We start from the raw sequence: 60,948 nt of genomic DNA, 5'->3' as shown, positions 1-60,948 counted from the left end.
TTTCCTTTTTTGAGATTCTACGGCTGCCATCACTATCAAGCATATCCTTAAAGACGGCAGGCTCCTGCATGTTTTTTTCTTCCTCTTTATTCTGAAAAAAGTGTATCCTCGATTCCTTTGATCTTACTGTTATGTTTATACCTTAAAGATTGTGATTATGACACTGTGAATGTAATATTTCTTTCCTATTCTGTTGTCAGATACACGTGATGTCATTTTTTTTCAATATTTGATTTCCTTGAAAAAAATGCAGAAATAAAATCGAACTGAACTGAACTGAAATGAAATAAAAATGAAATGAAATGAAATGAAATGAAATGTCGCTAACGTGAAATGATTAAGTTGGTGGTGATGAATTCCAATGCTCTCATAATGTGATTGTGACTGTGTGTGTGTGTGTGTGTGTGTGTGTGTGTGTGTGATCTCAATGCATCCAACATATGTTTCTAGAAAGAAATCACACACAGGTGTGAGACCTTGACTCGGATAGTATGATTACAACTCCTCTTGGGTAATTTATATGTTTGCTTGTGTCTCTATATAGGGGTGGGGTGGGGTGGGGTGGTGTGGGGTGGGATGGAGAGGAGTGGGGGAGGCCTATGAAACAGTCCATTACCACTCTCTGTGTAACAATTTTCACACTGCAAGATAATATTGGGAGACCTAATAATCAGCATCATTAATATTTAATCACGTACGGGTTCAGTGAATGCAAAATATGAGTGGACTATCATAATGTCAGTATATACAGTTTGAACAAAAAAAAAATCGGAGTATCCGTTCAGATGATACGAACTTTTATAATTTTTGTTTTGGTCATTGCTGGCTTCAAAACATAGTAAGCCTTGACTATACGAACTTCAAGGGATCAGGAGAGATCCTTTGCCCTTATGTGAGTTTCGACTTTATGATAGAATAAACCAATAAATCATACTTACATTGATCTAGAATGGAATTTGTCTTCGACCTGTATGGGCATTTCTTGTACTTGTGAAATGCCAGCTTAACACAAGGCCAATTTACACAAGGTTGTCAGGGCATGAAAACGATGTATACAGAAGGCATTAAACAAAATTTTACACATTTTCATGTTACTAGCACGATAAAAGATCTTTTGTCCGACGGAATAACATAACTGTTTTTTTTTTTTTTGGGGGGGGGGGGGGGGTAGAACAAGCCGAGGAAATGTACTTCTCATATAAGAGAGAACTAAGTTTTGAGGAATTTTGTGGATTTTTCATTCCATCTTCCCCCTATTTGTTTCCGGTGATGGCAGCTCGTGCATTAAAAAAAAAAATAGACCAATTAAAACTTAGTCTAAAAAGAAATCATGAAGTTTTGTTCATGAGGTACACCAAGAACTTTTGTTGTGAATGGGATAATTTTAGTTAAATTGTTAACAAAAGTTTCCTTAGTCTTACCTAAACAGTTTTGGCCAAACAATTCATGTAATATTGTTACCATAACTTCATATGCAAATAATGATTGTTGTCACCGCCTAAAACTTCCCATCGATTCCGTGAAAAAAAAAACAAGTAAAATTTGGAATTTTCAGAAACTGTAAGATAAAATTTTTTCTCGTTTGATCATTTTAATAATAATGATTAGTCAAAATGTGTTAAAATTTGAAACTGAGCAGAGTTGGGTTTTAAAGAAAAAAAAAAGAAATTTCAAGAGTTTAGGTAAAAACTGTATAATGGCAAGTTGTTAGGTGAATTAAACTATTTAGGGGGGGTACTATTTGTTGTTGGTCTTTTTTAAGATTTACTTGTAACAAATCCGAAAATTTGCAATTTAAACTCTTCAAAATGATAAATTTGGATTTTTCCAAATTACTCACACTTGCCTGTTTTGGTCTCATAATGTGCCTGTGTTAATAGACTCCACAACCATGACTTCCGCTTAGGAGTATTCGAACTCCCCCCCCCCCCTCTAAACTGTAACTCTCATAATTTTGTGGGAACTTATGTGCGGATGGTGAGATATGTTGTATATATTTTGACAATCAAAGAACTGGTACGAAGATTGAATAATTTGAAGTATTTATATGCAGAAGTTTATATAGAAATATGTTTGTTAGTATTTGTCCTTCAACTGAAGTGCAATATATGTGCTTACATCTGTATGTCCATTTTGTCTGAATTGTCTTGTTTTTATATTTATCCAGACGCATACAGCTTCTTTCCCTTTCTTTCCTTCCTTTCCCCCTCTACTTACTCCTCTTCTCCTTCTCATCTATCCTTACATTCCTCCTGCTCTCTCTTTGTGCCTCCCTTTTCTTCTCCCCTAGCCTTTGTTTTCTTTGTTCTCCTGTCTCCCCTTCACTCTGTTCCTGTCTCAGCCTCACACTACATGTAGCATCTTCTATCTCTCAACATTCCTCATTCCACGCCTCCTCCCTTATCCTTCTATACCCTTTTTATTAGCTTAAAGGGTTGTGATACGTCACTAATGGAGGATATAAGATACATGTATGTAAAACGGGTTTTTTTTTTCACTCAACTCTGTTTTTGTTTCAATATACATGTAATTTATATACTGAATGTACTTCCACTACTGATGTACCGATGATTTTTGTTGTTGTCATAATGGTTGTATTTTGTTCGTGTGTTGTATACAAATGTATATAAGTTATTTTGTCTCACTGTATTTTTATCGATGTAAATCAGACACAATTCAGCCGTTCGGCTGCGAAGTTTGATCAATAAACCATTCCATACCATTCCATACCATACCATCGCATCCGTGTACAGGTGCTGAGATCGAGTTTGTGATGAGTAATGATTTGTCTATGGTCGTCCCTTTTTATGTAACAATAATACAATTCAGCCTCATCAACTATCATAATGAATACACACAGTACACCTTCACACTTAGATAAACAAACTGGAAAACCGCTTCAATTCGAAATACCTAAACTGATCCTGGCATCTAGGCTGCCTTGGAATCGTAGATTTTGCATAAGTATGTATATGTATAGATGTTTTATTGTTTATACATTTTTGCTGGGAATGAAAGTGAATGAATAAATGTATATTAAGCATGTTTATATAGATTGCTGCTTATATATTTTTGTTGAAAATGAAAGTAAATGAATAAAGGAATAATTGAATAGTATTACTAACCTTCTTTGTACTTCGCTATTCATTCTCTGAAAGAAAAAAGTATACCACGTCAACCTCTATTTTTCTTTTCGCCTGTGCTTCTTTCTTTTTTCTTCCCTTTCTGTGTCTTCCTTTTTACCATTTATTCTTTCTAACTTGCTTTGACTGTTTAAATTTCTTTCTTTATGCATTCTTTCTCGTTATGCTCCCGTTCAAAGGTATTGTTTACCATTGGGAGTAGTGAATGTTCGAGTTTTCACGTTTGATGTATGTGTAGGTCAGTTGTATAAAAAAATATATACATCTCTATTTTTCTCAAATAAAACATAACATTAGACGGTTTATTATAGAAACAGTTTTACTATAGATATTGTTCACATTTTGTATATCTAACAATACTTATACGTATAGATTATACTGATTGACATATTTACATTGGTTGTTTTTGGTTATTTCTATCCCTAACTCACATCTAAAAAACTATTTTGAAGCACTACAGCTGGTTTTTTTTTTTTTTGGTATTTCTGGATTTTATTGATCAGATCAAAAACATTGCGCTTTTTCATAAATCATATGACATATTATACATTTTGATATCACAAAACAAACATTTGATAGCATTCAATCAATGTTAGTAAAATTACCAGGCGTCTGATCCTTTTTTTGGACTATACTCTCTAACACATGTAAACACCAATAACTCTAGAATCGCATACACAGAATACGAGGGAAAAGAAAAACAAATAGCCTTCAATGAAAACACTAAATATTACCAAAGACAAGATAAAACAAACCAAAGGCGAAAGAACACACAATACAGTAGATCTTTAAAAAAACAAACAAGAAAGACCTTTGTCAGGTAATGCTGACATATCTGACATAAGTCATGGACGCATGACTGACAATGGCTAATGTCCTAGAGTATAAAGGGTGGGTACTGCCTGTATAGATTGCACGAGCGATAGTTATTGTACAGTCAACATCACAAGAAAGTTAAACAGTCACTCAAAGTCGTCAGTGGGCGTTTGTAAATATGTCGCAGAAAAGGGTCCCGTGACCTTTTTTTTTTCGTAACAAAAGGTAGCACGACCTTTGCGCTTTCTCCCTGCAAAGTATTACTATTGTACAGCTGTCAATTGCTGTATATCATGATCAATGCTGTAAGAAGCGGCTGATCAAAGATATCTGGGTAATGCAAGATAATGAAACCATTTTATAGCATCATCCTAATAATAAGTGTACATCACGTAGGGCCTATTTTGTTATTTTCAAGATTCACCCATTTTTTGTTGTTGTATAAAATCAGATCGAAACTGGCTTATGTGCACATGAGTACATAATTATGACATTTCCCCCTCAGTTGTTTAAAGCTTCTCTCGTTTTCAAACCTAAATAATGCATTTAAGCTTGCGCGTTGTATAATGATTTATGGAATTCATGTTCAAACAAAGAATGAACTTGCGCAGAGCAGGTGACAAGAATGGTGTGGCAATTAACACTCGGGAAAACAGACGTTTCATTGTTTTGCATTAACTGTATTAAGTGGCTTTTTCTATTGACATTGTTAAATACAAGACTTACCATTAATGAGGATTACATGAGTAGGCCAAATATTACACCTCAGATGCTTAGGTAAGCTACATACCGACATGGCTTTTGGTATAAATGACCTTTTTCTGCTCATGCGCAAAGTGGAATTACAGACTGGTATATTAACGATATTCTTTGTCTAACATTAGTTTACCCTGAATCAGTGGCATCTCCGAGTGAAATTCAGTGTCGTCTTACTGGATGAGCACAGAAAGCTCAACGTAGTTTTTGCCATCTTTTTTAAAACAACTATCAAAATTGGAATGCTATAGGATTTTATACCAGTGCAACGAATTGAAGTGAGAAGTCACGCGACCTTTGAGCATTGTTAGCAAGCACTCCGTCATTAGCGGGTTCACAAGACCTTTTCCACTGCCTCAATTTCAAGAGACATTTTATTTGCTCTGGCGCTGTCGCATTTCTCTTTAATTTGATTGTCAGATTTCAGGAGCTAACTTTTTTCTACACTTTACGTCTATGGGTGTGTTTAAAGTTTTTGCTGAAGTGTAGGGCAAACATCGATTTGTTAAGATCTTGATTTGATAAAAGAAATAATATTTGATGAAGAAATTGCTCTAGTCATGTTTGTCTAGTTCGACGAGACGATGCTGTGATTATTTTGCAGGGCAAACATCAGTATTCCTTTCTATCAAAAGATCGTCGTGTCTTTTCATTGGTGGACTGCGATCACGAGGCTTCATGTCGCAAAGCGGGATGAACTTTGTGCTTGCCAAAAGCAACGTCCTTCTTTTCTGCATAATATAAGCAGGTAGATATAGGTGTGTGAAGATATTCATCGTCAGGTAAATGGTTTAACACCAGTCTCAGAGACTCCGACGAAAGATATCAATTTCTTCCTTGTTTAGCTTGTGTAAGTATTCTTTCGTATAATTCATTTAATAAACTTAGTTACATATTCATAAATTTATTGTGAATAATTCGAACAAACGTTAATAGAAATTATAATCTTCAGGAAAGTTGGAAAAGCATGCTTTTTGAATTGTCCTCCTCTTTACATTCCTGAAAGCTTTTCCCGGAAGGTCAAAATTTTTCGGGTCCCTGATAGGATAAATGTCTTTAAGCCTGCTCCGTTTTAATCTTTGTTGTGGTTTTAAGTTGTACTTTCTCACTGCAAGCATAGGCCTATGCCTCTTTGAGGTTCATTTTCCTTCTTTTTTATATGCCTTTTGAATTTAAAGACACGAAACCTACATGTCCTACTTTCGCTTGTGTCTTAGGTTTATTTGGAGAGCCAATTACTGTAACAGCAGAAAGTTTGTGATCGTGGAATCAGTATGATTTCTGTTCTTTCTACTTAAGTTGTGTTGATCTGTTATCATCTAACTGGAGGAATGTCTGGTTAACTGGAGAAGCATAGAACAGCTACGCTACAGGAAACTCCTTAGTAATATGCTTTGATGCCATCTCGGATCTTATTATTCAAAGGTATATCCGGTAATCTTGATATTGATCCTTAAAAATTAATGGAACCTCTGGCAAGAAACAGTTGAGTAAGAAGATCACTCACTTACTCATCCGGTTGATATTGGACCCTTCGTATAAAGTTTCGGGTTTTAACTTAGTTGTGACTATCCCAGTAAGATTGTTTAGCAGGATAGCATCCGAGGTTTCCAAAAGCTATAATTTCCTGCAAATGATGTTTGTACGGATTTGTAGGGAATAATCATTTCATGAACTAAATGGTCTAGCATTTTAACCCTTTTTATTCAGGCACAGTCTTCGCCATCTTTATCATGATCAATCACGTGATCAACGCCTTGTCCGAAGTCGGTCAAACTGGTGTTCTTCTGGGTGTTGTGTTTTTCCTCATACTGAGTTGGATGCTGAAAAGTAACAGGGACAGAAGACGCTTCAATCTCCCACCAGGACCTTCAAACCTCCCCAGGCCACTTAACTACATCTCCGCCTTCGCCAGCATCTTCCAGAACCCCATTACAGCCATCTATAATCTCTCTAAGAGGTAAGAGACTAAGCCAGCTATAGGCTTCACGACAAGTAGTTTTTTCCTTCATTGCTACTATTACCGTTCACATAATAAGATACGTTCACACGGAGCTGAAGTAGATTTAAGTTCTCTCAATTTAGTTAGATTAGGGCCTGGCCATACGTACGCAGAGACTGGTCGCCGACACCAGCAACCAAAAATGACCGGCGACCATCGACGATATTCTAATCGGCAAACTACATGATTTCGGAGCGGCGACTGGATGGAGACCAGTTACTGACAGGTTGTTGACCGTTGTCAAACCATTTGGTAAATGGTAGGCCTTGTGAACGGTTTGATAACAAACAAACAAACAAACAAACAAACAAACAAACAAGCAAACAAACAAACAAGCAAGCAAGCAAGCAAAAGAAAAACCTGATGATGACTTGGCGACTGCAAGTAGAAAGGTATGCACATGGTCGGCAAATGCTCGGCGACTGGTCAGCGACGTAATCTCGTTTAACAGCAAGTTGTGGATTTCTTTCCCTACATCAGTCTCAGAAGCAGAAGATTGCTTGATCATGTGATCTTCCCCGTCCTTTATCATTGCTCTTCTCCTCTGGCATCGCATCTGGCATGTTTTTTAATTGTAGGGGTCGCTTTGTATGGTCAGGAAACGGCGCATGAATGAAAGTGGACTGCATCAAAGTCCTTCATTCTTGGCACGTGGACTGACCATGTGGACGCAGACACCACAGAAAAAGTTTGTAGCAGTGATTATTATAATCTGGTGCGCCACCACATAACAATTATCTGTAATTAGTCTTTAATTGGTCAGCAATTGATCGGCAACTGTTGGTAACCTTTTGACGACCAATTGAATTACTCTTGTAAGGTTACTCTTGCCAAGAGCTTCATATATACACCGCTGAAAATTTTCAAGTGCTTTTTACCTCTACGCTGAAAAAAAAAATGTCCGTCTAGATCTCAAATGAAGCGTGTCCAGTATTCAATGAGTTCTATAACAAAACCTAACAGGCTTTTAAACAGGCTTGTATGATTTTGTTTTGTGTATTTTTTAGACAGATTTCAGTATCTTTGGTTGGAAAAAAAGTGATAGTGTTCAAGCTGGTCCACATTCTGGTGTGAGAGTAATTATCCTGAAATATTGCATAGCTCTCTTGGAAGATAGAGCTGGTCCACATTCTGGTGTGAGAGTAATAATCCTGAAATATTGCATAGCTCTCTTGGAGGATATTGCAAGTCTTGATTGGATATATTGGGTAATAAAACATGTTATTGCTATTGCTGTTTTACATTGCAATTTTGTATTGTTATCGTTATCATCATCAGTAATTCTCCTAATCATTACTATCGCTGACCGAATCTTGTCACCTACAGATACGGAGACGTAGTGTACTTCAACTTAGGTGAAAGGACGATGGTGTTCTTGTCAACCCCCGAACTGGTTAACGAGATTCTCGTCAAGAAAGCTGACGTCACAACGGGAAGAGAACCTGATAAAGAATTCAAGGCAGTCTTGGATTACAACGGTAAGAAATCATGGAGCATCACGGAGGTGCTTTTCCTCACCCATAATCTGTGCTGACAAGAAAAAGTCCAACATATAGATTGTAGATTTAGTTGAAGACCAACTCTCTATGTCACTAAGAATCGCTGTCAAATTATCGTACTCTTAGTTAAAATCGCTCTCTCATTTTGGATCTATTTATTAATTCATCTATCTATCTATCTATCCATCCATCTATCTATATCTATCTATCTATCTATCTATCTACCTATCTATCTATCTATCTATCTATATCTATCTATCTATCTATCTATCTATCTATCTATCTACATCTATATCTATCTATCTATCTACATGACTCTCTTGTCTGTCTTTCTGTCGATCTATCTTCATGTCTACATCAAATATGTGCATTCTTGGTACCCTGGAGGAGGGCGTTCCAGATAAAATTCCGTCATTTCTTTGATTTTTAAAAACCATTTCTATTATCATTATTATAGTTGTCTTTTTTGTTAGCGCTGCACCTTAAGTTACACCGCCAAATGGGTGAAAGTAACCTTAAGTGCTCTGTGTAAAATCGTTTCAAAACAATGAGATCTCATGATTATGAATAGTATGGTTAATCTTTATCACTATCATTGTACTAATTACGGTTAAAAAATCAATAACAGGTCTGAATCGGTAATGGAACCGTTATCACCCAGTGCTAAATTTGGCAGCCATTATCTAAGAAGCATGAAAAGTGTATTTGATGAAATTGGATTTGAATTGGCTGAGATACCCCAAAACAATGTAGAAAAGTAATCTTAATAAAAGTTGCTTAAGATTGTTATGAAATTGTCTGTAGTCTGGATGTACCTAACCGTATTTTGAACAATTCAACGGGAAAAAAGTGCGCATTCAATTTCTCCTGATGATAATGCACATTCCATTCCCGTGTCAGACACTTGTTATCTATACCAATATTGAGTAATATTGTTCAGCCGATTTACAAGCGTCACAACATATAGGAACTTGCGTGATAAACAGAAAGTAAATACGAACGTAAGCGTTATTTTCCAAAATACGATTGACTGTTCTTGGTAAATGTTGAGGCGATTGGACGTGAATTCATGTATTTGTGGAGTATCTACCTAATTTGCGGTATATTTATTCCTCTATCAACAGATCAATTACAATAAACATGTATGTCACCGACTTCTTTGATCATTTTTCACCCGTATACTTTAATCACTACTCAGGTGGGGTGATCTTGTCTGAGGGTGCAGATTGGGTCGACCATCGACGATTCGGCCTAACTGCGCTTCGCAATTTCGGCATGGGGAAGAGGAGCTTGGAAAGTCGCATCAACGAGGAAGCGCGCATGCTGAAAGACGTCTTCTCTAGCAAGGGTGGCGCCCCGGTAGACCCACATGCATACTTTGTGTCGGCCGTCTCGAATATCATCTGCGCCATCACCTTTGGTCACAGGTTTGAATATTCCGATCCATTGTTCCAGAAACTTACTAAGGATCTGAATGACATCGTTGCTGAGGAACCGAGTATCATCCAGTACTTTCCTTCTTTCATTCGCAACGGCCGGAGAAACAAGCTGCTCTCCATCCAAGACTACATGAACAAGGAAGTGAAGGAGCACGAGAAGACCTTTGACCCGAATGACGTCAGAGACGTCATCGATATGTACATCAGCCAAGTACGTGAGTTGGAAAAGACGGGTCAAAGGTCGGAGCTGAGTATGGAAAAAGCTTGGACGATGGTCTTTGATTTCTTCCTTGCTGGGACAGAGACGACATCGACGACGATGGTGTGGGCGATTCTCTTCATGGCTGGTTATCCTGATATCCAGAAGAAGGTGAGCGATGAAATGTCAAAAAATGTGTAACCTTTTAACCTGTTGATTTTTGTTCTGAAAAAAAGAGTATAACTTACATATTCTCATGCAAGGCATCGCATAACTGTGAAACTTTGTTCAACTATTGATATAGTAACCATTAACCGTTTTGTCAACAAACATGTACAAGACTACCGAAATGTATATCCGTTGTGAGAACACACCGTGGCTTAGTGGTTAAGGTTTTAGCAGGAGAATTTGAATACTTATGTCCTTAGCAGCTAATTCTCGGTAAATTATAATCGCCAATACCTAGGTGCCGTGCGCAGAGCAGCGTTTTTGATGCATTACGGGATAGCTCAGGGACAAATTTGGCCCGGTATTGGCTGCATATGCACTCAGATCACGCTCCGTCTTTATCCGGGGGCATTTTTTTGTGTGTGTGTGTGTTGAAGATTTCTTCGCTTTCCATAATGTGACCAGCACATTGAAGCCTTGCAGTAGTGAACCATGATTCTAGCGACCGCAAATCAGTAAAATTTAGAAACTTTCAACTCTTTTAAAGCTGAACTATAGCCAGGAAAAAAAAGGACTAACAACGTGAAAGATGATAAATAACTCCATTAAATCGTATAGGAATTGCGACACGCGCGAGACAACCGGACGCGACAATGACACCGAGAAATACCACACGTGCATCGACAGGGCTCTTCACTATGCGCAGAAGTTTTCTGCGCATCGGCGATACCGAAAAATGTAATCCCCTGTATTTAATCTAATGGGGTGTTGCAAGAAAGTTGCAATCAATTGCAACTTGCAACTGATTGTCACTGGCCAATCAAAATTATTGTTGCATGCATGTCTTCTTAATAGGGCAGACCCTGAGCCAATCAGAATGGTTGTTTCAAAATTAGCAATTATTTGCATTTGATTGCAACTTTCTTGCAACACCCCATAAGTCATGTATGATAAGTTAGTACAAGTTTCCCATAACCTAGGCGTAGAAAGCAAACAACAACAAAATAAAAATCTCAAGACAGATTGCAAAACGGCAACTGGCTAACTCTTATGGGACCGACTTTCTTAACGTTTGTATTGATTTACCGGTGAATTACAAACAACATCTTTTTATTTGTTTACTTTTTTTCAGTATATTTGTGATCATTTAAGCAAAATGTTTTAAGCAGTATGTTATGACTATTTGCAGTCTCCTACAAAAGTAAAGAAAAAACACATTTTTCTCTGATGCTTCACCAAGGAATGGCTTTCAGATTTACTTATGCCGTTGGACTGAAAGCGAAGTACTCACTTTGCCTAATCAGAATCAGAACGGAACTTTTACAGGTCGTTGCTGAAATTCAACGAGAGATTGGATTCGACTCAGCGCCGTCATACGAGCTTCAAAAGAAAATGCCGTACACACAGGCAGTTCTGACAGAGATTCTGCGATTTCGACCCATTGCTCCTATCGGTGTCCCGCATCGAGCTACGGCTGATATGAAGATCAAGGACTACGACATTCCAAAGGGAACAAACATCGGGATGAACATCTTGTACATCCATCATGACCCCAAGGTGTGGGGCGACCCGGAAGTGTTCCGACCTGAGCGTTTCCTATCCAAAGATGGGAAGAGCTTTGTGAAGCACGACGCGTTCATGCCCTTCGGCGCAGGTGAGCATGAAGTTTCCATGACGAGAGTAATGCAACTCGGGGGATCGCAAGTACATGCACTGATTCGACTGTAAATGTACACTCAAGGTGGTTACAAGCCTTAACATATTTGAATATGTTATATGCCTAAATTCTGCCCTGAAAGAGTTTTTGATTCAATAAACGACAACGCATGTAGCTATATGTCATAACCGCGTGGAACCAAAGGATTTTGGCAAAAGAACCAACATTTTGAGCATGTTTTTCTTCTCACAAGAAATGCGCATGCTAAACTTGCTGGTCAGCATTGCTCGTTATATTCGTGATTTTTGTTGTACAAGTGTCGATCCCCATCAGCTTATCACAGTCTTGTAAAATATGGGTCTACAGTTGAGGTCTCATGCCTGTACATGATTTTCCAGGGACACACCTGTTAAGCATAAAACAGGTATACAACAAAAACGTATATACAGCAAAGTATCGGTGTCTTTCGTGTTTCGTATCGAAGCACACCAACGCATTTTACTCCAGTCCTGAAATTTGCAAGTGGTCTCTTTCTGCTTAAATTTCCCAAAAGTAAGAGATATCTAAAGAAAACTACGGTTTTTACCACTTGAGAAATTCAAGTGAATGTTAAAATCTACATTGAAGAAATGTAGTCCACTAAGATTTAAAAAGAAAGCGTGAGTCAAACTTCCATATAAGGTTGTATCTTTAAGAGGGGTTCACCCTCATCAGCCACTCTCTCTCGCTCTCTCCCCTCTATCTCTTTATATGTATATTAGTGTGTATGATAATGTTTATTCATATTATATTGAATTATTTATTGATAAGATAATTCACATAAACAATTAACGGTTATTTTCTTTGATTGACAGGTCGTCGCAAGTGTCTTGGTGAGCAGCTGGCCAAGATGGAAATGTTTCTCTTCTTCACCAACATCATGCAGCGATTCAAGGTGTCTCTTCCCCCGGGAACCAAGGCTGACTTTAGCCACGGCCACCGTGCCACCACCCTCCTCCCGAAGCCCTACCAGGTCATCTTCGAAGAACGCAGCTGAGCAGTGGATGTTATTTGTAACTATGGCAACCATGCCAGGAGCGCGGCATGCAGGCAGAACCAACCACTAATAAAAAGATGCATGTAACGTGTAATCGCAAGGATACTCTGCCAGTTGCTATGAGCGATGGCGTGAATAATAGCCTGCAACCAAACACCAAAATACATTTTAGCAATAATTCAAAAAGGAGGACATTGATAAAAAGATCCAAAGTATAGTTAAAGATTACCACATGGTTACCACAGTGACGTAACAGATATTTGTATCTCTGTTGATAATTTACCCATATTTTTCTTACAATGTTATTCTGTTCATCGCATTGTGGTACTGATTTTATGACGTCTGTGTATATGAGTGTTTCTTTGTATTTCTTATTTGTTTGTTGGAAGTGAAATAAAAATCAACTTGAAGATGAAATCCACCCCAAAATGAACAAACTTCAGAAGAACGAGAAAAAAAGTCCCTACAGAAGGATATAAAAATGACAAAAATTGGATGAGATAAGGCAGATATGATATTTTGAAATTTCACATTTTTTTCCGAAAACATTTCTTGTACAGTCCTTATGACTATTCAACGAGCAAGTTGACTATGTCATTTCTTATTTCTTATTCATTTCATATACAAAAATGACAGAAATCTCATATTTCAGGTGAATTCATATAAAACTTCAATTAAGACCAACTAGCCTTGAAGAGAAAAGAATGTTAACTCTGAAATCTGATTTTATGCTTTTACTCGTGTAAGCTAAAAATAACAATATTTTGGAATTTCATATACAGCATCTATGAACAATTGTAAGAATATGAAATCATTAACTTCCATTTGAATATTCATAAGGACTGGTTAAGAAATGTTTCCCGAAAAAATAGAAATTTCAAAATGTTATATCTTCCTTTGTTCTTATCCGATTTTTGTCAATTTAAATCGTTCTTTGGGGAGTAATTTTCTCTGTATTTTAAACTTTACTTATTTTTTAGGTGGATTTGCTCGTTAAAATTTTGCCTCGTCACCCCTGAATCAAGTAAAGAATAAGGTTTTATTCTTTTTTTTTTGAATAATGAATTCTATTACAACAACTTTCCTTTTTTAAATTGTGAGTATTATTAGGTAATGGGACAGAACCGCTGTTTATTTTTTTCCTGTAATTCCAGATGATAACCTCTTCCTCACCCATGCATATTAAGTAGGAATGTGTGTGTGTGTGTTTGTGTGTGTGTGTGTTTGTTTGTGTGTGTGTGTGTGTGCTTATGGCTGTTTCACCCTTTTCTGAATTGTTCGATCTCATGTCTCTTATCAGAATCCAGCACTGTAAAGAAAGTTAGAAATAGTTAGAAATAAGGATCGTAAATAATGTGTAATAATCTTTCAGTGAAGAAAAATAATGTATACGATGAAATGTCATTTGAGCCTAATATTTGTACATACCGTCATAAAGACTTTATTAGGCCCAAAAAAAAATATGCACATAGCGAACAACATTTAACGCCCACTAACTCTAGACTTTATCATATCATATAGTAAAGCTTTGAATTGTACACTAAATTCTGCTGTCTTTGACATGTTGTAACACAGTATTTAATTTGCGTTGGCCTTAAAGGGGATGGCTAGTAACCGATCAGTGGGAATCAGTGGGAATGCTGAGGGATGATTGTTCCAATCCTTGTGGGATTCATTTAAGAGTACATCATATATCATATCTACTGTTGTGTGAAAATTATTTGCTTCAGAACGGTCTCATATTCAAGTAATGTGCAGATTAATGCCCCGTCACTGACCAGGGACGCTTACCTGGATACATTAAACTGCACATTACTTGAATATGAGACCATTCTGAAGCAAATTATTTTCACACAAGAATAGATATATAATGTACTCTTAAATGAATCCCACAAGGATTGGAACAATCATCCCTCAGCATTCCACTGATTCCCACTGATCAGTTACTAGCCATCCCCTTTAAAAAAGAATAAATTCCTCTATTTTGGACAGATTGTCTGATGTATCCACCTATCTTTATGCACTCCTTGAATTCATTTGATATGTCTAGGGAAATTTTCTCTCAAGGATTGTACGATGGTATGTGGTGGATATTGTACGACGATAATAGTAATGATAAAACTCGTGGTGTGTTGTGTGTGATTTTTTCTTGTTTTCGTTTTTAATAGTATTTTCCATCCCCTTGTCAGGCATTTATACACGAAATTATTATTTTTCATAATTCGAGATAATCAATGCAATTCATTTTTAAGAACCCTTCATTGTTCATTCAATGACCGAAAAGAAGATTGTTTTTCTCTAAATGTCATTATTTTGCTAATTATCAGCATGGGGTATTATGTATCCTATAAAACATCTCACAATATAACTTCAAAATTGTATCATTCGATATTAATACCAATATAAACTTGAACTTAATTAAGTGATTTTTCTTTCAACTTAAAATAGCTTATACTCGAAATCAATAAAGATGTAAAATCATATTTTCCCATCCCAATACACAACGAAGGGACATATACAACTCTTATCGTATACACTTCCCTCATATCACAAACTTTTCAAAAACACTCCCAAAGAACATAGCCCCCTTATTTCTACACTCACACACACACACACACACACACACACACACAAAGACAGCGCACACACACTACCAAAAACACATACATGGACACGCACATATAAATTCATACATGCAAGCACCCTCCAGCCATCCAGATCCGGCTCATATGACCCACAAAACAAAACAAAAACCAAAAGAAAACAATTCCATTGAAATGGACAAATCCATCGACTTGTTAACATTTTAGTAAATGCACATTGAATTTCCCCATTTTATTGGCTATAATAGGTTATCTCTGTTGTCTTTCATAATGTACACGACTTTTGCACAATATGGAAAGGAGCTTTTTGTTCTATAACTATGAAGAAAATAAATTTACTGAAACACACGCACACACATACACTTAGTTACCATTATTCTTTCAGTTTTACCGGATAACTCCATAAGAACAGATTTTAAGAACTTCTCTTGGCTAAATCCGTTTCAATTCCCTCGTTTTATAGGTGTTTAACAAGTAATCAGTTTAAAGATAAACAGTGTGTTTCTACGTTTCTATCTACACAAGGAACAGAAATAATCTTACTTCAAGCCAAATTGAAAAATCCTGCTTCAAACACATGTTTTTCAATCTTGTGAATCTTCAATTCAATTCTCCAATTTGGAGATCCGATTTACAATGTCTATCAGCAATCAGTAATCTGTTTCATTGTTTCACATGCAAGGCATTCACAAACTTTTCTTTTTATTGCCAATTGCAAGGTTTATACTGTCCTGTGGATGCACTAACAAGCTCCGTTTATAAGAATAACATGAATAATAAGTATTCATACAACACCTGAAAAGAAGCTAGCTAAACGATTGCTAGATTGCATAAAAGAGATACAAAAGAAATAACGGTGTATTAACGGCGTTTTTGTCCCGCTGAAATGGGTCAAAATTCAGGGTGCGGTTTACAGCCTATACCTATATTAAATGTGTGCGTATATTGCGCAGACAATGTTCCATGTTCAATATTCGAACGTTGATGAAATAATTTCCTTTTCTTTAGGCATTCTACTGTATATATTTCCTTTTTATGGCTCAAAATGAACACATTTTCTCCAAAAACATTTCCTCAAGTCAAAAAACATGTCGGCAGTATCTCAATCCATTGCTTGGCAGTATCCGCGCTCGTCAGGCGATTGACATTCAATCGGGTGAAAAGGGAGTGCGGTTAATACACGGTTATTCATGGTAGGCCTATATAGTATACAGTGGTATGGTCACAATGGTCTGTACTCGTGCAATGAAACAAGATTTTGCACTCGTGACCATTCACTATTTGTCACTATTATAGATTCAGATCTCAGTAGATTTAAAAGCCATTTAACATGCCTGTTCATACTCATGTGGATCTACTCAATCATGGACGTTCCTCATTTGTTTATTAATTCATGCATTGTTTCAACGCACTCTTTGTATATAATGTTTACGTAGTACAAGGTTCGATGCTTAACAGGGCCGTAAGAATCAATCAATTTATTATTATTATTATTATTATTATTATTATTATCATTAGTAGTAGTAGTAGTAGTATTGTTATTATTTGGTTGCCCGACAAGTGATATTTGGTGGCCCGCAAATAAAGAAAAAGGAATCTTTCACTGAAGCCTGAAAAATAACTACAATTTATAACAACTGCGTAAAAGGAAGCAAGACAGAAGAACGAAATAACTGAAATTATTTGAGACATGTTAAAACAACTTTAAGCGATCATAAGTGAGTTAAAATTGACAGATCCCATGTAAAAGGGCTTCAAATATCAGATACAGTAACATAGTTTACTAAGTCTGAAATATCAAATATTGACTTGAGGCATAGGAATGAATTTTCTTTTCCCATGACATCCCGTATTCATGAAATGATTAGATTACAACTTAAGGGTAATTACAATAATTACCTACTTTATCTCTAGGTAGATAAAGATTTCTCTATGAATAATTATAAAAAGTAATGTGGCTAGATTTGGGTGCAGAATAGACCGAGTTCGTCAGTGAAGGAGAGCATTATTTTAGCAACCTTTGCCAAAGCATTCAGCTGAAATATATCCAGTTCAGTACCAAACACCTAGCATACCGCTGGCATACTCACGTAAACACATCAAACAATGTACGCAATCACAAATTTCTCTCAAAGGAACAATGAAAAGACACTACATCAACAATAGGTTGAGAGCCTTCTTCACAATAATCAAATCGTCCACCATCCAATCATCAAATTAGCAAGCAAAGATTTAACCTTTACCATCCATGGCACGGGTGAAACAGCTTGTTTTACCATCAAAAGAATATCATAATATATGGAAACCAGAAAATGACATTCATCTAAGAACCAATTGCTGAACTTTTTAAAATTTCTTTAACATATTATTTCTGTCAATGTATCCATGACTTAATGCCAATTACTGTTCACACCTCTTCATTCCATGTCATGACGTCAACTTCTGATGAATGTGGTGTTGAAACAGTCGTATGCGAGAGTTTTGGCTTCCATGAGGTAAGGAAACTGCTTAAAGATCTGAATATTAAGACCTACATACTCATCACACACACACACACACACACACACACACACATATATATATATATATATATATATATATATATATATATTTAAAGACATTTACACAATATGAATGTATATCATAACAAATATCATCCTTATCCTTCATGACATAGGTTATGAGCGTTATATCCAGAATCTAATCTTATTATTAAAATTTACATCAATCACCGCCAACAATCAGCAAACAACACGAACAAAAAACATATTTGTTTCTCTCCACACATAATGTTTTCCTAAACACACACTCACACACACACAAATTTAATTTTTCCTTTTTTCTTCCTTTTTTTTCTTTTTGTCTGATAAAAACATAGTGGGATAGGTCTCTTAGCGCTCCTCGAAAATGATTTCGTACGGTTTTGGCGCCAGCGTGGTGAAGCGATGGCCAATACTATAGTCCGGGACGGCACCGGGGGGAAAGGACACCTTGAATCGCTGGAGGATGTTGGTGAGGAAGAGAAATATTTCCATCTTGGACAGCTGCTCACCAATACACACTCGACGACCTGAAAGCGTTTGAAACATCAAAACATCAGCCTCATTATGATGATGACGACATTGATGCCAATGACGAGGCGATGAAGACGATGAGAACGAAATGACAGTGATTGGCTATGTAACTGGTTTACCAATTGATTTTATATGGTTGTAAATTTCCAATCAGCTGTCCCTTTCTAAGTTTTAATTGAATCGTTAGAATTAGCAGTGCAAGTGTTCCTGCCTTACCGATGATGTAAAGTTGAAATTGCATGATAGTGTTGATCTATGATAACAGATCTTGACAATGAATTGGTGATTACGGTTTCATGACATAATGCTCCTTCGACTATTGCTCCCATGAAATGTCTGCCAAAAATAAATTCCACTTCGACGAGGAGATTCCAGTAAAATAATGGATAATAATTGCAAATTATGAAAAATAAAGTAAGAACATTGGACGCCCGACAACAAGAGGAATAAATCAAACAAGTTATCCTAGCTCTGCCCTGCACTGATGATCACAGCTCCTAAAAAAAACAACAACAAATAAACAGCCATATAAATCCGGGTCTACAGGAAATATAAAGTCATGTCACATTCGTAGGAGGAACGTTTTAAATACACGTAATAATGATAACAATAATAATAATAATGATGATAATAATAATAATAATAATGATAATAATTATTATCATTATTGTCGTTATCATTATTATGTGTATTTAAGATAATAATAATGATAATGATAATAATAATAATAATAATAATAATTATCATTATGATGATGATGATGATGATTATTATTATCATTATCATCATTTGATACTAAGGTCTTCTTTGTGCAGCGTAGCCTCTTCAATGTTGCAACTACTCTACCGGAGGGCCCTGCCATTATTGTTAACGTGGCGTTGCTAGGTATCCATTCATACACCCACACACCTGGGTCGAGGGGGACATTGTGGGTAAAGTCATTTTATCCAAGGGCATAAACACTGGGCGTGAGTCGAACTCGGGTCCTCCAATTGGGAGTAGGGAGTATCATCTACTATGCCACAGCGCCCCCACATCATTTTATCTTGAGATTTAGATCCCTAAAAGGTGCAATGCCGACAGACGTTTCCATTGACTCATGACGCGGTCACATCATCTTGTCCACTTTGCACCCGGGTGCAATCAATACCACTACGCTAATAGATGTAATATTGGAGATTTTTTTTTTTTTAACGTCATAAAAATACTTTCACGGTGCCGATTTTGACGAAACCTTTACTCTGTCTGATTTATTCTACTACGTTCGTTCAAGATTCGACAGCGTGGAATGGTAAGAAAAGTTTGGCATGATTACTCTCCATTCTCTACCACCATGGTACATTCGGAAACCACGACTATAGCGTAACCTGCTGGAAAGAACACAGTGTCCTACAGTGTGTTCACAATATGTCGCAAAGACAAAATTATGTCAAGAGGATGATTTCACAATGTGGTGTAGTTTTTCACACAGTGTTCGCATTGTAATGCTCTGTTGACACTCTTGAGTCGATGACTCACAATGCGTTCAATGTTAAAACACTCGCATTTATCGGTATGAAGAGATTTCACACTGTGATCGCAATGTGCTAACACTGTGTTTTACATAGTATTTCACACTGTGGGAGACTGTTATTTCTAGCAGGGTATGCCTGCTACAATAGAATTGCCCGTCACCAAATTATATGAGCGACAAAGCTTATATCCAAATGGGTGACGTTAAACTTCAGTCGAGATTCTTCGCCTGCATAAAGTGCGCATGCGTACAAATCTGCTCACAATTCGTCCTGAGAATATCACAATTCATCCGAGTCAGGCCAGCCAGCGTTCCCAGCGCACGGTCTCCCTATGCTGGTTAACAGATCTTGAAAGTTTCAATAGCGTAAAACAGGAGGTGAACTGCAGTGTCAATTCTTAGCATAAATAAGATGGAATGAAAATGGGTAAGAAACATTTTTTTTAAAATAAAAATCATATTAAAATTGATTTACATAAAATAATTAAATCGATTATCAAATAAAAAAAAAACAACAACAACAACAAACGATTATATGCAGTAAAACTCACCAACACCGAACGGGAAATACGCTTCGGGCTTGACGATTTCCTTGCCGTCCTCCGACAGGAAGCGCTCGGGTCGGAACACTTCCGGGTCACCCCACAATTTGGGGTCGTTGTGGATATAGAGTATGTTGGCACCGATGTTTGTGTCCTTCGGAATGACGTAGCCGCGGACCTCCATGTCCGCCGTGCATCGATGCGGGACTCCACTGGGTGCGATGGGGCGGAACCGTAACGCCTCCATTATGGTGGCCTCCGTGTAAGGCATACTGGTTCGATCCTCATACTCGGGCGTCCTCGAGTGACCGACAACGTCATCGATTTCGGAACAAACCTGCATTCGAAAACAACGGGGTTTTTTTCAGAAAAATTGCTAAAATGGTGACATTTCTGAGACTTCTGGTAATGACTCTCCTGAGTACAACCTCTTCTTGCAACGATGCCGGAAATTTTTAACTGTATTGTGCACGGTACATTTCTTTATCTGAAGGGTGGTACTATGTAAGATAACTTGCCAGATTACTTTTTGTAAGGGCAAGTGTTTTTGTCCGATATTGTATGATGACATCACTGTTCGAAATCGCAAACTAGCATATTTATTATTAAGACGATCTGTGCACTTTTCTAATCTGAAATTGCCTAAATCCCTGGTTAATCAAGTAGTCTGTCCCGCTATTTGAATATGTACTACACTGTGATTGTTCAATAAATAAAGGCATTTTTCGAAAATTTTCCGGAGTCTGCCGCCCTTTGCAATTGTTTCGTAAGACCGCACTTTAATACTGAATTACTTTCTTCCTCTCTTTCATTGTCACACAAACACACACACACACACACACACACACACACGTTGAACTCGAATTCTAACATGTATTATGGTGTTGATTGATGCACTTTCCTGTTCCAATAGTACACTATAAAAAATCTTTCAGAAATCTACGTTTGAAGAGACGCAGAGACGCAGAACGTCAGGGTGACCGCTCTATATTTTGAGCTCTAATTTTCGATTATTCCACTGTTTGGATACAGGAGACTGGAATTTGATATTTATACTTCTTGGCATACTGGTTTTTCCTGTAGTCTGTGGATCTCAGAGAGGAAACCGATTCTATAACTCGATTTTCATCTCACTACCTGGAAGGAAAGCACTGCGTCTTCAGTCCCTTCGGCCTAATGTAGTCCCATCACGTTATAGTACTTGTTAGTACATACGTACGATGTTCACGAACATATTGACAGGACGTTTGAGACGCATACATATATCCAGGATGATGTAACATACGACGGTTGTTTTCCTATCCTGCACCAGACATGGTAACTATGTGATACATGCCGATATTATATGAGATCTGTGATATGTGATTAGTCGTCGAGTCATCCTAAGTGTCTCCCTATACCACATGACTTTGATGAATATGGAACACGTGCCTCGTTTGATATATCACCAATATTTCCATACTTCATGATACCACATCGCCCTTTGCGAATATTACCTGGAATAACTGACCGAAATCTTTTGATACTGTAAATTTGGACGGCTCTGTTTTTATCATCTTGTGTTCACAGTGTTCTGAGATTTGCTATATTTCGCAGTTTCATTTGACCCGCCATTATGGCGACCCCGGGTAAGCTTGACGATGTGGAATGCATTGCTGACGCAGTCTTAAAGCGATACATAAAGGGAGAAGAATTCCTGAATTCTATTCGTCAAGCAGTGCGTGACGCCATAAAGGGTGAACTAGACGACATGATGCGACGAATTGAAGTCAGTGAAGGAAGGATTATCGACCTGGAGTCCCAGCTGAACAGCAACACAAAGGAGATCGCGAACCTCAAGTCCATCGTTGAAAGACAACGCTCAGCTCTGGACAAGGTTGGGCGAGCTGCTAACAACCAGGAACAATACTCCAGACGAAATTGCCTCCGTTTCCACGGCATACAGGAATCAGCTGGTGAGGACACTGACGAGATCGTTTGCCGCATAGCCAGGGAGAAGTTGAAGGTTGAATTGTCCAAGAATGACATCGAGAGGTCCCATCGACTTCCTGCGAAGAAGAGTGAGGACGACTCACGCTCAGCAAGCAGGGTGACACGCAACAGTAGGCGCAATGAAAGGCCTCGAACAATCATCGTCAAATTTGTTTCCTATCGCATGCGCAGCATGATCCTATCCAAACGCCGTGTCCTCAAAGGAACGAAAATGGGGATTGAGGAAGACTTGACAAAAAGCAACGCCCAGCTACTCCAAAAAACGAAGTCTTGCAGGAAAGTCCTTGCAGCCTGGACATCGGATGGCAGGGTTCTTGCCCTCCTCCCAGCAAGCGGGGGGAAGACAGTCAAAAGAGTTATAACCCACGAAAGTGATTTAGACAGAATATGACCCAATAGGCTATCATCACTTTCTCATTTCAATCGGTAAAAACGAGGGAATATTGATCACCGGTGCAGTTTGTGTATGATTTTATAAAACGACAATAATTATCATTCGTATGACTGTAAATGCTAATAATAATTTGTGATATTTTTTGTTGATGTTTTAGTTTTGTTGGTTGATAGTATAGTTCACATGGTACGGAGTTACCCGTGCGTGTGCTGCTCTAGATCTGTGAAAAATAATCAAAAGGGATTACAATGCACTAGATGTAAAAAATGGGTTCACATCCAATGTGGTGGAGTAGATGAAAGGGATTATGATGATATGGGATGTGTATTTCTAAACTGGGAATGTCCTCAATGCGTTGTGAAACACTCACCTAGTTTTATAGATGATATAGAATTAGCTGATACAATCAATGGTGATACCGTAAACGATGCAAGTACGACATCCTGTTCACAATGTATTCCGAATAATTGTTTAAAATATGATGAGTTAAATATAAAGGGTTTGAAGATTTTGCATCTAAATGTACACAGTCTCCTCGCGAAGTTATCGGAAATCAAACTGCTTTTGAGTCAGAATGATGTACATATACTTTCATTAAATGAAACTTGGCTTGATGATTCAATATTTGATAGCGAGATATGTATTGAAGGCTATCGAGTCCTAAGAAAAGACAGAAACAGACATGGAGGAGGCGTAGTAATATATATGAAAATGAATTTGAATTATTCAATTTTACAACACGATTCCTTGAGACATTTAGAGGCCATACCAATCATAGTTGGAGAACAATGTCCGAAATCTTTTATTTTTGTATCATGGTACAGACCACCAAACACTTCAGTTTGTATTTTTGATTATTATGAGCAATTGGTGTCTTTTTTAGACAGCTTTAACAAAAATATTTTTATTGTGGGGGATTTGAATTGTGATATTTCGAAAAAGAATGTAACTAATGAAACCAAACATCTTAATGAAATAAACAGTTTGTATTCATTGAAACAAATAAATGGTAACATATGTACAAGAATAACAAATGATTCGTCTACCCTTATCGATCATATGTTATCAAATGCTCCAGATATTGTATCTGTGTATGGAGTAAAGCATACTGGCATAAGTGATCACTCATTATGTTTTATGGTTCTGAAATGTCACGTCAAAGATAAAGGGCCCCGTACACTTAATTACAGAAGTATGAAATATTTTGACCACAATTCATTCATTCGTAGCCTACAGTCCCAACCATGGTTCGAAGTGTATGATATAGAAGATATAAATGAAGCAGCTTTTCATTTTGAAAAATTGTTATTGTCGGTGTTCGACAAACATATGCCTATTCGTGAAAAACGAGTTAAGAAAACTTCTTCTCCTTGGATGTGTAGTGAAATTATCAATCTTATTTATAAAAGAGATAAACTGAAGGAAAAAGTGAATAAGCTTAAAAGGATGATATTGATTGAATCTGATGGAAATAAAATAATATCACTGGAAAATAGATTGAATGATTTGTGGAGTGAGTATAAGAAACTTCGTAATGCTGTTACTTTGAAAACAAGAAAACGAAAGAGATCTTTTTTTGCTGAAAAATTATCGGCAGCTAACACATCTGGTGAGATGTGGAATATCATAAAAACAGTGTTGCCTAGAGATGTTTCTGGCATGTGTGAATCAGTTACAGGTAGTAGAGATCAAGATAAATCCAATGAATTTAATACATTTTTCGCCAATGTTGGTAGAGATTTGGCTGCAAACATCCCGAATGTCCATGACTCTTCAATACAAGAATTTGACAATGTGTATGAACCGATTGATTCGTTCTCATTGCAACTTGTCACGTATGAAGAAGTGTTTAAAGTAATTCGTGGTATGAAAAATAAGAAATCTTCAGGACTTGATGGTATTTCTATGTATATGTTAAAATGGCTGCTTCTGTTATAGTGTACTCCCTTACTCATCTGATAAACAGGTCATTGTCCGAAGGCATTATTCCGTTACGATGGAAACAGGCAAAGATTATACCACTATTCAAATCTGGTAACAAGCGTCTCCCGGAAAACTACCGTCCCATTCTTTGTTCTGTTTCTAAAATCATTGAAAAAATCGTCCATAAGCAACTATGTCGTTTCATAAAATTGAATGGTTTACTTTCACCAAACCAATCTGGCTTTAGAGAAAAGCATTCGACTACCACTTCACTGTTAAAAGTGACGGATGACTGGTTACACGCCATTGATAGAGGCAAGTACACTGGGGCGGTTTTCATTGACATGAAAAAGGCATTTGACACCGTGGAGCATTGCACAATGATAAAGAAGCTGCACTCTATTGGAGTTTCCGATGAAAGCCTTCGCTGGTTTGAGAATTACTTGTCTGGTCGACAAATGCGTACATACTTTTGTAATGCAATGTCAGATCCCCTGGAAGTGTGTTACGGAGTACCACAAGGTTCCATTTTGGGGCCTCTCCTCTTTACAATTTATATCGATGACATTGTCAAACAGATTGAAGTGTGCAGTATTCATCTTTATGCAGATGACACTATTTTATACTTTTCTCATTCTGATATTAATCAAGTTGAACAGGCTATCAACATTGATTTGAATGGCATCAATAGATGGATGTGTTTAAATAAGTTGAGTTTGAATGTTGATAAAACTGAATGTTTGTTGATAGGATCACCCGCAATGTTAAAAAGATGCAATATGATAAATGTACAGGTAATTGGTAAGCGTATTCAGTCCAAACAAACAGTGAAATATCTCGGAGTTATATTTGATCAAGAATTAAAATGGAATATTTATATAGAAACATTGTGTTTGAAGATAGGTAATTTGATAAGGTTTTTGGGTCGTCTTCGTTTTAATTTAAATGAACAAAGTATGAGGATAATCTATAATTCTATAATTAAACCTTTGTTTGATTATGCAGATGTACTTTATGATTCTGCCCATAAGAAGTATACTGATCGATTACAGAAATTACAGAATAGAGCGGGGAGAATGATCCTGAGAGTCAGTCCGTATATGCATGTTTCAAATCACGTTATTCATCAGACACTAAATTGGGAATCTTTAAAAACACGTCGCTTAAAGCATATTTTGTTAATGGTATTTAAAACTCTAAATGATTTTAGCGCTCCTTACTTATTGGACCGGTTTAATTTTGTATCTCATCAATATTCTTTACGATCTTATGGAAGATTGACGCTGTCAAAACCTAAAACAGAGTACTGTAGACGTATGTTCGCGTACCGTGGGGCATCAATGTACAATACTGTTCCCTTGGATATAATATCTTCATCATCATGTAATTCCTTTAAGAAAGCTATAAATAATTATGTATTACATTGGATTTTATGATAATGATCACGTATCTCTGTATTATGTAAAACATTATGTTATATGGGGAGGGCTGCGGGTGGGGGAGGGAACATTGTATTTTGGTAGTCGGTATAGGGGTATCATTTTCATAAGTTTGTTTTTTTTTTTGTAATGTTGTTTTAGTTGATTTTGTACACTGATGTATCATTTTTTTTTTCGCATCATATCATTATGTGTAAGTAAGCTTGTGTTGTTTTTATTGTATGGAGTTTCGACTATTGTAATTTTTTGTTCATGTGAAGTTGGACCCCTCGGAAGACCAGCACGGCCATGAAGGCCGAGCTGAGAAGGGCAATCCATCCGTTTTTCTTCAGTTATATATTCCAGTTGTATTGTATCATTGTTATCTTTTTATCTTATACGGTGAATAAATAAACAAACAAACAAACAAACATTAATGCCTACAAAACTCCGTTCATTTCAGGCATACACAGCCAATCGTACGGGTCTTCCCATCAATATTAAAGTAAATAATCGACGTTGGTGAAGGTGATGGGACAAACTATCACTTCTGAGGCAATCTGGATGTAGCTATCTTTCCGAAGCGCAGCTGATGAAAGATAGCGTACACATTCAGATCGCCGAGGAAGTGATAGTTTGTCTCATTGCCTGAAACCAAAAGTCGATATTTGCTTTATATTCCACACCTAGGGTCCTAGATATTCCAATTTTATTCCACATTATTCTGAAACCATTTTAGCTGTCTTTAGGTATCATCAGGGCTTATGCTACGTACTTTAGACGTATGCGCGTAGATGACAAACAACGAATTTGCTCCGCGCCAAGCGCGTGGCACCGAAATAAAAGTGCGTTGCACTGTGGTCTATCACTTGACCCAGGTCAAATCATAGACCACAGTGCAGCGCACTTTAGTTCGCGCGTACTCAAAATTGTAAGCAAATAACGTTGGTGAAGGTGATGGGACAAACTATCACTTCCGAGGCGATCTGGATGTAGCTATCTTTCCGAAACGCAGCTGAGGAAAGATAGCGTACACATTTGGTAGATACTTTATTTTCTGCAAATCAATATATACATAGATTGAATAATCGTGAACATGGGAAACATACAAAGTATTTTGAAACAGAGTCGTTTGACTTGCATAAACAACGATATAAAAGGAAATTAATGATATTACAGTATGCATGTCTATGCAGCTGGGATTACAATAACAACATTATATTTAAGAAGTCATAATGCAGAGGGCCGCCATTGTAAACATTGCTTGAAAAGATGGCCGGCCCGAGGAAAAGGTAGGTAGGTAAATTGGTAAACAATACAAATTCTGCTGCGAAGATAGCAGGGGAAAATAAACATTCAGATCGACGAGGAAGTGATAGTTTATCTTATTGCCTGAAACTGAAAGTTGATTATTTGCTTTATATTCCACATCTAGGGTCCTAGAAATTCCTATTTTATTCCACATCTGAAACCGTTTTAGCTGTATTTAGGTATCCTTAGGGCTTAGGCTACGTGTGCGCGTAGATGACAAAACAATGAATTTGCTGCGCGCACCGCGCGGCACTGAAGTGAAAGTGCGTTGCACTGTGTACTATCAAGTGACCTAGGGTGCGTTTATAAGATTTTTCTTCTGGCCAGAAACAATGTTTTGAAACACTGTTTCTGGCCAAACAGTGATTCTAGCTCGAAAAAAATTCTTATAAACGCTCGCCGTGATTTGAAACAGTGTTTTGAAACAGTGTTTGTAAACGCACAAAACAGTGCGTTTACAAACAGTGTTTCTGTAGAATCAGTGTTTCAAAAATCTTATAAACGCAACCGCGATCGCAAACACTGTTTATGTGACGTCACAATGCCTTGCGCGCACCCTGCTTGACCTTTTGCCGAGGAAAAACTGCGCAGAGTGAGTTGCGCAATGGCACAGTCTGAGCGAGATCCCCAACACGCTCGGAGAAAAACATCTTAAGGCCACCGCACACTACACGATCCGACTGGTCTTAAAGTCTTAAGCCAAGCTGGGTCTTAAGACCAGTCGTACGACCGGACACCGCACACTATACGACCCGACGGTAAAGCGCGCGCAGTGCGCGCTGCGTGCGTTTGCATTTTGCTGCATTGTGAATGGCTGAAAGCTCACGACTGGTCGTAGAGATTCAACATGTCAAATCTCTACGACTGGCGCTAAGACCCAGTCGTACGACTAGAAAATGGCAAGACTGTGACGTCACACTTCTAGTCTTAAGGTCTTAAGACCGGTGAATCGGGGCAAAATCGTGTAGTGTGCGGCGGGCTTTATAAACGCTCTCCTGACGAAAGTGTGATTTCAAACAGTGTTTCAAAACAGTGTTTCAAAACAATGATTCTAGGCCCGCAAAATCTTATAAACGCACCCCTAGTTAAATGATAGTCCACAGTGCGACGCACTTTTATTTCGCGCGTACTCATCTCGCGTTAAGACTGTATGGACTGCCAGAGATCAGCAAAACAAACAGCTGTCTTTATTGACCGATTCTGTGACGCGCTATGTGTATTTTTGGCATGGGCACAGCCATAGTGGGTGTATCAGCCGACCCCCCCCCCCCTCCGCACTCCCCCACCCCTCTCCCTACATCAGCACGCGCGCAGAATGAAAAACTGCTTTAGCCAATAGGCGTCTCGCACTGAGTGCGCGAATGCTTGCTAGTGCGCGAACCTTTGTTACAAGTGCGTGATAAACATGTTGCCCGGGGGTGGGGGAGAGCAGGGGGGGTCGGCTGATACACCCACTATGGCTGCGCCCTGTGCCGTAAAATGTCTGCTGCCCTCAACGAACCCGAATCGGTCAATAGATGACAATACAATGAATTTGCTGCGCGCACCGCGCGACACTGAAGGGAAAGTGCATTGCACTGTGTACTATCAAGTGATCTTGTTCTTCTCAGGTGATGTGATGGGCAAAACTACGCTTTATCACGTGATCAGCTCTTGACCAATCCATACACTCTAAAAAAAATCCGGCACTGAACTGAACCGGAACTGGGTCCGTTGGGGTCACTACCGTTCCGGGTAAAAAATGACTTGGAATTTGGTCATGAAGACCCGGAATAGGGTCACCCTGACCCAATTCTTGACTCTGGATGGGGTCATATCTGACCCCATTCCAAGTCATTTCTGACCCGGAACGGTGTGTGACCACAACGGACCTAGTTCCGGGTCAGTTCTGACCCGGATTTTTTAGAGTGTATAGCAAGATTCTTAGTATGTGGAATATGATAAGTTATATCACCCGTTAGAAATGTTTTGACTTAGAGATCAGCGAAACAAAATGACTATCATCATAGAGTGTAACGAACTTTTCTTCCCAGGTGATGTGATGGGCAAAACTAAGCTTTAACACGTGATCAGCTCTTGACCAATCCTTTTGCAAGATTCTTAGTATGTGGAATATAAAAGCTGATATCACTGGAGTAAACTGCCCAATTTTTTTTTTTACCTTCTCTTGGATTTCAGGATTCCCAACAAGGAAAACAAATGCCCATAACAATGATGCCGACGACGTCTCTGTTCCACCCAGGAAGAGATCGAATATCAGCGTCCATGCCTTCTCCATCCCAAACTCCGTTTTTTCCCCGGATTTCTGGGCACGCTGTACCTCCAACAGGTATCTGTCGATTGCGTCTCTGATGTCATTAGGGTCAAAGTTCTTCTCGTGTTCTTGGATCTCTTCGACCAGGAACTTTTTGACCTCAAGGAGGTTTCTTCTCCGCTTGTTCATGAAAAAGGCAGGCAGGTTAGTCAGGATACCTGGGTCCTGGGATGCGTAGCTTTTGATCCGATGGGTCATCTCCGTGAACTTCGGATCGGAGTACTCGAATCGGTGGCCGAACGTGATGGAGCAGATGATGTTGGAGACAGCTTTGCTGAGCACAACTTCGGGGTTAAAGGGAATACCAATGCTTTCAGCAATTGCATCGACTAGAATGCGCGCCTCCACATCGATGCAGTGCTGTAAGCTCTTTTTGCCCTTGCCGAAGTTACGGATGCTTGCAAGCCCTAATCGACGGTGGTCAACCCATTCTTGACCACTGGAAAATATGATTCCTCCTGTAATAAAAGCACAGAGCATGTTTACATGAGATGGGTGACGGCTGTCAAAAAGGTCCTGCAAAAAGTATGTTAAATCAAGACTCATGTGTTCATATCTGGGACATTACGCCGATCTCAGGATTCTAATTAGATGATCACAGTCATCATCATGATTATCATGATTATTTCCATTGCCATTATCAACGCGATCATCTCCATAAACACGTCAGTCAGTACATTCATTTTCTAGACTAAAAGAAAACAGGCTTGCTTTTGGCAATGCGAAAATATACCTAGACAAAAAACAAAACAAAAACAAAAACAAAGCAAAACACAAAATTATTCCCGCCAACCAAAATCATATACCTTTACACTTTGCTACAGCCTTTAACTCCCACAATTCCTCTCTCCCCGACGTGACGTCAGCCCGTTTGATCAAAAGGTCCTTCACCAACTCATAACTGGCCAGGAACGCGTATCTGTAATCCCCGTCACATATGTAGACGATGTCACCATACCTTATGATAGAAGGGACATGAAACACTTTTTTTTTTTCAGTTCAACATGTTCTACGAATGAAACCGTTCAAATAAAATTCAAAATTAGAAAGACTGTTCCCTATCACCTGTGCACTGTGTGCGGATGAAGCATAATGTTATTAGTGCTGTGATTGACAAGAAAATTGGTCACTCGAATACTGTATGCAGGTCACGAGCTGTGTTAGACATCGCACTGAGTTTGTCTCCGAGACTCACAAGTGAGAAAAAAAAAACATATACATGAAAGTATACGAGAGTGATACATTCTAGCTTGTGCGTGACATGTGTACGTTCATGATTGCCACAATCAGGGAGGTGAGTACTTCGTCTAAAAATGGAGCATGAGACCATGATGAGACACATCTTCCAGATTGGTGGTCCTTTCATAGTGTATATCGGACGTGCATGATATGTTCCACTTGCGTGAGAGGTTGTTGTCAGAGTAACACTATTATCTTATAAAAGGAAATTCCTGACCTAACTGACGCTAGATATATGGCGTGCTTGGTCATCACAGCACTTTCGTTGTGTTGATATCATTAAGCTAAGTGAGTTAGATTATAAGGCTAACAAATCAGATGTACAGGATTCGAATGAGAATGCAGAAAACCCGTGTGACTGAAACGGTGAATGCGCATTATTGTGTAACCCTCTTATTTCACCTAGAGTCCCTCAATAGAGAGAGTTGCGACATGGGAGGTCCGAAATTGAACACCTTTTGGAAACAAAATGGAGGTTCAAATTCTTTCTTTTCAAAAGAAACAGATTCTCACCGCGCGTGAATAGAAAAGTTACGTAATAGTGGAATTTCTGGAAACATGGCGGCGTTCAAATCTATGGTTGTCGCAACTCTCTCTATAGGGCTCACACCCATAAATGTTTCCCCATAGGGATGTGTGTTAAAAATCAAATTTCAAAAAATTCAGTAAAACAGCTGGGAGAAATGAGGTGTTTCAGCTTCATTAACCTGGATAAGTTAGATATACCCTTTCATCCATCAAATTCTCAGGGTGGATAATTCAGTTCAAATTCTGTCCAGGGGTCCGCAAAGCCAGACTACGAATTCTTGTCACTCAAAAAATCACCCATTTTCCGTACACGTACCCGATGAAATATAGTCCCCTCAAATTCCACCAGAAAAGCTTTCATCTTCCAACCAAAATGCATTTTGTAGAGGAATTCATACTCAATATCTACAGCTATTCAGTTTTTTGCCAAACTACATCATTGATTTTTAATCAATTTTTTTCTTCATTTATTTTGGTATCTTTGGTACGAATTTGTGAAGGGGCCTGGGACATTCCATTGTATTTACGGGTGTGAGCCCTATATAGGAACTCTAAGTTCACCAAGGCTACAGCGCCACCTTGCGACTCACTCCCACTGCCTGCCAATGAAGATTGAACAAGGACGTGAAATTGTCTTGACGCATTTGAAACTCTTTGTGGTGCATAATTATTGTAACATAGCGCTATATATTTCGGTGAGTATGATTGGACGGGTTAGATTGTTGATCAGGAAGATGCATACGACGCTGTCAGTAGATGTCGTTAACGGATACAACCAAGCAACTTTTAACAGCCATGAAATTAATGATATAAGCTTTTACAACATCGTATTAAACGCAAGAAATTGTTCTGCCCAGCAACCAAGCAATAGTGAAACCATGTAACCCTTTCAACCCTTCTCACCGTGCAACCATATAGCCTTACAACCGTGAAACTGTGCAACTGTTCAACTGTGCAGCTGTAAAATGCCTGTATGGCTGTCACTTATACCAGACGAAGAGTCACAAAACATATTCGTGCATGCATCACAGAACGGGCGTAGGGTTTTAAGCAGTCGAGATGGTAAACGCAACCTACCGCTATACAAATCAGGATGCGTTAAACTAGGCAGCTATTCCTTCTTACACATTATGGACAATAGTTGCAAGGCTTTAGCCAATCAGGATGCAAGAAACCATTAAGCTGTACTCCGGTAGGTCTCTATGATTAATTGTATGTCTTCAAGCAAGCAGGAGACAGCCATTCCTCGCTGAGGTGCATCCACGAAGGGATGTAAAGTTCTAACCAATAGGGATGCTACAAAACCAACAAGTCATCCCTCCGTGCTGCAACAGGGAGGAATGGCTGTCTAGTTTATTTCGCCTTCTGATTGGATTAAAAAAAAAACGACATTAGTTCTATCCCTGTAAAGTCGTTCGGTTGTACGTGTTAACGGCAAGGATAGCCCGCCATAGACACGCATTTGATAGTTCATCCACACACATCAGTTACAAGTAATTCATTGTAATTTGTATCACCTCTATGCCAAGGGTCACATTGCATCATCTCATATAGGCCTACTCACTGATTGTGGAGTTCCCTGATGATTTCGAGGGGGTTCTTGAAGAGACGGACGAGACCCGTCAGGTAGTTGAGAGGCCACGGGATATTGATAGGCCCAGGAGGGAGATTCAGCCGTTTCGACCCCGTCCGTTTCCGCATGATCAGCATCAGGAGGAGGCTGACTACAATGCCCAAGAGTATGTTGCTGTATCCAACGTCGGAGGCGACGTCGACAACGAAGCTTGCCATGGTGTGGCTGACCTCAAGATCGAGTCGATGCCGGTTAAATCTCCTCCAGGCGGTCGCTGGAATCAACACCAAGAGATTGCGGAAGCATTAGTAGAGATAAAAGTATGAACAGGAGTAATAGAGACTCATTGGTACACACTGACACATTCCGTGGTGAAATATAATGAGGGATACGGAAGAAGATTAAAAGAAGGAAAAAGAAAATGAAGCATTATTGTAAGAAAATAAGAGACTTCAACGCAACGCTATTTTCTTCAGCTCGCCAGATGAACATGCCCCCATTTTTTGTTTCAACCCGGGAGTGGCACCACAAGTTGCGTTGAAGGCCTTTTTTTTTTTGTTTTACCTGATGAAACCCGGAAGTGCCCCCCCCCCCCCCCCACTTCTAAAAATCTGGCGCCGGCCATATTAAGTCACATATAGCTGTCACTTCGTACAAATTCGAATTCCGAGGAGGCGGACTACACCTTTTCCCGTTCGGTTTGATCGTTCCATTTTGCACAAAGTTAATGCAAAAGTGTAATCAGGGTTTGTTTGGGGTTTTTTTTTTCGAATACCCCAAAACGCTGATTGTCATTCAAATTCGTTATAATTTATTATAAGGCAGCTAAAATCGTCAATCGGCATTCAAAATCGCTAAGGATCGTCGGCGGTCATCAGAAACGTCTTATATCCCGAATTTCTGTCTAATTTTGATTTTGAGATTTTCAGTCATTTCGATAGTGGACATTCCGTTACAAATATTGTGAAATTTTCAGTTTGTAAGTTGAAGTAATTTGTGTGTAATTATCACATTTACAGAGTCTTGTCATTTCATTTTTTTTTTCATTCCCCCATAGATGCGCGTGTAAACACACACACACACACACACACACACACACACACACACACACAACGATATGCTTAGTATACGGTTGGGATGACCGCAAACACACGCAGAGCGCGCGGTAAAACTATCGCACATCGGCGCATTGACTTTTCGCGTAATATTTGAGATATACGACGGTTCGGTGGCCGGAAGTACTGTGCGCGCCGTCAACAAAACTGTTGTACGAGCCTTTCAGCTCGCAGCTCGCAATGGACTCGCACACAGCGAGCAGTGGACTCGCGCCCGCAGGCACGCAGGGGATTGGAGCGACTCCCGCAGCTCGTTACACTCGCTGTGACTGTGTACGCACGTCCGCAAATCATTGCAAGCTGCCTTTATAAAAGGCTATCAAAAAAGTCCTTTATTAGAGGCTATTGAAAGACAACGGTATTGGAAAATCGAAAAAAAAATCTCTCTCTCTCTCTCTCTCTCCCTCCCCCCCTCTCTCTCTCTTGGGCTTTATCGCATAATTCCGAACGATACAATTCGGCGAAAAAGTCACACGTTAGAGTAAGAACTAACGTCTGACGTATTACCGAAAAAAAGATAATTGGAAATGGCAGACATAAAAGTGTAGCAAACATAATAAAAAAATTGGGTAACTTGAAACGCTATTACCTTGAAATGTCATTCTTACGTGAAAATTGCATACGAGTATACGACGGTTCGGATGACCGCTGACGAATCAAAGGTATGCTAGAAACTATACCGGTTTGTTAAAGTGGAAACAACTGGACAAAACTTCTCCTTCCCCTCTGATACTAGTTGCGATCAACTTAACGCAACTGGAAGATTGACCAGTTGATTTCTTTCCAAAGCAGGGGCGGATCCAGGGAGGACAGCAACCGGCGCACGCCCCCCTTTATTTTTTTTTTTTTGTTGAAACAAAAGACATAAAAAGAAAAAAATGGGGGAGGGGTGCGTGCGCCCCCCTTTAATTTTGTAAACGCGCCCCCTCTTTACGGAATTCCTGGATCCGCCCCTGCAAAGGAGAGGTATAAACTGGCATACTATTTAAACATGGCAGTTGATTCCAGAAAAAGTTATATATTATTAACGACACGCACGTCAAATTTTACGTGTTTCTTAGTACATTCTGTTGAAAGAAGGGGAAAATAAGGTTTGAATCATCATTGAATCATCAAAGAACTGGATCAAACGGGACCCATTAATTGTTACCAGCAGTTGAGATCAACTAGACACATCTGGAAGATTTGCAGTTGAATCCACTGAAAAACAGTTGTATATAAACTGGCATATAGAATTAAAACCTACTAGTTGAGTCCAGTGGGAACAATTTACTGGATCAAACTTGGCCCTTTGACACCAGCATATTGAACCAACTGGATAGGAATGGAAGATTCACCATTTGTTTATTTCACTTTGAAGCAATGATAATGATAACTGGCAAATAACAACACATGTGTATGGAAAACAAGTGAACCAAACAGCCCCTTCTGATTCCAGTATACACAACTGGACCAAACTTAACCCTTAGATACCAGTCTGCAGCAACTGGACATAATAAATGTAACAATTTCTGGCTGATATAACAATTTCTCCACTCAAAAGCAATGATATAACGTCCCGGCATACTAAATCACGCCAAATCATGTCAGATAAAACAACATGTCTGGACTAATCGCTGCATAAAAAACATATTGTATTGATTGGTTCCATTGTGTTCATACTTATGAAAAAAACAACAACACAGAGTTTATGCCAAGTGAAGTTATAGTGTTCGATGCAATTTTGAAGCTGAGTAAAAGTATACACATACCTCACTCTCAGTCCGCTACCGGCGGTTGCACGCTTTTCGGCGATCCTCAGGCAAATGGTCCAGGTCTTCTTCGGGCGGGGTGGGACATGTAAAGGCTTCCTTCGGTCTGGTGGTTTTATGTGGGTTTCTTCCCCCAATCATCGTAGTTCTGGCGGCATTTAGTGATTAGTTCCGATCGACGGCTGATGGCGTTTCCTTTGTGGCTTTAACCAGGGCATCTAAGTTACAGTATTTCCCCTTTCCATTTCGTTAGGTTGGACTTCTGGATTATGTCCCATCTTAATTTGTAGAATACCTTCTACCTTTTGAGTTAACAAATGTATTTTGATGGTTGGATTCTCTTTGTTATTCTTTTCATTGCGAAAAGACGTCATGCGGTACCTGAATTTCTTCTTGAATGCCAATAGAGCGAGTCCGAAGTAAAACTTGACAATTTCATTGATGTGCTGTGGCCATGAGTGATAGTGGCGTTCGGCCGTGTTTTATTTAAAAAATAATGTGTTTCACAGCGAGATTGAACTTTCGGTATTTTCAGTTGTCGAAAAGGGCATTTAAATACTATGCTCGAAGTCAGTTTTCATCCAGAATTCAGTTTTAGACTTTACTTTTGATTTTCTTACATGTTTTTGTCTCAAGTTTAGAATAAAATAAAAACTCTTATATGGAAAAAATGACACATTTTTTATAGATAAGCTATCCCTTCTCTCAAATCACGGCACACTGTAAAAACATCGGTGTTAGATTCAACACCATGGGTGTTAAATCTAACACCGATCAAACTTCAATAGAGGACCACACCCACAGATGTAGAAAATGTATTGAGACGGTGTTGAAAAGTGTTCACCTGGCACTTCGTGGTGTTAATTTGACACTGTGGCTGGTGATATTTTTGACACTGCGCTGGAGTTAATTCAATAATGACACCGCATGGTGTTGATTTGATATTGGTGGTGTTAATTGCAATGGTATAACACCCGTCCAGCTTCAATAGGGGACCACACCAACTGGTGTTACTGTGGTGTAAATGTGTTTACACATTTTTTTTTTTCAAAAATTAAGTACTCTATCGTAAAATTCTTTATCGTCTAGTTGAAGTTAAAAATTAACAAAAAGTGCAGTAACTAAGAAACTATTCAAAAACAATTTTAAATTTTGAAATGACAACCGGTGGTGTTAATCTAACACCATGAATGAGCACCGGAAATTTAACACCTGATCGGTGTTTCATATAATTATTTAACACCGGACTTTTTGCAGCGCACAACGTTGTTAGACGATCGCCAAAACCAAACAGTTGGCACGTATAAGGCACTCTCCTTTCACTCTAGAGTTGCGTTTCTCGAATTGTTTGGACTTTTTGATAATTTTGTCATTATGTGACTTCATAACAGAATTCATGTCTTGTGCAAATTGATACCTGTTGTGAAAGTAAGATCAGAAATTAACCGCCAAGATAAACAAAGGTTTTCCAATCACTGCTGAAAGTTGATTTAAAGAGTTGGTTGGTTTAAAGTTGGTTTTAACATACGGAGAACGATATAAGAAAAGTACAAAGCTAATTTCCACATTTTTTTTTTAAACAAAAGCACACATTTCCTTATCACTAGCTGTACTTAGTCTTCTCATCCAGTGATGAGAATAATGAAACTGCGAAAACTTACAACTTTTGAAGGAGTATGGAATTAACTTATACGGACTTTCATTGATAACATTGTATTCTATTTCGCTGCATTCTCTTAATCTTTAAAGGCCCGAATTGCTCTTGAAAAGCGAACTCATCCTCCGAGAAATGGCTGATGGATGCGTTTAGCTTGTTTTTCAACTTGAATAGACAAGAGCATACAAGCAAGCTGCATACAAGCCCACCTCCTCTGCAACGGTTTTCTCCTATATACTATACACCGTGCATGATGGTGACGAGCGGTCTGTTTGGCCCATTGTCGTGTTTGTTGTGTATGGGCGGAAGCCCAAATTTATATTTCATCACTTTATTGATATACAAATCGAACAAAGGAATACATAAATACAAAACATAAAAGCCCAGGACATAACTGGATAAACAGAATAAGTAGGGCATATACCTAAATATCACACAATGTTACAGAAGATTTACGAATATAAATGCACATAACTTTGACAGAATCCTACACATATTCAAAGTGTGAAAAATATTGTATAAACAGGCAAAAGGATAAGAAATGAGACCAGAAAGATGAAGAGTAGAGAAAATGGAAACTAAGAAAGAAAAAGGAGAAAAGTAAAATAGCATGAAGAAGAAGAAGAAGAAGAAGAAGAAGAAGAAGACGAAGAAGAAAACTAGGACAAGTATAGTACATACTTAAAAAATGATACACTTTTCTCTTGACGGCAGTTAGCATACCTGTTGAATATTAACAAACATTTGCATTGATTTACATTCCAGTGAGTCCAATATATAATAGAGTGGGGCGATAGCATGCTTAGTCACATAACATTTATCATACTTCCCACAGTGAAAACAGAGCCTGTCCGAAGAAAAGCATTATCCAGGTTAGCTGCTATCATCTTGATTTCGGTGTCTTAAACCGCTTACCGTGTAGTTGACATTCACCCATCCGTTTCCAAGTCTCTCCAACTCGAGTGCTAGCACTCGAGTTGGAGTGCTAGCACTCGAGTTGGAGAGACTTGGAAACGGATGGGTGAATGTCAACTACACGGTAAGCGGTTTAAGACACCGAAATCAAGATGATAGCAGCTATTTCGGTGTCTTAAACCGCTTACCGTGTAGTTGACATTCACCCATCCGTTTCCAAGTCTCTCCAACTCGAGTGCTAGCACTCGAGTTGGAGAGACTTGGAAACGGATGGGTGAATGTCAACTACACGGTAAGCGGTTTAAGACACCGAAATCAAGATGATAGCAGCTAACCTGGATAATGCTTTTCTTCGGACAGGCTCTGTTTTCACTGTGGGAAGTATGATAAATGTTATGTGACTCGATCCGCAACTAAAAGAAAAACAAAACAATACAATAGTCGCAGATTATAAATCTCCGTAAAGCCGCTTAATTCGCACACTATACGCCCTTACGACCATGAGACCAGGGCCCTGTTTCATGAAGCTATTCGTAAAGTTACCAACAATTACGAGCGACTGGTGATCAGTTCTGATGTGCTATACTTATCAGAATTTCAATAATTCAGCACAAGAACTGATCACCAGTCCCTCGTAAGTAAGTCGTTCGTAACTTTACGAACAGCTTTATGAAACACCCCCTGGGCCCTATTACTCGATACTTTGCGTTTAAACGTCACTCGAAAAATCAAACGAAGGTCCTTGAACAAATCACACGCACTTTCCGTTTAATCGCAAGTGATGCAAATGCGTTGCTGAAAGGACTTACCATTGATTTCATACGCAGGAGATCAAACGTAAACTGCCAACATTATAGTAAAAACAAAAGCCTCCAGTATGTCGCATTTTGTTCATCATTATAGCTTTATCGAATTGTGTCGAGTGAATTCAGTCTCTAATACATAGTAGAAATTTTTGAAGGTCGGTTTTCGTCAACTAAAGAAATGAAGACTGTTGACAAGTTTGACACACTGTCTAAAACCAGCCCCTCCCCTCCCCTGTGATTGTTGTCATTTAACGAAGATAGAAATGCACGTATATGCACGCGTATACGTACGTATAAATATGCATAGCTATATTTCTATATGTTTATATAAAGATGTGTGAATGCCGTACTCCAACGTCGCGAAATTGAAATCAAGCACTAACAATTTCTATCGAAATTAGCGATTTATTTTTCGCTGTAGCAAAGTATTGGACGATCAAATTGACGTAAAATTTGGCATGAGTGACTGCTATCATTAGGTAGGCACCTTTTTCGACTGTCTCTCGCAATCCGTTGCCATGGCAATGACAAATTTTAGTCAAAATTACAAGATTTCGGGAATCAAACTACTCTCTCAGTGTAATAACAATTAATTTGTAACTTGGCAAATGCGATTAACTTAACTGTGTAGCTGTGCAAGACACATTTTTGTGTAGTTGTTAAGAAATATTTTGTGCCGTGGCAACAGCAGTTTTTCATACAAATCACACAAAAATATGTGGAGTGAACTAACTAACTCAGTTTTTGAGAAATTGGTCCTATTTTTAACATGCCTGACCACTATCACAGGTATATGTGGAAAACTTCTTTTTTTTGTCAGGATTGCATAATGGGTTGCCATGGCAACGGCTAATTATAAGAAACACGAAATGTGGATCGAAGTACTCTCTCAGTTCAAAAGCAATTCAGTTGAACTTTGGCACGTGTAATCGATGTAATGTGTATACATGTACTTATGCAAGACACCTATTTTTCGTCAGTTGCCATGGCCCAACCAGCGTTTTAAACAAATCATACGATCATCAATTTTTATAATTTTGGGGTGATTGTTATGATTCTGGATAGTTTGGTCTCATGATAACTGTGTTTCCTGCTAAAGCATTGAAATCGGCACCTTTTTTTTTTCTGCAATAGTTGTTTAGTCATTGTTAGTGGTGATTTCGGTGGATATTTTTCTCACGAACTGCATTGTCGGTATTTAGGTGGGTTTGATTATTTTTCCGGCTTGATATTTGCGTGTATTTTTTTTTTTTGTTCCTTTCGCATCAGTTCCTTGTTTCATGTGTACTAACTACTATTTGCAATCTTGTTTTAAGTTTTTGTTCTTAATATATCAATCTCTTATGGAATATCATTCTGTCAGAAAGAGAAATCAGTATCATTTGTCTTTCAGGTCGATCCATCCTTAATTTCTTGATATTTTTTATTTTGTTTTCTAGCTCCCGGTTTTTCTTACGTTGTATATATTCATGAAAGCGTATATGAATGCGAACAAGGTACACTGTACATTAAAGATGAGTGCTTTCCTCATTGCTAGATGTAGATTACGTGGATGGATAAATCGAGTAATGCCGAACTCTCTTAACGAGGCATGTTCATAAAAATCATAACAAATCATCCTTATTTTTCCACTGAGCAATAGCCTACGAAAGCCGTCGACGTATTTTGAAGGACAAGAATATGACTTGTATGGGGGTACATGTATTTTCATTTTTGTACAGTAATCTCGATCAGGGGCGGATCCAGGAGTTCGGTAAAAAGGGGGCGCGTTTACAAAATTAAAGGGGGGGGGGCGCACGCACCCCTACCCCATTTTTTTCTTTGTATTTCTTTTGTTTCAACAAAAAATAAAGGGGGGAGGGCGTGCGCCAGTTGCGGTCCTCCGTGGATCCGCCACTGTCGATGTTACTCCTTTCATCGAAGCTGTTGACAAAAAGAAAAAGACTTTTATAAACAGTATAAAAGGGCTCACGATGAAATACGTGATGGAATGTCGTCCTAATGGACATTTCCATTGTCACAATGTCCTGACATGTCTGGTCAAAACGAAAGTGGTATAACATGAATCCGTGGTGGTAATCTGTGTGAAAGGTTATCTGCTTAGATGCCAAACGCTATTTATCTTCATGCTCTTATACAGGCAAGAAACGCTTACTGGACAGGCGAAGGGTATAAAACCATTCATGACCAGAAAATAATCACGCAATAGCACAAGGACTATTATCAAGCATACCAAAGGATTCGTCATCAAATTCCCATTCGAAATGCTCGAGAAAAGAAAAAATCAGGCTCCTTCAGACTCCCATGGATGGAATTTGTGCAGATACAAAAAGCGTGTTTTGAATTCCAGGATATTGGATTATAGAAGGCTTAACTGTGCAGTGCGTATTCTTTTCTCGGGTACATATGTGGCCCTGAAAAGGGCCTACCCACCCACATACATTATATTCTCACCTACATATTCTAACATAGATATCATTCGAGAAAGAATACGTCTGGCACCATTAGGCCTTCTCCCACGCAACGTTCTACCACCACGGAAGCCTTCAAAGATTCAAGGGGGTTGTTACTTCCACTTGCACCTGTCTACTGGCCATGCCACCTCAACAAAGACCAGATAATTCAGATGATCGGGAGTAAGCTATGGCAGAACTGTTGTAGAAAAATAACAGCAAGGAAAAAAGGCGGCACATAGGTTGCGAGGTTCCTACCATCTGAAAATGTGAATACCGTGATATGCGCCCCCCGCCATGCCACCTCAACAAAGACCAGGCAATTCATAATGATTGGGGGTAATCTATGGTAGAAATGTTGCCGAAAAACAACAGCAAGCAAAAAAGGTGATACATTGAAACATAAGCTGCGAAGTTGTTACCATCTGCAAATGTATATACCGCGATATGCGCAATATGGGGCAAAGCTGGGGGCCATCTTGTCAAACAAAATACATGTATCCTCACCCAAATGTCGTCATAAATTGACGCAGGAGAGACTTCTTCGCTGTGCATTATATGGTTTTTTTGTTTGGGTTAATTTGTTCACTGTGACATTAAGGTCCCCGAGCACATCAAAGTGGCACTGTTCTTTTTTGAAATGTATCCTATTTTCACAAAAAGTGCGGACGTGACAAAGTTGACAGTTGCTTTGTCGCTGACAGAGCAATTCATTCGCTCAGCACCATTGAGCCACATTAGCGCAGATATGAAACTGCAGAAGACAGTTCATGTCTACAGTTGATCACTTTCCTGCCGGGTTTATTGTAAGAGCGATTTTTTTTTTCCTTCGTTGTACAGCTGTATGTCGAGACGTTTCAGCTTCACGCAAGCTTTCTTCTCGTCTTCCTCGTTTGAGGAAATTCTTAATTTTATCTCTTTTATATGGATTGGGGCATTTCTCAGGTTTGCATGTCGGCTATTTCATGCGCCTATTACTATACATTCCAATGTATTAACAAGGAACTCCGAGACCCAACAGAAAGGCATATGAAAACAAAGTATACTTGAGTGACCTGCAACTCGTCATGATTAATGTTTATGCATGTTTAAATCACACTACGTCACTAAAATTCTATGAAATCCCATTCACATAAGGGAAAGTTGCTGAAGATTTAAATAAAGCTACAAGTTCAATGAGCGAGACCTGAAATTTGCAGCTATCGTCGTCAAACACGAACGATGCGGAATAGTGTTATGCGCTAATGATGGGGCCCGCACCTCGTCAATCTGCGCTCCCGTATATAGACAAAACACGTTTAGGACGTGTGCGTGTGACCGTGATGATACTGATATTACGCATTTCTTACATGGATATAAGATTTTCAAGAAAAAAACTGGTTTTCACCTCAGTTTGCTTGGTTGTGGTAACCCTGCAAAGTTTCAAGGGTACTGAACGCAGTCCCGAACGTAAATTTTTGTTCAGTGGGCTTGTAGCAATTTTACGCAGGGTGACGATAATAGGGCCCCTGACTCATGTACAATCTGAATATTAAGTAAGTGTTGAATATCAGTCGTGCATTTTATAGTACGAAGAAAGTTCGGATTTAGGTTTTTGTCCCTATTTACCACTGAGTGCCAACAAACGCAAGGCTGAAGGCTAGAGAATGTTATTACATTCGGACTGATAATCCTGCAAAGGTCGCTTTGTGGTGTGTGTGTGTGTGTGTGTGTGTGTGTGTGTGTGTGTGTGTGTTTGTGTGTGTTGTGTGCATGATAGAGTGTGTGTCCTAATTCGAATTAGCCTTTTTCTTTCTTCGATTTGTAGAGTAAGCGGCTCTACTCCTCTTCCTCCTCCTTCTTCTTTTCCTTTTTTCCTTCTTCTTCATCATCCCCTCCTCTTCTTCTTTTCTTATATATCAGAAATAAAAAGGCTCAGCCATGATAATTGTATATACCTATATCGTGCACCTTCAATAATTATGTAAGCGCTCTGCTCAAAACTCAGAAAAACTCGCACATCAGCCAATGAACTATGAACCGACATGAACCAATGTCTCCTGAGATGACCACCTCAAATTCTGAAGTTTGTGTTATCTTTGAGAACAGTCTTTTCTCTAGCACTTTCTAGTGGTATATACTAGAGGCTCAATCTCTGGACCGCGTTTTTTTTTTTTTTTTCAGGCAGACGCTGCTTTAGGAGAACGTGTTTTTTGTGAATACGATGTACCTCTGCACAACACGCCTGAGTGGCCCTAGTCTTTGAGTCCTCTTCATTTTCTCCCTTTTCTATGAAACTGCCCCTCCAGAACTGTCTCAATTCTCATTGTGGAAGCTAGGTACACGCAGATGATTTAGTTTGATTGAACGACTCAGATTTCTCACAGTGGAGAGTAATTTCCATTGTGTGAATGAGTTTAATGGATTAGTGTTGTGTATTTAAAGGCACTCAATCGTGGCGAGTGGTTTCTGCGGCACGGAGACAAACGCAACACGCTATCTCCCCAATTCTGTATCAAATGTAGTGACCCCGAATGAGAATAGCGCTGGCTCAATGGTCAGCGAACAACACGCTAACCTACAAGAGCTCTATGCTACAAATCTCCTAACCCAAAATGGCTGTCCGAGCGAGCCACGAGAGCTTCCGAATGGACGCACACTCTCAGTGCGCATGCGCATGAAGAGATGCCAAAAGAGCCACGCGTCTTCTGGCCTCTCTCCTCCAATCACCGCAGCTCGCGGTGACAATGTTTGTATATGATGCGTAAACACACACGCACACACACACACGTGTCTCAGTGGCAGCATTGTCCCACACGTTTATGGATATAGCACCGAGTCTGGCATTGCGCAATTGCATGCACAAACTTCGGTCGTTCGGAGCCTACGCACCATAAGGGATGGCGATTGGCTGCCTTTAAAGTACATTTTTCACAGTGTGAGTGTTTTCACGATGGGATTGTTTACAGTAATGGGGGTACCTGTCTATCATAGTCTTAAAGCTGAGCGTTTGAATAGAGAGAGAGTATGGTATGGTCAACATCATTTCACTTTTCTAGCATAAAGAGAGAGAGAACTTGAGTTATCTCTTTTAGAAAGGAAGAGAACCAATAATGAAATGTTGTGTAAATTTTTCTTTACATCGTTTTCCATATGTCACATCATTAACTGCTGTAGTCTTCTCATCCAACGATGGCAGCACCGAAATTTCGATGCTTTAAACGTTTCCAACAGATTGTCCCATTTTCTTCAACATCCATGATGTGTCTGATCATCCACTGATGCATTTACTCAATCGAGAATTATACATGTATTTGGAATTCATTTCCCTTTGACAACATAAATGGTGTGCAGTTGAAATGCATATTACGATACTAGTAATAGTGGTTTATTCATGATCAAAGACGAATACGTTCAAAGTGCGGAAGAACTGATGTAAACGTAATGGTGACAGAGCTCTACGCATGCTGACTGCTTGAAACATTGACTTCGCTTTCCTTTGCTCTGTCAAAATTACTGAAAGACAGCAAACAACGAAAATGAAATCTATAGAGATCTGCGATGACAGGATACAGTATTTATGTCCATGATAAATGCGAGCCGTTTGAAGCTTTGCATGCTGATTCGTGCTGTCTCTCTGTAGCTGTACGCACTAACACCATGATGTATGTAATTATGATCAGGCATACTCATTAGTCGCTCGTAACTTACATCTGTTCACAGTATCCAATACGCGCATCCATTCTTATGTGTTTCTTTTAAACACAAGCGCCTCGAACGACAGAATGAAGAAAGGAAAACAGATCCACAACTCACTTTGATCGTTTAATGATATTATGATGTAACCCAGCCATCCTCACAAACCACACAATAAGCAGGAGCTCTGCTTTTTGAATGCACGATAAAGACCCTTCACCTGAGCACAAATGACTGTCTCGCCTTTTATATATTGTACTGATCGTCTCAGGTGTGACCATTTTTGCGTAAGCTTAATTTTTGATCACTCGTCAATAGATGGCGCAACTAAAAAGATGTCCAGGAAGAACCCTCGCAAGAAAGATGTTAAAAGAGTAAAATCTCGAATTCACACTGGCGGCGCGCCACATTGTAGAAAGGTGCACTCCGTGTGCACGTCTCCTCTTTGTTCATGAGGCCTCTATAGATGGCAAGGAATATTTTATTGGTTTATTTCTTGATTTAAGTAAAGCCGTTGATGAGTTTAGGATCATTCAACATCTTCAGATGATCTTTGAAGGTGGAGGTTTACATGGTGGTGTCGATAACGGATATTGGGTTTGCGGTTCACCATGTAGTAGTCCTGAAAAGGACTGTTGGAAGAAATAGGAGATAGGAGACGATTGATGAGGAAGAAGCGAGAAAGAGAGTGAGTGAGGGTAGAAGTATTCTTTCTTGAAAATGTGAGAGTCCTGAAAAGGACTGTGAACCAGAGGCGAGAGTAAGGAGAGCGAAGAGAGAGGGCTCGACGTTCCGGACAGCTTGCCTGTCCGTCCGCAGGTCAAAGGAGGACGCTCGAGTTTCAGCTGTATGAATATAAAACTTGTCTTAAAACCACCCAAAATAAAAAAAGAACAAATGTTTAATCCGATATATCTTGTATGGAAACATGCTCCTTCTTGTATTAGCTCAAAACAACAATTTTCCCCAAATTCATATAACAAACATGAAAAATTGTGAGGAGATGACATCATCAACTCACTAATTTGAATATTCATAAGGACTGGTCAAGAAATGTTTTCCTAAAAAATGTAAAAATTTTAGAGTGTCATATCTTCCTTATTTACTATCCGATTTTTGTCAATTTTGCATCTTTCTTCTCGTAATATTTCTCTTTCTTTTGAAATTTATTCACTTTTAGGGTGATTCCTTCTTAAATGGTTTCAAACGCGCGTATAAAGCTCATCTTGTGAGCTTGTCTTCCTCCGTTGATGACATTGTATAAATATAACTTTTATCTATGTTATCTGTTCTCTATGATTGTTGTATTTGTGTTTGTGTTTTACACCCTTCTAAGAGTATATTTTTGTACTTCCGAGTTTAATGTGTCATATACTTTTCGTTCTTCTTGACTCCCGTTCAATGAAACGTCTTTATATTTGTAGTTGCATGCTTATTTGTATCTATTGTATCTTTTATGATGGATGAAATAAACCGAAACTGACAGTCAAACACACACACACACACACACATACACACACACGCACACACACGTGCACATGCACGGTGTAAACAAATGACTACTTGCAGAAACGTACATGTACATGACATCTTCCAGAGCGGTAATTCGGACTACTAAAGAAGGTATGTTCACGTCACAACTGATTGTTGTTGGTTTTTTATTTTATTGAGACTAGTGTGTCAAACTGTGAAAAAACAAATTACTTCTCACCCATCCGATATATTTAAGCTTAGAACACATGAGTGTGCAAACCTAAAGGAACCACATTAAATTCTCAGGGAAACGAGGACAAACACAAACACACGTACACGTTCATGGCATGGTGTACACAAAGGACTGTGTGCAGAAACGTACATGCATGATGACTTATTTCAGAGCGGTGCTTGACAAAAGAAGTATAGTTCCTCATCATAACTGATTTTTTTTTCTTGTTGGGTAAATTTGTTGAGACTTGTATGTCAAAGTTTGAAAAAGACTAGGGCGCCGCGTCCGTTTTTAATACATTCTTAGAACATATAAGTGTGCAAACGTCTAAGAACAAAGGACACTTGGAAGCGAGGACACATACTGCCTTAATCCTTCTAGGAAACTGAGAACAAAATATATTGTATTAACTTTCCTAAGGAACTGAGGACACATAATTGCGCTACCCTCTCTTTGGGAACCGTGGAAATATAATGTACTGACTAATTTTCGTCCAGGAAACAGAGGGCACAATACACTGTATTACCACATTTTAGGTCCTCAGTTCAACGGAAAGGTTATTGCAGTATGTGCAGAAAATCAGCTGAAAATTTCTGAACGTTCTTGAAACATTCCACGTTCGTTATTTGGACGTTTTGTCAAAACGTTTTCAGAACGTCTTTTTATGGAAGGTTTACGGCGTATCTAAAACTTTTCAAGTGGAAGTTCAAAACGATTTTTTAACGTTATAAAGAACCAATAAAACCTTTCTAAATTTCTAAAGACTTGCTGAAAACTTTTGGACGTTATAGACGTCAGAAAAATTTTCAAGAATTTACAAAACGTTCTTTGGACGTTCTGCGGACATCAAGAAAACTGTTAAAACCATCTAGAATGTTCAAAATATGTTTTAAGAATGTCTAAAAAAAGCCTTTTGATATCTTTTAAAACGACCAGATAACCTTTTATGAACATCTAATGTGTATAAACAAACATTTTCAACTTCTAGAAAACTTGAAAAACCATCTTAGAACTTTTCCGGAATGTCTATGATATCCTATAAACGTTTTAAGAACATTCAAAGAACCTTTAAAGAACTACACAAAATTAAAAAACGTAATGGGTAAATATAAGGGTTGTTTCGGGCAAACTATCTAATTATGTGATTATATACAGGAACAATCTGGGATTACTTACCCTAACCCTAATCTTAAATCCTATCATCATCTGTTCCTAATGTCCTACCACCTATATATACCAACTACGCCCTATTGGTAGCTGATGTCTGTGTATCATTATTTTCCTATATACCAGCAAAAATATTGTAATTTGTGAAGGCACGTTTAATAAAATTGAATCGCACATACCTTGATTATCAAAATAACAGATTATGAAATTACCTCTCCATAACACAACTTGAAATACAACTGTAAATAAAGTGTGAAGAGATTTAGATTTTCATGTATTTTTATCTAGTTTTTTTACACTACATGTAGTTTTCAAAAAGTATGAAAATGAGTGAATTGAATTGAAATCTTAGATTTTTGTCTTGAATATTCATAAACATGCATGAATATTCATGATATAGAAGCAAATAGAAGACGTCTTTTTGTAAAGCGTTCATTAAAGTGAAGAAGTAACAGACCAAATAAAAACATTTTGTGGACGTTTATACATGACGAAGACGTAACGTTTTGTAACGTCCAACGTACGGAACCTAAACAACAACAACAACAACAACAACAACAACAACAACAACAAAAGAAATAAGGTTCGTGAAACGTTCTTAAGACTTTACGTGTTTGTTGAGATAGTATGAATCCTCGATTCCGTACGAAACTTGGTATATTACTTTTCCTCCGTTCCCAAGGAAGGTTAAGCCAGTATGTCATCTAGATCCAAGAAAGACATTATCCCTCCTTTCATATTTCTCTGAAGATTGAGCAGTGTGTTGAGAGGCTCATGAGGGATATAAAACAAATACCCACTTTATATACAGATATACCATGGTTTATATACCGGACGGTATGGTAAGTCCTGGTAATGGAAATTTGTAATCACTGCATGGTAATGAAATTCAATACGCGCGGGACTTCTTAGATTAGACTTAGAGCGTTGTATGGGCCGAAATCGCCAAAAATGCGACACAGACATGTAGAAACGCTAAGAAGTTCACTCTGCAGATTAAGAAGATGTCGATTTATCACGAGATTTTATCGCGTAAATTGTTTGAAGTGTTTATGTTAGACCTTTTACCATACAATACGAAATATGAGCCTCATTTGCCGATTTTCTCTTTGTCGTCCGCTCGATATGAATTTGTATGGTGAATCCATGCAGGGTATGTATTGTGTGATTCTGGTGCATGGACAAAATGTGAAAGACATCGATTATTCCATTACGAAAAACGAGTCCGGAATTGTGGTGCGATTTTACAACGCACTAATAGATACCTTTTTTTAAGATGGGTAACTTGAAGTCTATATTCCGAAAATCGGAGTGAATAATCTACATAATATCGTAAAAATTCGTGATATTTCAGGACTTTGTGAATAGCTAGTGTTACTTTTGGCAGAAATTTTTATCCTCTGAGTACGGAATACAGAGCCACAAAAAATAAGCTTTTCTCGGCTCTCGCAAACTAAGAGCATTCAGAGGCATTAATAGTGACTTTCCCTCGAAGTAGATATGTCAATTCTACCATACCCATGCCATACCTTGGTATACAAGTCAGTTTGCTATAAATTGTCCTGAGGAAAGTTGCTATTATACCTCGTCACTAACTCATAGATCTTGCTAAACCCTGGAACGTTAAGGTATAAAAAAAAATCATTTTTATAAATGTGTACACCTTGTATGACGTACGGCTTTGAAAGCTGTAAAATCTATCTCTACAATCAACATTTACTCTACAAAAAGCAAGATGAATGTGCCAGATTTGTTCCACCTCAAATAGTTGGTTCTTCGGAAAACCCCAACATTGTTTTTTCCTTTCTTCTTTCTCTATTTTGCAGAGCAACAACTCAACAGAATAACTCGCTCAGCGCTCCTCAAGAATGATTTCGTAGGTCTTGGGCAGGAGCGTGGTGAGCCGATGACCAAAGCCATAGTCCGGGACGGCGCCGGGGGGAAAGGTGACCTTGAATCGCTGGAGGACGTTCGTGAAGAAGAGAAACATTTCCATCTTGGCCAACTGCTCACCGAGACACACCCGACGAGCTGAAAATAGATTTAAAATGTAAAGACATCAGTCCCGGCGGCGACATCAATGGTGAGGACGAAACGATTACGACGTAGAGAACATAACAGAGTTGATCGAATAAGTCATTGATCTTTGCCCAAAGCAAATTGCCATAATGTACTGTCTCTTTTCGACATTCTGAATTGAAATATACAATTAGTGCAACTAATCTTCATGACTTGATGAAACGGTTTAAAGTGCATGATAGTGTGTGTGTGTGTGTGTGTGTGTGTGTAAGTGTGGTTTTTTTATCCATAGCAGAATACTATTCAGTATGAACAATTTTATTGCTAAATACCATGTACAAAGAATCTGGAGACACTACATATCAGAGATGCTTCATCGCTCCCAAACAAAAAGAAAGATGATTAATGTCTGACATGCAATGCAAAGATTCCATAAAAGTTATGGGTGATATATAGAAATCATGCACAGTAATGAAAATAGAAATTATGAAAAGTGATGAAATGAGCAGTGAAAGTCCTGGGCATAGAAAACAACAGGACAAAAAACAAGCTATCCAAATTAAGCCCTACACTCCGGATCAAATCTTCTGTAAGTGATCTGCTTGTTTGATTTTACTAGTTTTTGGGATTTGCATTGCACCATCAAAACCAATGGGATGAAAGCAGGTACATAACCCTTCAAAAAACCAACATAATCATATTCAGTAAAACTCACCAACACCGAACGGTAAATACGCTTCATTCTTAACGACTTCCTTGCCGTCTTCTGACAGGAAGCGCTCTGGTCGGAACACTTCCGGGTCACCCCAAATTTTTGGGTCGTGGTGGATGTAGAGTACGTTGATCCCGATGTTCGTATCCTTTGGAATGTCGTAATCGCGGACCTTCATGTCCACCGTACATCGATGTGGGACTCCACTCGGTGCAATGGGGCGGAACCGTAATACCTCCATCAGGGTGGCCTCCGTGTAAGGCATACTGGTGCGATCTTCATACTCGGGCGTCCTCGAGTTGCCAACAACGTCATTAATTTCAGATAAAATCTGCGGCGAAACAAAGTGGTGGCATTTGCACAAAAACAAAAATGTCTATATCACGCAGCAAGTACTGTTACATGAATAAGGAAATATCTTCATGGTTGCACTTTCTCAAAGGGGAGTACTTGCGTATCAGTGCAATACCAATCCCCCCTTTCAGCTAAATACTATTAAATTAGTGATAAGGTAAGAATAGTAAGGATTGAGAATTAGTTTAAGTTTAGGGTTAGGGTTAGGCTAAGCAGGAGAGTTTAGATTAGGGTTTAAACAAGGGGAAGGGTCCGGGGTAATGCCTCAGGAGGCAATTGCCCTAGACCCAAGGAACTCCTAATGCTTCTATTCTTCTTCTTTTATTTTTTCTTCAAAGTTTGACACTTCCGCCATGATACAATTTCCTCCGCCCGGTTTCCATTTGAAATGTGTAGAATTGTTGAGTGAATAAAGGAACTTTCCGAAATTTTTTTCAGGACGCTGTTGCGCCCAGCAACTGATCCGTACCCCTGTAACCCTGTCTGTGCCAGGGACTTTGGGGTATGCGTGCAAAGCTATGGGGTTATTGAGCCAATCGGCACTCAGCACACAGAGGGTTAAAATTGAAATCCTCCTCCTTCCCTCTTTCAATCTGGCTTCTAATTCATGGTGTTGATCAATGTCCTCGCTCAGTAGGATCTTTCAAGAATCTCTAACGGAACGCTGACATTAAGGTCTACATAAATATTCTGTGCTGTTAAAGTGTGGACAATACATCGTACTGGTCTTACCATCAATCCTCAAAAGAAGCTCATGTTACTCCAGTGAGACAGGTGACAGCCCTAAACTTTCTCACCTTCTCTTGGATTTCAGGATACCCAGCGACGAAGAGAAATGCCCACAGCAGTGTCGTCGACGTTGTCTCCGTTCCAGCCAGGAAGAGATCGAATATCAGGGCCCATGCCTTCTCCATCCCAAACTCCGTCTTCTCCCCGGATTTCTGGGCACGCTGTACCTCCAACAGGTACATGTCGATGACGTCTCTGACGTCGTTGGGGTCAAAGTTCTTCTCGTGTTCCCGGATGTCGTCTTCCAGGAACTTTTTGACTTCAAGGAGGTTTCTTCGCCGTTCGTTCATAAAGAAGACAGGCAGGGTTGACAGGACACCTGGGTCCTCGGCCACGAAGTAGTTGATCCGCCTGATCATCTCCTTGAACTTCGGATCGGAGTACTCGAAGCGGTGGCCGAAAGTGATGGTGCAGATGATGTTGGAGACAGCGTTGTTGATCACGAGGGCGGGGTTAAAGGGAGAGCCGTTATAACCTGCCATGGTCTCGGCCAGAATACGGGCCTCCTGGTTGATGCTGTGCTGTAAGCTCTTCTTGCCCATGCCGAAGTTACGGAGAGCTGCCAGCCCGAATCGACGGTGGTCAACCCATTCTTGGCCATTGGAAAATATGATTCCACCTGAAATAGAAGCACGGGTCATGTGTAAACGAGAAGGGTGAGTACAGTACGGAAGGGTGAGAAGAGTACAGTTAGTCGAAACTGTACTTACACTTTGGTCATATGCAGAGCTCACCACATTCAGCACTGTTATCAAGTATTTATCATAATCATTGTCACTACCGTAAATAGATCATTTTCATAATTACTGTCGTTTTTAGAGATCGAAAGAGGACACAATTGCTTGCTATAGCCAAATCAATCTCGAAAAAAAAAACACATTCCGGAGAAGATATAGGTCATACCTTTGTAGTTTGTTACAGCCCTTAACTCCCAGAATTCCTCTCTGTCACTGGTGACGTCAGCCCGTCTGACCAGAACGTCCTTCACCAACTCAAGACTGCCCAGGAACACGTAATCCTCATATCCGTCGGATAGATAGACGATGTCACCGTACCTAGTGATGGACGGGAAAAACGCAACACTTTTCACTTTTCACAATAATGATCTCGACCTCCCCTTTGTTTTGATTCAAGTTCAAGTTCAAGTTCATATTTATTCGTTTTTTCCACAATATATAACACAAACATAAATCTCACTTTCTTAAATGACAAAATCAATGCATACAATTGTACAGAGAAAACAACAATAATAGCACAAAAAAAACTAACAATATCGATACATTGCAATATAGTTGCTAAGACAACGAAAGTGAAATAGTTTTCAATATAATTATACACTGTGTGAAAAAAAAAACGGAGGGACCCACTAAAAAGACAAAGCTTGTAGAGTGTGGGCCCCTCGTTATTAGAAGTCCGATGTAAAAATTGAATTGAAAACAGCAAAAAATCCGCACAAAAAGTTCGTCACAAAAAAAGTTTGGCAGCCCACTAAGAGACAGACGAACAAACAGTTATACATAGAACAACTACAAACAGAGTAATGAACATGCAACAGGACTGGGACAGCAACAAGACTACTTGTAGGAGGAAAAACAAGAAAAAAAAACTGACATGACGACACAAGAGGAAACAAGACTATAGCGTGATAAAGAGGTAACAAAATAGACAGGAATATGCAACACAGATGACGATCCTCGGGGGTTTGAGGAAGAAAGAGAAGAAGAAAAAAGAATATAGAACAAACTCTGCAACTGCGAAGTATAGGTTAACGAAAATCTTATAATCAAGGCTTGAGCAATAGTTACAATAATAAAGAGAACGGCAATGCCGATATTGCGGATGAGTAACAAAGTAAGCCTATAAACTAATCTGACTCTGCGAGTCGTCATTATAAGATTGTAAAAGAAAAGACTTTAATCTCCTTTTAAATGAGTATATAGATGGAGCAGATTTTAAATCATGGTTCAGGGAATTCCAATAATTTGGTCCAGTGTAAATAAGTGTATTCTTTGCTAAAATCGTTCGAAGAAGTGGTAAATGAAACTCGTTAGAACGTCGGGTGGGGTAATTATGGAAGGATTGATTTTTTTTTGAAACATAAAATCAAAGATAGGTGGGAGTAAATTGTTATCATACATATACATAAATTGACCTAAGTTAAATAAGAATGATTCGTTGATTTTCAATAGCTTATAACAGTCAAACAATGCATTTGTATGTGAACGTGTAGGAGAATTAGAAATGATACGGAGGGCTTTCTTTTGCAATAATAACACTCTATTCAGCAGTGTCTGATGAGTATTGCCCCAAGCTAAAATTCCATAATTAAGGTAAGGGAGTATCAAAGAGGAGTATAACACCAGTAGGGTCTTTTCAGGAATATAAAATTTCAGTCTATTCATAACACCTATATTGCGAGAAATAATTTTGCAGATATGATCTATATGTATTTTCCAAGAAAGTTTATTATCTACAAAAATACCAAGAAATTTAAAATATGACACACTTTCTAAATTACAATCATTCAGAACTATTTCTGAGTTCAAAGAATCCACAGTATTGCTGAAAAGCATATATTTTGTTTTTTGAACATTCAGAGATAACTTGTTAGCTCTTTAAACCCATTACACATTCTGCTGCATATTATGTATTCACCGATGTGAACTTAGACAAACTCGTCTACTACATTTGATAACCCGTATGTCTTGCGTGGTAGATTGTAATAGACATTGTCTTATGAATGGTGTCATGCACGGGAGAAATCAATCACTGATATAATTACTGTAGCTGTTTGACAATGTCTCAGCTGACGTACATTTCTAAACTGTTCTTGCTTCCCGATGCATTAATACAAATTTGTTATCACTTACTGTCTCGCATTTGATAAGCACAAGCAAGGAAAAGAAATCTGTACATGAAAGTAAAAGAAAAGAGATGCATTCTATCCAACGTGACAAGTGTATGTTCATGATTTTGGGCAGACTGAAGCATGAGAAAAATAAGACTTTCGAATTGAATTTATTCATTGGGGGCGCAAGCTTACATTGGTACACTCTCGTAAGAGGTTGCAGTCAGAAACACAGATCCTATATTATAGGAGATACCTACAAGTATAGGTTAAATGTCGTTATTCCGACTCCAGTCCAGTGCAGACGCCGGATGTGGTATAATCTGCTTATTCATTACAACAATTTTGCTACCTGCCTGTCTTCCTTTACCACAGTAAATCTGAGTATTTAGGCATCGGATTATTATCCTAATACAGAAAAAGAGCTTGTGAATGAAACCGTCAATGCGCCATTGTTTAGTCCTCTTATTCACCCAAACTTGTATCTCCATTTTCATGATTTTTCGACTTATTCACGTTATATAAACTGCCAATAAACACTCGAAACTGCGTGAAGGTAATGAAACGGTGTAAGTGAACAGGAGGTAAAAAATGTTTCTCCTCTCCACCACACACTCGTTGTAGCTCCATATTTAGTCCATCCATCCGCCTGCATGCATATCCATCTCTGGCCCTGAACCACTGAGATTTTTCTCCTTTCCACTGAGGAAAAGCTCTTTGCCCGGAACTCGCTAACTTCTGGGAGCTTGAGACTTCCGACCCCTATGTCAAAGATTCCATATCTCGCCTCGTATACTTACTGCTCGTTGAGTTTCCTGACGAGTTCGATGGGGTTCTCGAACAGACGGGCGAGAGCCGTAAGGTAGTTGAGAGGCCACGGGATCTTGATGGGCCCAGGAGGGAGGTTCAGCCCTCTCGACCCCGTCTGCTTCCGCATGATCAGCATCAGGAGGAGACTGACTACCACGCCCAAGAGTATGCTGCTGTATCCAACGTTGGAAGCGACGTCGACGAAGAAGCTGGCCATGATGTTGACAATGATTTGAAGGTTCAATCGATGGCTGTTATAAATACTTTAAGTAGTCGCTGGAATCAACACAGACAGATTGCAAATACATGAATACAGAGATATCAAGGTGTAAACAGCAGCAACAGAGAGTTGTTAATATAGACATCAATACATTTTATGGGAGAACCTGAGGGTGAACGGAAAAGATTCAGAGAGTGCATGAGAAGAAAGGCGGAGAAGAAAAAACACTCATTGCAACTGATTGACAAATTGCCCTACATCGACGTAAATAAGCACTGAATCGATCAATGTCTTGTAGTAGCCATGATAAAAAATTCATGGGCGTACATACTCGAGCAGGATTTGAACCTACGACCTCCTGATCAATGAAAACATCTCGACGGAAGAAAATCATAAATTTGAATAACAAAGCAGTACCCGCTGCATGCTATAAGGATTAGAACCAACACTTGCTTTCGGGCGAAAGCTCGGTGGTCTAGTGGAGATGACGCCTGTTCGGTGATCAGGAGGTCGTAGGTTCAAATCCTGCTCGAGTATGTACGCCCATGAATTTTTTATCATGGCTACTACAAGACATTGATCGATTCAGTGCTTATTTACGTCGATGTAGGGCAATTTGTCAATCAGTTGCAATGAAAACATCTCGACGGAAGAAAATCATAAATTTGAAAAAACACTCAGTATTTATAGCATTAAAGGTTTAGAACGGTCGTTATCTACCACGCTGATCATTATCTGATCATCAGCTCCCCGGATAAATAGATAAACAATCGAGGGGGCGCTATGACATAGTGGATAAGACTCCCGAATACCAATCCGGGGACCCGAGTTGATTCTCACCAAGTGCTTACAAGACAAGATGATTGTACCCACTATGTCCCTCTCGACCCAGGTGTATAAATTGGCACATTTGACAACCGAACCCCCGCCACACTTTTATGACAGTCGCTGCATACCAGATACCAATTAAATTCGAGGCAGTGAAATGTTTTATTTGATCAATTGGATATCAAACTATTAAAAAAACCAAAGTATTCCTGTCTGTTAGCTACCCTTCATTAGTACACGGTAAACAGAACATCGTCATCTTGACTCAAGCTAAAAGTACACAGACAATAAAATCCCCCAAGAGATTCTTTTCCTATTCTCTTTGATTATTTTGAAGCTAAAAGTACACAGACAATAAAATCCCCCAAGAGATTCTTTTTCTATTCTCTTTGATTATTTTGTAGTTTGTCAGTTGTTGTTGTTTTTTTTTCAATTTGTTCGCGCGGGTACATAAAGGTACATCGTATACCATAAGAATAGTTCGTGACGTGTTCGACTACAGCTATTCAGAGGGATTCGTATAGGAACCGAGTTCTTATTTTGAACCTGTCCATTAAGTGGACTGTCGTTTCTGGTAAGGATCACCAATAAACACTGAAATGGCACTAAATCCCGGCCCCTAAACAAAGAAATCAGTTTTGAATTTAAAAACAAAGCCACGAACAACAATGTATGCTCCAATATGAGCATCAAGTTTTCTAGTGTAGTTTCAGACATTGTATTATCTTGAATCAAGGCAACAGATGCATAATAGATATCGTGTGCAAAGCAGAATTTTAAAACCGAAACACATACACGACATAGCACATTGGTCCTGTATTTTAATGTATTTCAGGGGTTTCAAGATACCGTGGGGACAACCGTTATACTTTGTATGCTTTATATAGGTGCCTATATTATAACAATCACTAGACATGATCACACTTACAGGATAGAAACAGACAGGGATAACAATGTGAAATATATGATATTTATACCCATATAACGTCGATTTTAAATGCTTTGGCGCAGTCATTGGATGATGCGTTCACTAATGGGGGGGGGGGGGGATGGGGTAATTGATAATTCCGAAGTTTGGGAGCAATGTTTACGAAAACAATTCCCAGCTTATTTTGGAGTCTCCTGAACAGTCTGCTGAATGAATAAGGAAATTATATCAGAAGATTGTATAAACATACGTATACGTTCATAACAATGGAACACTTTATTAATGTTGCTGATCTCTTTATGATAGATTTGAAAACAAAGCGATAAACATGAATTCTTCGGGAGTTACTAAGTCAGTATAAGTGAGTAAAACTGAGGGGGAAGGGTGTGTTTCAGAAGTCATGTTTAGACAAGTCTGATTAGCTTTGTTTTGCAGGGATTGAAGTCGAACCATGCATTTTCGTTTTTAATTGTGATGCCATCAAGAAAGATACTATATCTAAAAATGATGCGCTGCAGTAATAGCTAATGCCGTAACAGTACGTGTCTTTATCGATATGAAGCCATATAATACATAAATTACGGAAAAGATGACAGGCGTGACAGATATATTGGTGTAAAATCGTTATCCACTTTCATGCACTTATTAAAAATAATCTAAACAAGATTTCGGAAAGGATGATGGGTTAATATAACTATATTGGGGTCAATATACATATAGATTATAGTCTCCTGTTGCTGGAAAAAAAATGACGACAATAACGAGGATTAGGAGATGGTAATTTATTATCAATAAATGTTTAGTCTGCTCTTGATTATGTTGAAGTTTATTGACAAACGCTTATTGTTGGAATACGCAGGGAAGTGGCTTTCAGTTTAGCTAGAACAAATTCTGAATTTCCTGGCGTGCTTGAGGGTTGAAAGGAATATACATATGAGTTCATTGGCATACACGTGGAACTTCACCTTCTGCTTTCCCAAAATATCACCAAAATATGAACTCTATAACGATAGAGCTCTAGAGCGGTCCTATGTCCACGTGCAGATTTATTCTTCAAGCATCGTCAAGGTCATATTCTTAGCTTTTTCCCACTCAGGGTCAACTTTGAGGAAAACAGACACTAGTAGCGTGAGTCAGCTATCTCTGGACACGTTGGTGCGCTCAACTTTAGCTACAGGTGCAATATACAACTTATCCTATTATAGTGAATAGGGCCGACACTTTAAATAACGCATCCCCATTCGTGAGTCCAAATTCAGATGCTATTTCGTCGGCCATATGCCAAAAGGCTTTATTACTTCCCCTGTTAGGCCCTTATAACGCTATAGACTTTGTACACTATTAGTGCCCTTTTGGCATAACAGGGGAACTAAGGCCCTTATGGCATAATGCCGACGATTTCGTCAACCGTAGGGTTTTATACAAGGTAGGCTCTTGTTATGTTGCAACAGCAATCAATGACTCATTTTGTTTTAAGCGTCGTCAAGTGTCACACCGTTTAATAATACATAAATCAGACATACAGGTCTATTCTAGTTGTATGTGTTTGACGTGCGCGAGAGCTGATGTATTGCTACACAATTGGGCCCACATCCTTTTGATTGTTTACATGCAATATTGCGCTTCTTTCCACACTATCAAATGCGAACAACGGTACATTGAATTAGGATAGAAGCCAGCGATAATAGAGCTGCGAAGACAAGGTTTAAGGGTGAATACTATCTACGATAAAAAGTTATTGCGAGTTGTCTGTTTTGATTAATGCTGAAGGACGGGTGCGGACGGGTTGCAAAAAATGATTGTGTAGTCACACTATGTCTATGAAACTACCTCCATATAATTATGATATTATGTATATGGACCTTGGATAGCTCCATTTAATGGACCTTGGAGCCGCACCCGTTTACGTGGTCTCTTACGCGTATCAGTTCTTCTGTCTTTGACATCTCGACGGACAAACGCTGGAAGGAAAGAGTGAAGCGTGCCTCATTTTCCTTTTTATAATAATATCCAGATATTAAAATTGATCCCACGATACAGATCATCCACAAACTCATACACGAAAAACTTACCATTAGTTACTGAAGCTGCAGGAATTGTGTTGTCATTATAAAAAATGCACATCATATGACTGTCAGCATCTGCATGAGCACTGTCTCGATCGCTTGTAACTGCTGATCAGCTCATCGGTGATAACAATGTATAGGACCCGTGGCTATTCACGCGTGCAGATCCTTCTAATATAGGCCCTGTTTGTCGAAGTCATGTGCCTTCTCGTCCAAGTAAGGTAAGTAAATAAGGGAGAAAAAAAATTCGATCTCTGACCGGGGGATTATTTGGGCGTCACTATGGACGAAGTGATAATCCTGAAATGGCGCCAGCATAGGTGATGAATAGATTTTGGGTGATTTGGTTGTGGGGAGGTGAGTGAGAGAATGAGTATAGGATAAATGTGTGTGTTTTTTTTTAAAGCATCGTCTTTTGCCTCTCCTAGAGCCTTTAGTTTTCATTATTGATAAAACTCTTCCCTTATTCATTGCTGTCCGGCAAATCGACATACCTCTTGTCCCCTAATTTCTCTCCTACCAAAAATTCGCCAAAAAAGAACTTTTCTCAATTTTTAGCCAGAATGTTATGTGAAAAAAGTAGCTAGATTAAGAAATTCCGGCAGTGTGCGAAATAATATAATAAAAGCAAATATACACAAACACACACACACACACAGAATATTGTATGTAATTGATTTATATCAAGGCGCGATACTAACATTTTATAGTATATGTATATACTACACATGTATACTAAGGACAAGCTTTGTCCGAAATATTTGTTAGATATGTTTCAATTCAAGATCTTCAGCTATAACGTAAGGAATTCATCCTTAGATTTTTGTGTTACCTTTGTGTGTGTGTGTGTGTGACTTGTTTTAAGCATAAAAGTTTGACATATTCTTGATCAATACATTGGAATTATAGTTACCATTGGAACTGAAACAAAAACGAACGTTTATAAGCTTTAAAACTGCACTCGACCGAAATTGTTGATAAACAACTTTTC

General features: G+C 38.8%; 3 protein-coding genes across 3 annotated transcripts; 1 reads left to right on the top strand and 2 right to left on the bottom strand.

Annotated features, from left to right (window-relative positions):
- The first annotated feature begins 5,494 nt into the window (after positions 1-5,494).
- Positions 5,495-14,377, top strand: LOC139714411 (cytochrome P450 2J2-like). The gene is made up of 6 exons (XM_071626120.1): positions 5,495-5,565; positions 6,426-6,675; positions 8,044-8,195; positions 9,415-10,025; positions 11,349-11,676; positions 12,534-14,377. Exons 2-6 carry the CDS (start codon positions 6,449-6,451, stop codon positions 12,713-12,715), a joined length of 1,500 nt encoding a protein of 499 aa, XP_071482221.1. The 5' UTR covers positions 5,495-5,565; positions 6,426-6,448; the 3' UTR covers positions 12,716-14,377.
- Positions 14,378-18,209: 3,832 nt separating this feature from the next.
- On the bottom strand, positions 18,210-34,856 carry LOC139714398 (cytochrome P450 2B2-like). The gene is made up of 6 exons (XM_071626107.1): positions 34,844-34,856; positions 33,131-33,413; positions 30,606-30,757; positions 29,647-30,257; positions 20,457-20,784; positions 18,210-18,388 (listed from the first exon to the last, which is right to left on the bottom strand). The coding sequence occupies exons 1-6, from the start codon at positions 34,854-34,856 to the stop codon at positions 18,210-18,212; spliced, it is 1,566 nt and encodes a 521-aa protein (XP_071482208.1).
- Positions 34,857-50,235: 15,379 nt separating this feature from the next.
- On the bottom strand, positions 50,236-59,979 carry LOC139714400 (cytochrome P450 2J4-like). The gene is made up of 6 exons (XM_071626109.1): positions 59,964-59,979; positions 55,906-56,191; positions 53,161-53,312; positions 52,266-52,876; positions 51,118-51,445; positions 50,236-50,414 (listed from the first exon to the last, which is right to left on the bottom strand). Exons 2-6 carry the CDS (start codon positions 56,130-56,132, stop codon positions 50,236-50,238), a joined length of 1,497 nt encoding a protein of 498 aa, XP_071482210.1. The 5' UTR covers positions 56,133-56,191; positions 59,964-59,979.
- Between the last annotated feature and the right edge of the window lie 969 nt (positions 59,980-60,948).

This window comes from Diadema antillarum, unplaced genomic scaffold (assembly GCF_040938485.1).
Source record: "Diadema antillarum isolate AM-2024a unplaced genomic scaffold, OU_Dant_1.0 seq00002265_RagTag, whole genome shotgun sequence".
Lineage (NCBI taxonomy): Eukaryota > Metazoa > Echinodermata > Echinoidea > Diadematoida > Diadematidae > Diadema > Diadema antillarum.
Note: the sequence above shows the minus strand (reverse complement) of the source record. Positions and strands in the feature narration are given on the sequence as shown.

Excerpts from the sequence above, each read along its gene's own strand:
- LOC139714400 (XM_071626109.1), bottom strand. The coding sequence starts at position 56,132 with ATGGCCAGCTTCTTCGTCGACGTCGCTTCCAACGTTGGATACAGCAGC. Across the intron at positions 52,877-53,160 it reads GGCTGTAACAAACTACAAAG|GTGGAATCATATTTTCCAAT; the intron begins GTATGACCTATA and ends CTTCTATTTCAG. Across the intron at positions 51,446-52,265 it reads ATCCTGAAATCCAAGAGAAG|ATTTTATCTGAAATTAATGA; the intron begins GTGAGAAAGTTT and ends GTTTCGCCGCAG.
- LOC139714398 (XM_071626107.1), bottom strand. Across the intron at positions 20,785-29,646 it reads ATCCTGAAATCCAAGAGAAG|GTTTGTTCCGAAATCGATGA; the intron begins GTAAAAAAAAAA and ends TTTCGAATGCAG. Across the intron at positions 18,389-20,456 it reads GTATTTCCCGTTCGGTGTTG|GTCGTCGAGTGTGTATTGGT; the intron begins GTGAGTTTTACT and ends AAACGCTTTCAG.
- LOC139714411 (XM_071626120.1), top strand. The coding sequence starts at position 6,449 with ATGATCAATCACGTGATCAACGCCTTGTCCGAAGTCGGTCAAACTGGT. Across the intron at positions 6,676-8,043 it reads ATCTATAATCTCTCTAAGAG|ATACGGAGACGTAGTGTACT; the intron begins GTAAGAGACTAA and ends TGTCACCTACAG. Across the intron at positions 11,677-12,533 it reads GTTCATGCCCTTCGGCGCAG|GTCGTCGCAAGTGTCTTGGT; the intron begins GTGAGCATGAAG and ends TTTGATTGACAG.